Source organism: Poecilia reticulata, linkage group LG14 (assembly GCF_000633615.1).
Source record: "Poecilia reticulata strain Guanapo linkage group LG14, Guppy_female_1.0+MT, whole genome shotgun sequence".
In the NCBI taxonomy this organism is placed as follows: domain Eukaryota; kingdom Metazoa; phylum Chordata; class Actinopteri; order Cyprinodontiformes; family Poeciliidae; genus Poecilia; species Poecilia reticulata.
The window spans coordinates 22,427,505-22,497,367 of record NC_024344.1 but is presented as its reverse complement, the minus strand read 5'-3'; the positions used below and the strand labels follow the sequence as shown (position 1 = coordinate 22,497,367).

Genomic DNA, 69,863 nt, shown 5'->3' with positions numbered 1-69,863 from the left:
AGTTTTCATTCAGTAACTCAGGATTGTTTATTGTAATGGAACCTGTATTTACCTTTGGATGTTAAGTTTTATACTTGAATTTTTTGGCAATGTTGAGATGTTTTATTTTGGCTCTTTGCATTATTTAGCCTCTTCAGAGCCTTCATATGTTATCAGTCTGTTAAAGATAGTATTACCGATAGCAGTACAATTTGCAGAATGCCTGTTTTGTTTAGTTTTCTTCTTGGAAAACGTTATTAAAAACAAGTTTTTGTCTAAATTAAGGTGAATTCATGGTTCCTTTTTCCACATAATGTTATCGGTAGTGTTTATGATAAAAAAAATTAAATAATAATTATGTGATCGGTATCGGCAGGAAAAAACCTGATCGGCACATGTCTAATATATATATATATATAAATAAAATAATACCATGATGACTAAAGCACAAATAAAGAAACTGCCTATCAGTGAGATCCATCTGTTGTCCATGAAGAGGCTGATAATTTAATATTAAATATACCAATTAGACCAGAATATTATGGAAATTTATGTGAATGAAATCATGCTCTTGCTGCATATTAAAAAGTCTGAAAGGCTTGTCAAAGACAGACCAATAGATGAACTTGTTCATCAGATATTGTTCCTGCAGAAAGCATTCATAGAGGAAGGTGACTGGCTGTGTGGGTTTTTGTTTACACAATTAAACCCTGACAGGGATGCATGTGAGGGAGAGGCCGGTCGATTTAGCACAAAGTGTCTAATTTGCAGAGGGTTGAAAATAAGCTGCTTAAAAGCATATGAAGTTGCACTCTGTCGGATGGTTCTGCGTTATTTGTCGGCAGCCTGTAATTACTCTGTCTGGACTTTATTGCACTGCGCATTCTGAGATGAAAAGAGAAGCAGCATCAGTGAAGAGAGAGCGAGGGCACAGACTGAGTCAAAGGATGACGGCGGGAATGAAGCAAAGGGGGAAAAGATGCCGCTCCAGACCGATTTTTACAGTAGTGAGGTTTGAAATTTTGTAATACTAAAACATGGTGTGAAGCATATGCCCTTTTAAATATTAAAATATGCTTATTAGGATGTAAGAAGCCCGCAAAGGCTTTAAATATATATGATCAAAGTATGCTGTGTGAAAGAAATAGCTAATGGAAAAGCACAAGTATTGCTAGTTAGTAGATTTCTGACACTACACTGCAACAGATAACTAGCTTAACTGTTTGGAAGAAAGTCCAAACTGCAGGTTAAAGTGTAAATGCCTTGTTATCTGGCCTAAGAACATCACAAAGATCAGAGCAATACTGTGTGAACACTTGAAACATCAAAGAACATCTTACAGAGTCTGTGATTTCTGATGCTTCTTTAACTTTGTCACATTGACTCAAACCTATAAAATCTTATTTCAGTTTGAAGGAGTTTTTGAACAAATACAGTTCTCCTGAGAGATTTCCAGGTTTGGGCCTCACCACAGCACAGAGACTGCATTGGTAAAGGTTTTGAATGACTTAGTGATGAATGAAGAACTTGCTTTGTTTGACGTAACTCGCAGTATCCTAAGTTATACACTGAAAATATAGGTGGGATTGTCTGGTGATTTGCTAAACAGTCTCAGATGTGATTTGTGTGATATGATAGTTATAAACCAGGATGAATAAAAATGAATTATGAGGTTCATCAGGAGTCCATTCTCTGTCCAATTTTATTTAACATCTGTACAGAAACAGACAGAAACTATATTTTTGTTGCCGTTGATGTGAGGATTGCAGTCAGGGTTCAGGTAGACAACAAAGGGCTAAAAAGCTCAGAGTATGCAACAAACCTCAGTGTACTTATTCACCCGGGTCCAAATTTTGACAACCAAATAAAGTCTGGTACTAACACATTTCCTGTCAAAACATTGCACAGAAAACTTGTGCATGCCTTTATTGTGACTAGATAATTGTCTTTATTGGCCTCTGTAAAAAAAAAAAATTATGAATTTTTAAAAAGATTTTACAGGACAAATGGTTAGCACTTGATTTGGATAACTGTCTTTTTCGAAATTAAAAACACAAATTCATTGGAAAAAACCCTGACAGCATTTAAAGACTCTGTTACAGCAAGGATTAAACCGCCATTGAGAGGAAATAAACAATACATTTCTCAGAATTAATATTTTAATTTTTACTTTTTATTTTCCTGTTTTAGCGTTTAACAAAAGATTTTAATATTTACACTTCACATCGTCAGCCTTAAGTAAAACCTAGATCCTCTCCACCTCTTCTTTCTACTGAAGGCAATTATTTCAAGTGATTCTGCTAACTCTCCACCCTGGCTTTTATCTGTGCTCTCAGCAGACATATTGCATGCTCCTTTAAGCAGCTAAAGAGTTTGTTTATCAAAGTACTGCACACTTCATATTTCTTCATTTTTAGCCAGGTTTCACTTTTTAGGTGCATCATGAGCACCTTTGAGGGGGAAAAAACAAACCAATTTTAGCAAGAAAAATTGAAAAGCTCTTCATTTCCAAACCTTCTCTTTCTGTCTGATAAACACCAGGTAAACATATAACTTTCTGCCAAGATTTGCTGTTCAGGGTACACTGTTATGATTAAGAGATCATTTCAAACTAATCATTTCACTAATTCAAAACTAGACACCATAATTCTCTACAGACCAAAAATTACAGAAACAGAGAATAAATAAATATTTTGTCTGTCACAAACTCCCAGGAAGATGGATTTTCTTTAGATGCAATCTGGTTCATATGCAGGCTGATGATGGATGTGAAAATTATTTAAAGTGATTTTCAATGAGCTGGTGCCATTTATAAAAGAACCAGAGAGCACAAGTGGTGGCATCATCAGATGATCATTCAAGAGAAAAAAATATAATTTTTTTTTTCTTCTCACTACAGCAGAACTTCCATCTAACAAATAATTTAAGATATTCTGAAATAAGTTATGATGTAAAATTCAGAAGTTAGTCTCACTGGCTGACCTGATGTGATTCTATCACGATTAAAATTCTCAACATCAGCAAATTAAATTTAAATTTGGTGTGTTTAGAAACTGATTGCTTTACAATATGTGCAGTCATGCATAGAACGCTTCAACTTTTTCCACAATTAGCTAAAAAATAACAGGCTGTATGACAGTTTATTTTGGATTTCTCTGTCTCTGTGGAAGAAAAGCGCACCCAAAACATGACGTTGCTGGATTGTGATATTTAGATTTTTGCCAGAACTTGGCTAGTATTTCAAAATTCAAATTTTTTTTTAAATTTATATTTATACTGCTCTATTTCTGGGATTAAAGTTTTATTCATCCTTAACTATACAAGCAAACAGTTTATTGAGATTGTTGACTATTACGAGTGCCTTGCACAGGATTTCTAGTAAACTAGAATTTAAACCAATCGAACAGACAGAATGCTTGAGGCTGCAGGAAAAATGCTACACAGTTTTTCTTCTTCCAGAGAACCATTATCACATCTGTATTTTTTTCTGGGAGAAACCCACATGAGCAGAAATTGCCACCTCTGCTAATGTGTTGGTCAGTCTACCTTAAGCTGTCGCTGTTTGACACATCAAACTGAAATAATCACAACCAACACAGAAAGGCCTATTTTCTGAAGATTGCTGAGACAGTAATGGCTGCTGCTGGGTGCTTTTATCACCATATGCTCTGTGAGCTTGTTGTGAGACGTGTAGTCAAAGAGAGTACATTTATTTGAGATAGCAGGAGATATCACCTGCCAGGAGTTTGCCAGACAAAAACAAAAATGTGGACATATGTTATCCCAGGGAATGAGCACCGCTGCCTTGGAGCAACAAGGTCCTGAGTTTGAAGGGGCAGTATTATATGTTTCTAGACCCACACTGAAATTTTAGAGCACAATCATACAACTCTGACACATTCAGTTGTTATAAAATGCAATATATATCAAATGTGACTTAAATGAAATATGACTATGTTGTTTAATACCTTGAAATTGGGCCTTTCTTTAAAACCTCTTCTATACCCTTTTACAACATTTTTACCAGTGTTTCACTCAGTGAGACTCGGTGTTTCACAGTGTTGACACTGCAGCTCTGAGGAAGAGCTGCAGTGTCCTCACCCAGGCATTATGCACAGCTCAATGGTTGCCATGGGAGATTAAAGTATTTCTCAAACATGCATGGAAAAATCAAGGTGTGTTTTTGATGAGGGAATAATATAAAAATATGATGTAAAGCTCAAAAAAGGGGCAGTATTTTACATTTTAAATTTTTTCTTCATTGAGAAAGTTTGTTCTCCCCGTGCATACGTTGGTGCTATAAAGGTACTTATCTTTACTGTGATATTCAATAAACTTAATGTAACTAATTACCCAGGTTGGATATATAGAATATTGTTGAACAATAAGGTGTTATGAAGACCAAGGAACACTGCAGGTCAGGGATCAACCTGTTTCAAAACAATACTTAAAGTCTACTGTGCTTTGGGATTTTTAGAGAGGTGAGATTTTTGGTCGCATACAAACCTGGTAGACATACAGTAAAAAACGTGCATATGTATCTGCATTGAAAATATGATTCAGATCAATATTTACATGTCAACGTTTTCAGAGATTTTTGAAAGATATGACACATTTGCACTCTTTGTTTTCCCTTCATCATCAATATCTCCCGAAGATTAGAATCTCCTCTGCTATTATTATTGTTATTCTTTTGAGATTTTTAAAGCAAGAAGTGCTTTTCTTTCATTCTCACTTCGACAGCTGCTACCTCCGATGAGGACAAGTGGGACCTCTGACAATAGCACCATCATCACCTATTGTCACATTGTGCTGATCTCTCAGCAGCAGCAGCATCAGCAGAGCGGCCTGCCCTGTGCATCCTGATCTGCACAATTCTTACCATTCAGTGCCACGACAGGGAGGATCTCCCAGCACACCCTCAGCTCTGGACCATTATGTGTTTGGGTACTGTGGAGCTTGTCGCAGCAGTCGAAGCCCACAACGGCGCAGATGGGTTAATTGGTTCTTGGCCTTGGAGAGCACGCTCAGCCTTGACTATAAAAGGAAAAAAGGAAAAAGTTGCAGCAGTTATCTCTCTCTCTCTCTCTCTCTCTCTCTCTCTCTCTCTCTCTCTCTCTCTCTCTCACTATAAGCCAGGCTGTTACATAAACTCCACTCTCTTCAGGCTCTTAAGTAAAAAGCTGACTGCATTACTGTAAAACTGTCAGAAGTTCGGTGTTTCACATCACGTTAATAAACTTCCCTTAAAAAAAAAAAAAAGTTGACTAACTTCTTCTATCCATTTCCTCCTCCCACACACTCAGATGGCAGCATCTGAAGATGGAAAGTTTACGAAAGAAGTTGCTTCCTCGGCAGCAGGAGAGCTGATCTTTGCTTCATATCCAGCTAATGAGGCTTATTTAAAGTCTAAAAACAAGATGGGCTGCAAGAAACGGCTCCATATGGGAACTGGAAACCAAAATGTTTGATGTCAATTTTCATGTCTGTTTGGATCAGACGAGGAGTTGATGTTTTATTTTTGCGTTGTGCAAAGAGCAAAGTCTTTGGTATAAACTTGGGAAAAGCAGAGAAAGGTTTTGATATAAAGATTTATGCATTTGCAGGTATTTTTTTAAAAACATATTTTACCTTTGAACTCTTTTTTTTTTTAAGTTTAAAATGTTGAGATGCTTAGCGTCAGTTTAGAATTGCATGTTATAAAGCTTCCCAAACTGATTTCCAGATTCCCTTCATGCAGAGCCTTTATGGGCGCATATACCAGTAATCGTTACGGTCAAGTACCGGAAAACAAACCAAATGACCCAGACAAAAGCTGAAATTATTTCCAGTCACCTGGAAGTGACTGCTCAATGTAAAGCTGCGAACCATCCTGGCATGAGGCATCATATCCTCCACAACGTGCAGGATGTTTCAGGGATGAAATGACTGCAGTCTGTCAGAATAATCCCAGTGGCACAGGGCTTATACTTTCAATTCTACAAACAATGGGTCCCTGCAGTTAGTCAGATGCAGAGGAGGAAGGAAGGGAAATGTTTGGCATGCCTTTGGGAGGACAGGGAGCTTGGCATTGGAATGAGAAGAGAGGGTAGAGACTGACATGTATTGTCTGGGAATATATGGAGAAAATAATGTCTGTGCTGCATAAAATACAGTAAATTGTTGTTCATGGCTTTGTAATGGTGACCCTGCTACTGAACTTTGACACTCAAAATGTATTATCCACTTTAACGATTGGGTTGAAGATCAGTTGAAGATGGAGAACTACACATCAAGAGTGAAGTTTGGCTTTTCAACTAATTAAAGGATTAGTAAAAAGAAAGAGCTGAAAAATGAGAACATACCATGGTAAAAACACATATCAGGGTTAATAGGAATATCTGAGATGGGGTGTCATAGATGCAACAAAGTCGTAAAACTGATACTTTGAGACTGTCAGATATAGTAGAATGTTTGATCTGTACTCAAATGTCTTAAGTTTTTGAAGAACCAAGTTGCTAAACAACAAAAAAAAGTAATTGGCTTTCCATCAGATGTTCACCTTTTTGACATCCCCACAAAGTCAAAGGAATAACAACACCAAAAACAGCAACCCTCATCTGCCTGTCCAGATTATTCCAGCCTTTTCACTTTAATCACATAACTTATGGGACCAAAGATGGATATGAATGCTGTGTTGAATCTTTTTCTAGTTCAGAAGTAGAATAAATTGTCTGAACAATTTCCTCTGCCTCATCTATTGATTTGACAACTTTAATGGAAAGTAAAATGCAATGCTCTCGCCATTTCACATCAATTTAGGTTCTATTTCTCATAGTTTTTGTCAAACTTTTCATTTCCTTTTACCATAAGGTTGGAGGTATTTGCTATGTATTTATTTATTTTTTCGTGGGTACACAGTGTCTGACCTCAGGCTGAACTGAGGTCTTTATCCTACTTTTGGGTGTGTAGTGTGATGAAGCAGGACTTCTTGCTGCTGAGTTCATGAATGTTGGTGTGTGCGCCTCACACCTTTCTCCACAAACACAATCCCTAAAGTTGTAATGTATATTTCATGCTTTGTTGGCCTGTGCAGCATGTCGGGCTTCAGCAGCCATCAAACATTTATACTGCAGAAGCACATTTGCATATCAAGGGAACCTGCTCAGCTAAATCTAGCTTGAACAACTATCCCTCCTTCTCCTTCCTGTTATCGCTTTCTCCGTTTGTTTAATGTCTCAGTCTGGCTTTTTAGTTTCCCTCTGCTACCCGAACCACACCATACATCTGGCTTCTTTTGTCTTTCAGGAAAATGTTCTTTTGTTATTCGCTTTTGTGTTTTATTGCCAATTCTGTCCCTGCTGCAAAATATTGTCTAAAAAACACAGTTACGATGCCCACTTTTGCCATCTGAAAAAGTCAATGAGCCAATTTACATTTCCATGGTAAATTGACTCATAAGCCTCCGACTAAACTTTTCATGCCAATATTCAGTTGAAGCTGCAGAGCTGCAATATCTGAATACAGACAGCCGACACGAAGAGGACGGTGACCATAACTCTAGGTCTTAAATGATCTGCAAGAAAATTAAACTCAGTTCAGAATCACACAGTGTAGCAGTACGAAGCATTTTCACCATCATGGATTTTGCATGAGGGAATGTGTGAGAGCCTAAATAGTTTTAACAAACACCACAATAAAATGGGTGTTTTTATTTTTTAAATTTTAAAGTCAAAAGCTACAATGTCTCCATCCAGGAAAGAGACACTGAAGCACAGAAGCTAACCAAGGAGTATTTTTCAATGGGAAGGCAGCAATTACTTTGACATTGGCCTTGTCCTCTCCTTTACACCCTTCCAATAAAAATACTTTACATTTTGTTCAAAACGTCTATTTCAGACAACAAAAATGTCAAATACTGAATTTAAATAGTGCCATGCAAAGCGTTTTAAACTGCAGACATAGTCACCTGTTTAAGGTTACAAATGCTCACACATTTAAACTGTAGGCAACATGGGGCTGAGTGCCTTGCCCAGGGGCACATCAACATTTAAGAGCTGGAATCAAACCAACATATTCGATTGTGAAATGACTTTCTTAAAGTTAGTCTTCTTTGAAATCTTTGTCTTAGTGGATCTAAAATGCATTTTTCTACTCTCCACAACTGTTTGTGTGTATTTTCCTTTCCCCGGTTTGCCTCACAATCCTTCCAGTCTTTTGTCGTTTACACCTTGTCAGCCACTTGTATATTCAAACTGCACACATGAAGATACCAATGATACACAGCCTCTGGCACACATGTCAGGGTTAAAGTAGGTTTCCCCATCTCTGTCTGCAGGTGATCATGTCAGCCAGCTGGAAGAAGGACATAAGTTGCTTCAGGCTAGGACGTGTTGACACAAATTGTGGTGTCCAGAAAATGCAGGGCATGTTATGGAGATCGTAGATGAATGGGTTGATCTAAGAGCCACTTTTTACTTTTCATCTGAAGCAAAAAGGATTCTCTATAGAGAATCCTGTATGATACTTACATCTATATATAGATGTTTATGTCTGAGAAAATGGAAACAAAAGAGAAGCAGTGTCATGCTGCTTTTCAACGTTTACTTTTACGTTCTTGCTCTGTTAGCTGACACATTCCTGTAAGTGGGCATCAACAACTGACGTTCTCCTACTATAGATGATGCACTTTGTCCTGTCTTTCAGTGTTTAACCCTGTTTCTCTCCTAGAAAAGGCTGAGTTTTGACTGCAGCTAGCTGCATGTGCTCTCTTCAATTTGACTCAGAGCCTTTCTACTTAGCTTTCTCTCTCCTAGATGAAGCCACTAGAGGAGGAAATACTGCCATTATTTATTTATTTTTTACTAAAAATGGAGCATGTACTCCTTAATCAGTGTTTCTGTATCTTTTGTGCATGTGCTCTGTCTTCTGCGAGTTGGTAATTGTTCACATTGACCCTGAGGTTTTCTTACTGTTTCAAGAAAGTTTTCATTTTCACTGCTACATGTGTGCTCAGTCTCAGGGTTTGCTTCAGACATCAACAACAAAATGCAAACGATTGTCCACTATTCTGACATGTTCATCCAGACGGAATGAATATTGCAAGTCAATGAGTCGATGCAATCTGCTGGATTTATTTTGGTAGAAAACGTTTTAACCAATTTTAACAACAAACAAAACTTGACAGCATTGTCAGGGGTCAACTTGTAAGGCATGAAATTGATTTGGAATTTGTCTGATTAGATTTAGACGAGATGCGTTGTTTATTGCCGTTATGTAAATACACTGAATTGAGCTGAATTACTGTGCAACATTACTCATGGCTAAATAGCCTCATACTCCCACTTGAATAATTAGTCTCCTTTTCATAAAATCTACACTTTGTGACAGAAGTGACAGCGGTCCAGTTGGTTTTTGTGCTTTTACCCTTTTTCATTATTGTCCTAAACAATAAACAGGATTTTTGCAATTAGCAGCACATTTTCCTATTTGGAGCAGTTGGATCCATGCTGAGTGGTAATCTCATGACTGCCAACCACTAAACAGCAACAGAAAAAGCCAATTAAAACTAAAAACGCTTGCATTTTTCAAAATGAAGGCTGAGATTGCTCATCTGCTGAGGTGAAGGACCATGTGGAGGTGTCTGATAACTGCCTTTTTGTTTTCTTGCCTTTTTGGTTCATTTGAAAAAAAATAAGCACAAACTATCAGTTGGAGAGTTGTGACCCGGGAAAAGGAAAAAACAACATTTTGTCAAAAAGCTGAAACAGAAATATAGCAAGTTCGCAAGAGCAGTCCGTTGTCTTAGTAATGTTAAATGTAATGCACTGAACCAACAACAATAACTTCTATTTAACTAAGGGGGCGTTTACACGACAACGATCCAACAAAAACGGCACTTTTGTTCCGTTTTTGTTGGATCGTTTACACGATAACGTTCTGATTACGATCTGTGTTYACACAGTAACGGTGCACATCGAAAACGTGTAATGCTCTCGCTGCGCCTAGTTGGAGCTAGGTTCTTTGAAACTTTGAAAGTGGGCATGTTTTTTAAAAAAAAGTTGTACTTGAAGGCATGTGGATTTCCGTGAGAGAACACGCATTGTGTGCGTCTGATTAGGGCGCATGCAGTTGGAAAAAGTGGGATAACTTTGCCGAAAAACCTTGTTTGAGCTTTCACAGTGTCTGTAGCGAGCCCCAGACTGGAAGCTGTTTATTGTTTTTACCTTGGAATGGCCAACAGTCTGTTATTCCTATATCAATTTGATAATAGGAGTTCCCGCACGTCCCATATCCGTGTCCTCTGTTACCTTTTTCAGCAGTTAAAACAGTTTTATCCGTCGCTAACAAGTCGTAACCTGTTTTTCCGAGCCGCCTTCAAACGCAACATGAAAGCTGAGACGCTTGCGCTGGGTTTACACCTGTGAGGCAGCGAAGGAGACCTGCTGCTGCTGCGCAGGTGTGTGTTAGAATCATGGCAGCAAACCAGCAAAACGTAAATAACTTGGCACAGTTTTCCCCCCGAACTAACCGACTGAGTTGAGTAAAGCTGTTGGATGCAGGTGATGATAGCTAAAAGATGACTAGCTAATATCAACACAGCACGTTAAGCTTGTTAACAAGTAGCCTGTAGGCTGCTGGTGTTGTTGTCTATGTTCAGCTACGTAGATTCATTTTGCCCCCCAAAATAAGTCGATGCCCCCCAGTTAAACTCGTCTGGTCCGGGCTGGTCCTGGTCCGTAGTTCTCTAGATAAGAGCGCTGAACAAGCAGCCTGTATTTTGCCACCTGGGCGGAGCGGAGCGGTGAAGAGACGCTGAGGGAACCGAATCTGATGGGGAAACAGTAACACCAGCATTGTGAGTAGTTTCTTCTTCTTCTGTGGATTGTAGGAAGCAGCTATGTTTTGCGTCATACTATGCATGAGCTGGGGATTCTCTGGAAGAAAAGATCCGTTTTCTAGGTTTACACGACAACGGAAAACGTTACGTTTCAGAAATATCGCACTCTGGAACCCGTTTTCAATCTGTGCCGTTGTTAGAGAAAACATTCGGTGGTTTCGTGTAAATGCGCACTACAAACGCAACAAAACTCTTCCGTTTCCCCCGAAATCGTTGTCGTGTAAACGGGGCCGCAACAGTCCTACCCTGCTTAGGGAGGTTAGCTTAACAGTTGTATTAAATGTTATAGTTTTATTAGCACTGAACATTCGGCTCAGTTGAACAGTGACTACTTTGATAACTCAGGTTTTAAGACTGACCATGGACACCCACAAACCCAGAAGTGCCTTACAACTAGGCTCTGTGTTTCTATCTGGACTTTAAAAACGTTTGGATAAAAATATAATCTTTTTCTATTTGATAGGGAATAAAATGATCTTCAAAGTCATTGATCTTAATCACTTCAGGAGAAACATCACCCCCAACCTAGAGGGGGCAGTGCACCTATTTTCAGTTAATTAAGCATCATTACTTTAATCCCGATGTTTATGGCCAGAACAGGCAAATTATAGTTAGAAAATGAAAGAAATCCACTATTGATGGTGTTCAGAAATGGCAGTGAGTCATTCAGGCCTGACCCAGATGGTCATGATACGCCTCTTCTGAGTGCCTATGGGGGTTCAAAGGTACCCAAAATCAATACACAGCATTCAATCTCCTGGAGAGGCTAAACTGACCAGAGTACTGGGTCAGCACAGGCCTGGACAAAAAGCAGCAGGATGAATATCCAACAGGGAAAGTGACACACAGGGATATATACTCTGCAATGCTGAGCTGCAGGGTTATAGTCACTGCCTGGCAAGACTGAACAGAGGTGAGAAGAAAATTATTCAGTGGAGTTGTCTGAATGGCTAATGGTGAAAACTGAGCCTGAAGGGAACCAGGGGAAAAAAGGTATTTGTGCCACAAAACACACAGAGACAAATGATTACATTCCATCGCATAAGCAACAACACAGTTACACACAAAGATTGGGTAAAAGGTGCTACTCCTGACATTTCTGATTTGAGTGCTGTGCAGAGTAATGTATATTAATACATATTACACTTTATGCTGAAACAAGTGACAAAATATAATTAGAAAACAGACCTCCCTGCTGCACAATCTGACCACCAACCATCATGCAAATTCATAATGTGATTTCTACTAAACCACGCCATGCGGTTTGGTATGGATGTTTCATTGTGTCTATGAGGCCTCAGTCTCTGTCCTTTGGTGTTTGCTGACTGTTTTGACTGCATGTGAACCAAATTACTTCTAAATCAGAAGAACTTTTCTAAGAGGATAAATAAAAGTACTAAAACAGAGTCTCATCTGCTGTCGACAATGGAAGGAAAAAAAAATCTTAGAATTTCTTTGTAATTTAATTACTCTGCAAAAAAAAACAAAAAAAACTTGTCTAGCGATGTCTTGATGTTTATTTTAATTACCTTGGCTCTACTCAGATTCTTCACTGTACATTGGAGGAGACAGGCAGCTTATTCAAGGTGCACACTAGAAAGTTTCTTTAAGCAAAGTTAAGCAACTTTAGCTTGTAAAATATTTAACAGATGGGTTGTTCCCTCAAGTGTCTGTCACACAAAACCTTGTTTAAACCTGTCTACCTCATGCTCATTTCCCCAGCTGCTCAGCATGTCTCCTACTTTCTCTCTCTCCTCAGTTTCATCCATTTTGAACACTTTCAGTGTCTGCCATATGTACCAATATGGCCCATCAACAGACTGAGGCAGTGTGTATTCTTGGTTGTTTGTCAGAATCGATACTCATCCCATTGTGGAGTCTCTGTGGAGGATTTGAAGGCAGTGCTGCATGCTGCAGAATGAAAGAGAACATCTTTACTCAGTGAGTTTTCTTCAATCTTCAGAGATCATAGCCAAACAGTATGTCTGAAAACCTTCCTGTAGACAAATAAACAATATTTTCTACTTGCAAGAGCTGGGAAAATAAGACACTGAATGGTTTTAATGGAAAAAAATATTAAAAAGCAGAGCAAACAAGCAGAAAGTTAAAGAGAAGTTACTTCATAAGAAAAGGGCCTTGTGTTTATGATGTATGAAGCTCCGTGTATGACTTTCAATCTTTCGTCAAACATTTGGGTTGATAAAGTGAATTATATACACATTCTTGTGTAGCTCTATAACCTCACAGTTTTCACGAAATGAAACATTATCAGCCTTGCTTACATAAAGTTAATTAAGTCATCAGAAGAACAAATTAGGACAAAAGTTAATATACCTTACCACTTATATGGCAAACATTTACTTTAAATTGTACTGCCTTTATTTGCATTGTACACATTTTCTTGGGAAAATGGCTTGTAATAGCATTACAAGCCATTGTATTAAATATAATTAGCAATATTTGAATGTGCCTTGCTGTTATTTTACTCTCCTTTGTCTGGAGGAAACTAACCTTAGCAGCTGCCATTAAATAGGTTTCCAAAAGCCTATGCATAAATCAAACTTTTCTTTGCAGAACTAAATATATAAAAGGCTATGCTACTTTTCGGGACTTGGTACATTTCCAACCTGAATTATTACGTTTTTCAACAAAAATTAAGCATATGATATATCACACAAAAAACAGGGATGAAAATTCAGAAGGACGGGAGCAAATGTACACATGTACAATTACAAAGGACATGTTCTTGTAAAGAGGTAAATGCAGGCCTGTATGAACCTCCTGAGTTCAACCAGCTCATTGAACCGAAGATGAGAAAAAGTTGCTCATAAAAAAAAAATATATATATATATATGTATATTTATTTATTTATTTATTTATTTATTTATTTATTTATTTATTTATTTATTCATCTTAATAAGAACGAGCACTCTGTACCACATTAGTAAAACCTAACTCCTTCTCTTCGAGATATTCGCTGCTGGTGTGACTGATATCCATGGTGGCAAATGTTCATCCTGTCTCGTGATTTGCTGAGTTCACTGAGCCAGGGTAGGTGTGACAGATCCTTTCTTCTACTAACCTATCAGCTGAATAATTACCGCTAACATGCTTCTCCACTGGGTTTTCCTGCCATAAACGGCCTCTCTGTCTCACACTAATGGAAAATTACGGCTGTGGCAGTGTGGCAAGCAGCGAGCTCGGGTCACAGGGGACGCGGATGGACGTATTCAGGTCAGTTACTGTCTGAGGAGGAAGATGAAGGGCCTTGAGGAGGTGCAAGCAAAGAGATTTTTTTTTACAGTTGTTCGCAGCATGTTCTGTTTATCCAAAGTGTCCTTTCCACCAGAGATTCCTGTAATGTAAAATGAGAATTTTCACACAGACCATCAGCCGCCTGACAGATGAAGACTGCCAACAAAACAAGCTCACATCTACTTAAAATCACAACTCAAGCTATATCTGTTTATCTGTGGAAGAAAGCAGAAATAATGCAAACATGAATGTTCCAAAATGAGATCGGAACAGGAAATATTTTTGAAACAGACATCAAAACATTTAATGTCCACCTAATATATTAACATTTTTTTCTTAAAACATATTCTTTAAAACTGTCGAAGAACTAATATCTGTGTTCAAAGGTTCCAGACAGAATTTTTGTATTCACTTGTTTTTGATACGGCCTGAGCGACGTCTGCCAAACAACAGCAATGGTCAACAAGCCGGTACTCTTGACCCACTGGGGTTTAATTTTTTATTTGGAAAACAATTTGATTTGACGTCAGAGAAGACTAATGTGGTTATGCAAAAGGAGTTAGCTTATTACCAAAGCTATTCAAAACTAAAATACCATTTCGTTGAAGCAAGCAACAAAACTCCATATTCCTATAAAATGTGTTTTAGAGAAGTTTCAAGCCTTACGCTTCCTTGTTAACGGAGTAAAAACCCTCAGAGTGTGGACCTCAGAGTTAATGCAGCGATTTGCTCTGCTTGTTATCTGCTGTACATACAATCTTCTGATCTGTTCACGGACATTTTTCTCACCGCAGTAGATGAGCTAACAAGATCCTGTCTTTGTTGTTGTTTCACAGGCAGCTACAGCTTTCTAATCCTCGCTCACAGTGGTGGTACTCTCTTTCCTGCGTGTTTCGTTTTTCTTTTATGTAAGGTGGGATCTGTCATTTTGTTCCAAATCCTTTCCACTTAAGTATCAACAGTAATTCTCTGTAGGCTTTTGTAGTTGTCATTATTCAAAGAACGGAAGTTTTTTTTCTCAAAGGAAAGGCTCTTATTCTGATATTATAATTGTTTATTTATATGAACAACATAAAAAAGAGGCATCTTTACACCACCTTTATTTTGGAGTTTGATATTCAAATATTAATCAGGTTGTATCTAGATTAGCGGTTCTCAATGTGGGCGGTACCGCCCCCCCAGGGGGCGTTCAGAGGACGGCAGGGGGCGCTGGCGGACATTTTTACAAAAGGGGGGCTCTGGGATGCCTTTGGGGGGCGTTTGGTCAAAGGTAAACTTTACACCTTAAATGCACAACAATGCCAGTTTAGACTTAGAGCAACTTGGTAAAACTGTATTGTGTAACATTAAACCATTCTTGGCTGCAACTGTATCGATGGCAGCTCTTCTTCTATTCAGTGTTTGTAGCTTCTTGGCGCAGCTCAATTGTCCTGCTACTTTAGCTTCATCGCATCAGTTCAGCGTTAAACCGGCTGATGATGTTGCTGTGATTCACTTTGTCTGGTATTTATACGTTTTGGCAGTTCTGTGATCATGTCAAAGCAGCAACTTATATTAAAAGGTGTTTTATTTCCGTCTGGATGCTGCCCGCTTCCATGGAAGGCTAACAGACAATCGCTCTTACAAACATGTAATTACTAAAATCTCGATACCCTCACTATGTTTCCCTCTGAAAAATGAACCCATATAAACAAAGAAATCCCTCCATGGGTGATACTGTCTGGTGTATTTATTTATTCAATATTATTTATTCAATATTATTTTTCATGTCAGTGTTACTCAATGTCATGAGGCTGATGACTCCATGACACTTTCAATTTGACTCATTAGGATTTGATTAAGAACCAGATAATTTCTTTGTAATTTCTGTCCAGTAAAACTATTAATCTATAATCAATAGACAGGTCTATATAAAGATATAATCCATGTTTCTCTCTCATATTTGTATGGCATTAAAAGGACCTGGAAATTTTGATTTTCCACTGAAAGCTCTGGTTTGGACAATAAATGCCATGTGGGTGAAATTTTATGGATGATACTCTGATGTCCCATTCTCCTGAAGGCAGCACAGAGCTGCACCACCAGAAACTGACAGAAACACTCAAGAGAAGAAGAGCCATGATTAATGTAGTTACAGTTCTATCCATGTTTTAATGTTGCAGAGCTCAGTCGTTTTGCAAATAGATCAAAGTTTAAACTGGCATGTTTTACATCTTTTATCTGCTCATTTTGTGGAATATTTAACAACTAGAAAATGGCAAAGAACAAGAATATCTTTTCCACTCTGACTGGCTGCTGATACCGATTTTAAGTTAAATGTTCATTAAATTTTTCGTAGACACCTGTGAAAATAATTTCTATTCCCATGGCTCTTTTGTTCTCTGGGAAATTATTTTTGATGATAAATACAGAAATAAGCATAAAAATCAAAACATCTACAATAGTGATAGTAATATTAATAATAAAATAATAGTCAGTGCAAAGTAGCCTACAAATTCTTTGGTGGGGGCGGTGAGGGACCTGGATAAGGGCTAGGGGGGTGCTGGCACAAAAAAGGTTGAGAAACACTGATCTAGATATAGCATTTTTTTGTTGTTTTTAAAGCAATAGAAGATGGAAAAATTAATAAGAACTATTTTCTTTTTTACACCTTGGCCAAAAGTACTGTCTGGTGTTTTCCAGCTGTGGGAACCAGTAGCAGCTGGTGAAAAAACTTATCTGTGGGGTTGATGTGCCAATAGATTTCTCTTCCTAGTATAAACATTCAGATGAATCATTGAAAAATTAATACATTTCCAAAATAATAAACCATTCTACATACCTCAAAGAACATGTAGGGCTGAATTTGCTAAAAACAAAATGTCTGTTCTTTAACTCTCAAGATATACAGTGTTTAATCATTAAATCAGTGTCAACAGTTAATTCTGAAGTGAAAGACACCAAACTAATGTTTGATTGCCATCAAGATCAACTCTGAACACACAACAGGTTAAATCCTAGCAAAACAGAACTTTTGAGAATCACCTAATGGTACAAGAAAGCAGAGATATTTCTACCTAAGATAACAAAAATATACTGGTAAAGGATGAAATAATCATGGTGGGAAACAAAAAATTAACTAAGAAATCAGAAGGACATAACCAGGTTCTGCCAGAAGCAGAGTACCAATCAATCCACTGGATTTACCCAACAAAAAGGCACTAACTAACAGTACAGTATGTTAGTTTTGTCAGTAAACAGTACATCAGCTCCATGTTGTACAACACCACATCAGAATGGCCATCTGACCCAGCAAACATAGTAATACCAACCATTACCATAATATCGATCTTAAACATAACAGCAAAAAACTCAAAAATAGCAACAGGAACTTCATAATTATTAGCAATTTTTAAAAAAAGAAGTCTTATCAAGATAATATATTGACAAAATAATGCAATATACATACTAAGATGTCAAATTGTTAGCTCTGCAGAGGTCTGGCAGTGAGCCAATAAATTGATTCAGGTGTGTGGATGTATTAGATCTTGAGGCCTCTAGTTGGGCACCCACGATCCTAACTGTAACTAACTATCTTTGTTTCTAATGAAGGACATAAAAAAGAAGCATTTGTAAAGGACTGTGAACATTTTTCATATCAGGCTCCGGCTAAACATCACCAATGTTGACACTGTTGGTCAATTTGAGACATTTCTATTTTTAAAAATGCATGTGGAGAAGCTAAAGAGCTGCACTTAACTCATCGCCCAGTCTATTATGTATTAAATGTCTCTTACATAGAATGTTGTTTTGCATCAACAATAGATACGCGCAAACATAACCCTTATGAGAAGATAATGAATGTGGTTGACAGTGGTTCTCACTTCAGCGAGATGTGACTCACTGCATAATGAATTGCTGTTCAGTCAGTAATGAGGGGACTCTTTCAATAAACATGTAAAGGAAAGAGTGAAACGCTTTTTCAATATGAAACGGAAAAGTATTGTTATGCCAGAAACCAGTAAGTCCTTGATTCACACCATCTGCTGGGGAGACACACAGACGGATCCAAATGCATGGAAATATGCAGCCTGAGAGCAACAGGTTCTGTTGTGACCATAAAGAAAATCCAGTGTCTGATATATGATGAGGCTTAATTATTAAGGGCCTTACACTGGACACAGGGAGAATTTAAAAATTCTAGAACGATGAACTGCAGAAACAGCAGTAGCAATTGTTTGACACAAGAGGAGCAATGGGTGACAATAGCCAGGATCTTGGTTGTACAACAGTTGGAGCTCACCAAGATTGAATGAAAACAAGGACTAGGACAAGTCATTATTGGAATGAGGAGCAACTATGGCGCAAAGCCAGGAGACCGAGGCTGACTGGAGAAAATAAATGAGCAAAATAAACAAGGAAATCAGAGGCCAGGGAACTTCAATATGGAGCATAAACACAATGATGATTAAAAGTGGAAGACCAACACGAAACTTAAACCAGAGTCACAATGACAGCTTGTAAAGTGTGTGCTCTCTTGATCTCCTGCAGGTTTCTACACATTTTCTCACAAAAAAAGACTCTATTTGGATAGTCCTGTTTCATATTACAACACATTATACTGCAACCTCATACTAGTTTGCCATCTAATTTATGCTGCAGTTCTTCAACATGTGACTGGATACACAAATGAAAACAGACGTTTACATACATCAAGTTAAGACACATACATTACATCATTCTCAATCTCAATCTCTGAAGGTAAACCAGAACAAACTGCTGTTTTATTTCTGTTTGGTAAAATCCACAAAAATGAGACAATATGTCAGAGATTTACTGATTAACTTTTTCAAAAAATCAACTTGATGCTGCCACCACCATGCTTCACAGATAAGGTGGTGTTCCCAGACTTAAAATCGGCTCCCCTTTTCCTCCAAGTTTTACAATGGTCATCATGGCCAAACAGTTCCTCAAGGTCCTTCTTTCTGCAATTTGCAATCTGTTTTTTATTTGCAATAAACATCTTAAGCCGAGTAAAGCCTATGTGGGTCTCTTCATATGCTGTTAGAAATGTTTAAGTTTAACATTTACCCCAAGCCAACTAGTTAAAAATCCATCTAAAAATCAGCCAGACCTTTGAACATCTGTTTGATAAGAATGGCTGCATAAAAACGCCAAATAGCTGTAAACTGAATTTTCCAATCAGAATACGTTAAATCAGACATGGAGTTTGTTGAACTTCCTTTTTGGAGTAAATCTCTGGTCAGCTTGGCTTTTTAGGAGTAGTGTTATAATTCTTACAACTGTTTTTGCACAGCAACTTACTGTGACTGAAAAATAATTAAATTTTTCAAACAACAGAGAAAGGGCCAAAAACACAAACAAAAACACTGCTTCTAACTAAAAAAGAAACAGATTTACTAATTTATTTTGCAAGTACTTCTGCTGTAAATTATGTATCTGAGGCAGCGGTTAGAGGAAAATTGATGTGTTTAAATGGATTGAGAGAAATGTGTTGATCAATGTGCATGTCCCAATTGATTTTTTTGTCTTTTAGTGAAAAAGATTGGGACAAATTTGCTGCAACATTTTTCAATCTTTGGCAGGATGCACAGAAAAATCGCATTCAGGTTTATAAATGTTATGTTTACAGCGCACCTTGAAACAAGGTTTCACTGACTTCAAAGGTTAGCGGTCTTGCCTGGAGTCGAGCACCGTTTTAGTCTTTGTATTTACTGCCGGTGCACCTGAATCTGGGAACCTTTCTAGAGACAGCTGCCGGAGTCTTTTTTGTTTTGCTCAGTTTGGTACATTTAGCATCCTCTTTGTCCTTGAGGAACAGGTATCTGGATGTGGAGCTGCTCAATATTCAACAGTCTTTTTCTCCTCATGAAAGAAAAATGATGAATAACACTTCATAAAGTTTGGGCTAAGAGTTGTTCTCAATGCGGCGCCAGAATTAAACTTTTAACACAATTGCTGGTAAAACATGCAGCTTCTCTGGTTGCGTAAAACATTTTGATGAATATTTTTTTTTTTTTTTCCACATTTTTCTCCCTTTCATGCTACCTTTCCTTACTTGTTCCTGGTGCCTTCCCTGTTGTTCTTCATTATTATTTTGCTTTTACTTTTGTTTCCTTCTACATTTTTTTCATGACTTTGTCTTCCCTCCCATTTTGGGGAAATATGAAGAACTGTGTGCTGTGCATCATCTCAGCAGGGTTCAAATTAAATATTTTCAACATTAGAGTGTGTGGGTTACATTGCCAAAGAAGATAGAGAGTAAAGCCCAATTGTATATCTACTGAAGGCTCTTGATTTATTTTTAGCAGTCACAAACAGAAATGAAAACCTATTTAAGCAAACTATTGTAATTAGAATGTGCCAACCTTCTAATCAAAAGGAAAAACAGGCTCATTAAGAGCTAAAACACTCAGTCTAACCAACGGGCATGTCTCTTTTTGGAATTAGAATTGATACGATTTAGTTAATTGATGTGTATAATGCTAATCTGCTTATTGTTATAATGGACAAAAATAATTTAATCAGACCAGATGAAACAAGGATTGTGATTTCAAACGTTCCAAAGGGAGCTATTGGAGATTTTCACTCCTTTTGGTTACCGTATTTTTCATTCCCACCTCATACTGGTAAGAAAGGCTGGGCTGGTGGTGTTTGTTGAAATTTACCTGTTAATACCTGTTAATAACTGTGTTTACCTTTACACACAGTTTTGTGACTGTGAGAAAAACAGGAGTGCCTGAAGAATGAAATTCCATGGAATCAGTGATCTGTTGTTAGCGGTTGGTGTTTTTTAACTTACGTTAGTTGCTGCGGTGTTCAGAGCAGCTCAGCTCTGAACGCTGGCTTTAGAGTCAGCCAGGCCTGCTGCCTGTCTGCAGCTCCCGTCGCATCGCTGGTAAAACTTCAGTTCTGTGGCCATGAAAGAACGCCAACAGTTTACCCAAAGTGATTCAAAGTAGAGTCATTGTTCACAGATTTATAAGTCTTGGGGTTGAATGAAATTGACAAGAGTCAACTTCTATTTTGGAAATGAAAAATATCTTCAATGGCAGGTTTTAGCATCCTCCTAAAAGACGTGATAGCAATAGCCTGAAAAGTAAAAAAAAAAAAAAAAATTATTAATTAATAGTTACACCCATTCCCCTGGATGATTTAGATTCAACATACTCTTAATTTTATCAATATGTTTCTTCTGACTGGATGTAATATTAGCATGTTGGAGTAGTCCAGTCCGAGTCCTGGACATGACTGTAGAAGGAACGACAGCATTTGCATACAAGCGTCATTGGGCAGAGTTTTGTCTATTGAAGCAACAAATCCTATTTCTAGATTGAAAAATGCACATTCTTAATTTAAACTAAAATTAACAAATCATTCGTGTGTTATGACATTCTTTTGACACTCCTAAATAGTCAAATTTCATGGAGCTGTCATTCTGCTTGTTAATCTTGTAAAAGGACTGAGGCATCATTAGCAATAATGTTAAATTCAAATTAATCCAGATCTTTTTTATTTTCAGAGGACTTTTTCCAAGCAAAACATGATATTTGGGAAAAATTTAGGACAGAAAATGTAGAGTATTATTTTATACACTTAGCTTAGAAAACCAACGTGACTTAAAGACAAAGTTTGTATTCATCACTGACATTTTAACCTCCGTCTATCACACAACATTGACTAATCAATGTTGGCTTAATTTAATCAAACATTTTTTTTCTTTTAAATCAGTATCAAATATTTGTTTTCATTCCCATTGTGCTGTTTGCCTCTGAACGGTATGCTATATCTATGTGCCTTTATGCTGCTATTATTGCTGTTTTCCCAGAACCTTTTCCTAAGTACGTATTTAGTTCAGTTTCATAATGTTGTTAAAAATCAAAACGCCGTCAAAGGGCCTCTTTCCAAGGCATCTTCCAGTCAACCAAATCGATATTAAACCAAATTTATCTAACTGGAACATGTTGAATTTAAATGTACAGTTATTACAACTGGGGGATAGCTTTTTCATTCAAAACAAAGATCAGTGTTTGAATTGAGACAGATTCTGGTCTGCTGGAGGTTTCTCCCTGTTAAAGTGGGATTTTACTCCCCAGTGTCGCCACATGTGTAGTGGGTTGAGAAACAGTAAAAAATAAAACAAAATAAAAAATAAACCCCCTATTTTTGAATAAGGAATTGGTCTTGTATTTAGTCTTCGTTTTTTTCTTATGTATATAGACGTGTTTGTTGTGTGCATGTATCTTCTTGCCAGTGGGGGCGCTCTCCCTGCTAGACCGCTGTGGGTCCTAAACTCAAGTCCTAAACTCGAGTTTAGGACTCGAGTTTCCTGGCTCTGGGCTTGTGCGGGTCAGAATAAACAAGCTCTTGCCAGAGTAACATTGTATCAACTTGCTTCCTCTGTGATCCACAGGTAGGATAAATGTTGTGTAAATAAATAAAGATTAGTTTTGTAGTGTTTTGTATAACTTATATGTGTAATTTAGACAGTTTTATACTAGCGTTGATCTGTGTTGGCATATGGCTTGCTTTTTGTTGTTGGACCCTTGGGATTTATTTAAATAGTTTGATTAGTCAATGTTGTGTTTGTATTTGGGTAGTGTTGTATGTAGTATTTTACTTCTCATAAAAGTGTATTTATTTGTGGTAGGTTTGATCTCCTTTGTAACTGCTGTAACGGTTATAACTGCCAAACGTTATTGACTAAGAAAACCCTTGTAACAGACAAACATTGGTGTTTACTGTGTGTTGTAGATGGAATATTTTGTTCAGTTTGGTTATGTTAATTTAGGAATAGACTTTCTTTATTTTTTGCTGTTAAGTTGTTTTATTTGTGCATTTTGTTTTATTTTATTTCTTTGTGGTAACTCCGGATGTTGTTGATTGAATTTGAATTGTATTGTAATTGTGTTTGTTTTATTTGTTTCTTTAATTGAAAATGTGTGTCAGACTAAACGAGCTCTTGCCAGAGTAACATTGCATCAACTTGCTTCCTGTGTGGTCCACAGATATTTGGTTGCACAGGATTCATCTGCCTGTGCACCACTTGATACTGGCTCAGATTCCCGTAGGTCTGGTGCCAGTAACACATGCATGCTTGGTATGAGTGAATGCTGCAAGTCAGTGACTCAATGCAATCTGATGGGTTTCCTTAGTCACTTTCTAAACTAAATTGAAGAATGAAGTGAGCTTAATGCACTCTTTCATAATTATGATTAATGATTAATTGGATTTGATGTGTGATTGATTTGAAAGGATGTAAGCCATAAATACAGGCATAAAATGCTTGTATTTCATAGGAATTTTCTAAATAGTAATATGAAAAGTGTGGCAGGGTGGGTTTAAAGCAGGTTAAATGGTCTAAAAGCATCTTTAAATGAAGGCTTAAGTTTAGGACTCAAAAGTTGTGAAATACACACAAACCTTTGGAACAAAGTTTGACATTACATTAAGACTTTTTGCAGCTCACAAATTTGAGATTCTACGTATGTCACATGTAGTGAAATAGCTTTGATGAGACTTCCAGCTAAACCAGTAGGTGATTTTCTAAACCAGTAGGTGATTTTAAAAGATTTGTTTAACAAATGTACACAGTGGTCAAAAGCAAAATATGAAAATAACACACACTCTGAATGTAGTTTTTAAGTAAGCCTGCTTATTGTGGAGAATGTTAAACCCTTTCTTTATGCTCCTCTTAAAGTAACACAGCTGGCATTATCTGGTTAACTAGCTGGGCTATGGGCTTACTAGCTAGCCTACAGTCTGATATTCTGCTCAAGAAGGCAACTGTACGTTCAAAAACGATTACCATGGCCTATTGGCTTCTACACCAAACTTACCAAAGACATGGTGGTCCACAATAAGAGACCAACCCACACAGAAAACGTTTCCCACATTTGCCAAACTTTGAGCAGTACCGTATTTTCCGCACTATAAGGCGAACCTAAAAACCTTCAATTTCCTCTAAAGCTGACAGTGCGCCTTATAATCCGGTGCGCCTTATATATGAACCAGTATTGAGCCACAACAGGTCTAGCAACTACGGTAAGCAGTCGCCGACTTCATTTTCACTCGTAGAAGAAGAAGCGCGCGGTGCATGCTGCGATAATTGTCAAAACGCTGGTCTGTAATATATTAATACAGTTTGACTGACCTATCTACCTACCGACCATCTAGAATCAGGTCGTCTGCAGGTCATTTAGCACCACGTTCTCCACGAACATGCTGTGCGCAAACGAAGTAGGGTGACCATCCACGCCCCGGCCCAGTCGCGGAAGGCTCTCCTCGCCTACCGGAGTCGGACTGTTTTGTTGATATTCACTTTAGTGCAGCTCCATCTAGTGGATGAATAACGTAACTCCAGCCTCTACTGTAGCGTCTGTTCTATGCGCCTTGTTTTTGTATTAAAAGATGTTAAGTTGACAGGAAATGTAAAAATATTAATGGGAAATTATATGTTATGGGAAAACATTGACAATGAAACACTACTTAAACCCACAACTAGTCTTAAAAACAACAAATCAAAAAATACAATTGAAATGAATATCAATTATTTGCACTTCTGTTTAATCCAAATTAAGTCAGCGGCTCCATTAGGCCCCCCAGGGCTTACGGGGCCAATAAATGCTAATATTTTAACACAAACCACAGATACATTAATGTGACATTTATTCATTCCAATAATCAATGCTGCTAAATTTGATTTAATGGTTTCAGCATACATAAATTAAAAGATTTTAAACAGTTTAACATTTAAATGTATGATTTTAAGGAGCTGGCAAGTTTACTTTGTAAAAGTTCAAAGAACAATTTTATAATTAGATTGTTTTGTTACTATAGCAACAATCTGATGCTGAGTTTAATCTTTGAGTTTGAGCTCTGTTTGTTCAAAAATACAAATTAGTACATTGCATTTATAACTTATTTATTTTTAGGTTGGCCAATTAAACTACTCCACCTCTCCCAGATTAAATCTGTTAGAGGTGCTGATGTTGTTAGCAGGAAGAGGGGTCCCTAAGTCAAATTCTGTTTAATTTTAAAATTGGCATTCACAGAAGGAGAGGAATATTTTCCAACCGTTAGTTGAGTTTATTTCACTGAAGCAATCTTGTTTTTAAAGATGTTGACTCTTTTTATTGACCAGTCTTACCTCAGCTCAGTCTCCACATGCAGAACAAAAAAAAAACATATTTTATGATTTCCTTTTTTTACTTTTAAAAATGATCTATTAAAATATTCAATTTTGAAGAGAGATCAGGGATTTATTCTCAGATTAAGCAGCCTTGACAGTGGTCTCCACCCAGCAGGTTCACTTCATTTGAATTTAATAAGTGGATGTTGCCCTCCAATCAGTGTTCGGCATTGTGTCCCTGCATCCAATCAATACCCCAGTAGCCAATCTAAATTCATCTGCAAACATCAGAGCCATGATTGGTATCTTGGGAGACAGCATATTTTCATACAAATTACAGACGCTAGAGGAATAAATTATTGTGGAAAAATAGATTTTCTTTCTGCAAACCTGTTCATGCACTGACATATCACAATCATAACAGGGGGGTTATATTATGTGATTATGGAGTTTGCTTATTAACAGGTAAATTATATGTATTTCAAACTATTTTATGTTTTTTATTCACACACGCTTTTTGGTCTTGATTTTACACATCAGTACAGGTTCCTGCTGTCTTTAGATCTGTCCCTCATTTCTTATTCTTTAATTTGTGATCAGTTGTTTTGCTTGTGTTTCCTAAAAAAAAGTTTGGATTATTACATCAACAGGAAGATTTTGGAGAATATGGAATTTTATGGAAGTATTTCTATGTTCTTGGTAAGGATGAAAAAAAGGATTTATACATAACTTATTGCATTAAAGTATCTTTCTTCCCTTTTTTATTTCTTTTAAACAAATAAAAAAATGATTTAGATTCTTCTAATTCTGTTTTATCTCGTTTCCTTTTTTTAATAGAAATTAAATTTTTTTCTCTTGTGTGCTTATTCTCAAAAAAAACCAAAAAACTGCTTATGTTTAAAGTTGGACGTGGGAGAGTTTGTGGTTCTTTTTGTCAACAGAATGTGAAATGTGAATGCCCTGCAGGTTTTAGCTTTATGTAACTTTTTTTTTTAATTTAAACCATTTTTGTGAAGGTCAAACACAGCTTGCCTCCCTTCCTCAAATCGTTAACCCCTACAGCTCTTTCAATATGAATTATAAAACATTTGGTAATCATGAAGGAGTAATTGAAACATGTTTTCCAAAATCCACATAACTGCATACAAAAAGGCAAATTCTGTAGTTAATGCGACTAAGCAAAAGATTCAGTCCTTTTTTGACCTTCGAGGTGAAAAGTTAAGACATATCGTGGCAGAAAGCTGAAAATCAATAAATCATATTTCCACAGAAGGTTTAACGTGCGTTAGGGCTAGAGTTTCCATAGATACAGCGAGAGTTAAGTTGGTAAGGTTTAAAAAACACATTTTGTTTCCATTTATCAGGTGTGTCAGAAGCTGCTTTGCATGCAAAAGGATAATAATCCAGCTGGCAGCAGCAGAAACCACAGCGTGGGAGGTGAAGCAACTATAGCATAATCACACCAACCAAAAGCACTTTGGAACAGATTTTGGCCATTATGATGCAACAAAAAGTTTGAATAGCTTTTATTGTACACATCTTGTTTCTTTTAACCCCTGTGGATCACTGATGGCTTATGCATGGGAAAAAGATAAACCAGAGAGGCTTTGGCCAACATTCTGCTGTGATGTTTTGTAAACATTGATGTTCACCCTGTCAGGGAAATGATAAAAGATCTTCATGCTATCTTTCAGTCCTTCCACTCTACGTAGAAGGCAGGTATATTTGGCATCTTGTTCTTTCGGTCATAATGTAAAATGTGAGGGAGCCAAACTAAGTTTGCTGTTTCTGAAACTAATCTGATGGAACCACTCTGTGATATGGCAACGTGTATTTGAACGTACGATTACTTATTGTGCTCCAATCATGAAAGACAGATTATAATCCTAAATTTACCAACAATTTGTCCAATTATGAACAGGTATGAAGAGTTAAAGACCTTCAAAACCACATCAGAGAGATGAGTCTCCTGGAGTCAAGCCCTTTTTCACGAGGCTAGGATGGAAAAAACACATCCGGGTCTGTGAACACCCGTTGACATGAATTCCCAGCAATTAACCTGCCTGAATTTAAGCCTGGGGCATTCGTCTGTGTTCCTAATTAGCATTTAAATCGCACAGAACTTTTTCTTCCCGTTTGGAAGAAAAAGTTGTGATTGGCTAGATCTATTGCTGTGTAAAATTTGCCAACATTGATCTCTGAATAATTATTATTATGTGAAACCCTCCACCCCTCAGGGAGTTCACACCTTCTCCACTTCCAAAACAAACAAAAAAAAACACAAACAATAAAAGACAACAATAAAACTATTGATCTTTAATTTTCACTCTATTCACAAATCATTTGTTAAAAGAAAAATCTGGCAACATATCTGAGCATATCTAGATGTAATCTTCTCTATAAATGGTGTACAATACCCAATCACAGATGGTAGATTATTGGTTTAATTATTTCCAGCTTTATCTAAAATAAAGATTTTTATTAGCCAGGCTTTAAAGAACGTCTGGGCAGCTTTGTTTGATAAAACCAGACTACTTATGTTCTCTCTGGGCATGATAGAAGATAAAAACAAGAGTCGGACATTTGGTATTCCAGTATTTTTTAACTGCCTAAAAATACTGATTAAATATTTAACATTCGTAAATTCAAGAATCCAAGCATCTAGAAGTAATTTTGCAGACATATGTCTGTTCCTTAAATTTTCAGAGCATCCAAATGAACTTTTGAAGACTTTTCCTGATCTTTTCAAATACTCATAGAGGTTATGGAGAGGCTCAAATGTTCGCTACATCAAATCCACTTTCTGAGAGAGTGCATTCAGATGCATGCAGATTAATTTTGAGTCGTAATAAAGGAAATTCCATATGAATTTAATACAGTGCAGTTTTTCTGTTTTGCAGCAGGTGAAAAAGGCAACATGACCATCGGCTCTAACCACAGCATCACATGTATGCAGACTGGAACAGGAGGTGTTGTCAGACTTAACAGCAGAAAGCTCATTGTATGATAAAAATGGGTAATTTGAAGTCACAGTAATCACAGGGGTCCTATCAAGCCAATAACCAAGTTTGCAGCCAATGTCTTCCACCACAGTGTGAGCAATTTTCTCTACAGAAACCTATTTTACTCATGGAGAGGAGGGAATTGGTGGGTGCTGAAGGCAAAATTTCCCAGGAGAGCCGGGACATATTGTGAAAATCACTTGTACTGAAATGCATCCAACATATTGTCACTCAGACGAGGGTGAATAGGGGAACAATACTTTGTGCACTCAAAGGAACAAATACGCTTCAAGGTTGGGAGAGCCAGCATTCTGCTAGATTGAGGTTAGAGATATTACTTTACAAAGTCCTGCAGTTTGATGTGAAAACTTTAAGGTAGTAAAAGGATAATGGCTCCAGTCTTTAGTCACTGAAGAAAGGATAGATTTAATCCTTATGTTATGAAGTCAACATGGAGAAGAATTTGAGCACTTACAAGGCCAACAATCTGAAAAGTGATTTTTGCTTATTTTCTTTTAAAATAAGATCACAAATCTGTGAATCAGGAGAACCGGGACCATCTGGAAGTTGCAAGTCACGTGTTTTAAGGGTTAAAAACCCAGCGGCACCATGATCCTCTAACTGCTTTCTGACAGCATCTTCTTCATGGTTTGTGACAGTGGCAACATCTGGTTGCTAACCATGTGATTCGTGTGGCTCAAAAAATGTGTTTCCACTGTGGTTTTTGTGAAATGAACAAATTTTGATATGGACAAGAAAACCCACCTCATCTTTACACAAAGCTTTTAATCGAAAAACAGGAGTTTTTTTTTTTAATTGCAGTGTTTCTATTAATTTACTTTCAAAATATTAAATTGCACAATAATTTGGTCTCCAAACATTACTTTAAATATCATCAAACAGTTCAACGGGATATATTGGCGTAAAATTAAACCCTATAAGCTTTATGAAGAAAATAGATAAAACCTAATTTGAGCCTTGCAGAACACAAATTAGGCATAGTCGATTTTCTCTGTAGTTTAAATGCATTGAATAATTATCAACTCATTAGGTTTCAGTTTATATTATGTGCTGATCTGCAGATAAAAATGTTGTGACTATTACTGCACTACTGATGTCTTTCAGTTACTTGGAGGAAGCATTTTTTATAGCACAGGTGTCAGACTCCAGTCCTTGAGGGCCAATGTCCTTCAGCTTTCAGATCCGTCTCTGTTGCAAAACACTTGAATAAAATAATTAGGTTATTAGCTGTAGAACTTGTTTATAAACTGAAGAGATAATTCAGTTATTTGATTTCTTTGTGTTGGGCCAGCGGCACATTTCAAAAATGCTGGACAGTGTCCCTTAAGAAGTGGAGTTTGACACCCTGGTTACAGTTAATGCAATGGCTCCCAATGATCCAACAAAGCATTAAATCAAGCTTTTATACTATTCAATATATTGGCCCGCCATAGGTTGGATGTACAGTGGTCTGTGAAGCTACCTTGTAAAAACAATTTAAAAAGCTTTCTGCGCAAATGAAACATTAGACTGGAAAGTTTAAATTATTGCAGGCAGGGCATTAATGGAGGCCCATCTATCATTTTGGTGTGAGCTTCCTGAGCTCAGCAGCAAGCATCAAGATTTGTTAAAGACAGAATGTACTTCCATTCTAACTCACAAACCAACACAAACCGGTGACAGCATCTTTTTTTGGCACTTATTTTTATGTTTTGTACCACCGGACAGACAGACTCACATGTCCTTTTGAAAAACAGGAGAAATAATTTCAGTTCAAAAGTTACATTTCCTGTTTCTAGGAAGTTAAGTCTGGTCTCCACCTGTGATGTTGTACTAACCCAGACTTTAAAAGTCATGTCTGATTTGAGTTTATGATTTGGACTTAAAAAAATTAATGTCATACAAATATGAGACAGAAACATGGATTATATCTTTATATAGACCTGTCTATTGATTTATAGATTAATAGTTTTACTGGACAGAAATTACAAAGAACAAATCTGGTTCTTAATCAAAATCCTAATGAGTCAAATTGAAAGTGTCATGGAGTCACTGAACACCACCATGACATTAACACTGACATGAAAATTAATACTGAAGAAATAAATATATCAAATTTAATTAAAAACATAAATAAGTGATAAGTGATTTACTGTTATGGTCTGTAAGATATATTTATTCTCAGTATTAAATGTGGTCTCAACAAACCCATGGCACTTCAACAATATTATTTTATCTTTTATCTGGAAATAGTGTCTGTTTATTCTTGCAATACAGTCCTCCTTATTAATTATTGCTCGAAAGGTCTTGCCATACCAGTTTATTCCTCTGTATTTACTTTAGTTTATTAGTTTATTCTTGCATTTTGTTCTTCATTCATTTCCATTTAGTTTCATTTGATTAGTATTATCCTCTCTTGGTTTATTATGTCGACTTTAGTTTCTTTCCAGTTGCTAGATTTATTTTATCGTTTATTGACCACCATTAATATTCACTCATCATCTGCTGCGCCGCCTGATCGTCATGTGTTTCAAATCATGTGTTGATTTTTTCACTGTTCTGCGTCAGATTCTCTGTTTTTATGCCATAATTCAGATCTAGTTTGTTGTTCCGTTTTATGTCCTGCTTCTCCTGTTTCAGAGTTTTGCGCAATGGGCGCGTCGTTTTTCTTTTTTTTTTTTTTACCCCCTATGGTACGCAGCGTTCAGGAAACGCATCGATGGGGAAAAGGCAGACTGATATAAACCTTTTAGAACAATGGAAACAATTTCGGTATTCTGATTGTTGGAATTTAAAAGTGCTGTGTTGTTCTATCACACCCATTTCATACTGGACCACTTGCAGCACCAGTGTTAGCGCAAAAAAAAAAAAAAACGCTCTCTATCATGGTATCACCCACGGAGGGATTTCTTTATTTAAATGGGTTAATTTTTAAGAGGGATACACAGTGAGGGTATCGTGATTTTAGTAATGATTTTACATGTTTATAAGAGCGATTTTCTGTTGTCCTTCCGTGGAAGCGGGCAGCCTTCAAACGGAAATAAAACACTTTTTAATATAAGTTGCTGCTTTGACATGATCACAGAACTGCCAAAACATATGTAGAAAAATACCAGACAAAGTGAATCACAGCAACGTCATCAGCCAGTGTAACGCTGAACTGATGCGGTGAAGCTACTAGTAGCAGGAGAACGGAGCTGCGCCAAAAGCTACAAACACTGAATAGAAGAAGAGCTGCCATCATACAGTTGCAGCCAAGCATGATTTAATGTTACACAATACAGTTTTACCAAGTTGCTCAAAGTCTAAACTGGTATTGTTGTGCATTTAAGGAGTAAAGTTAACCTTCGACCAAACGGCCCCCAAAGGAATCCAAGCGCCCACTTTAGTAAAAATTTCTACCAGCGCCCCCTGCCATCCTCTGTAAGCTCCCCAGGGGGGCGGTACCGCCCACGTTGAGAACCGCTACTTTAGACGGTTAAGTACACCAAGAACAGAGTCTAACTCCTGAAAAACAATCTATAGCAAACTGTACAGCGTAGTGCCATTATCTGGTCAACTGGCAAAAACAGGCAGTTTTCATCACTCTACTATGCTCTAGACACCGATGTGCTTTACATTAAGTCATTTGTCACTTTATACTGTTCTTGGTGATGTAATACTTGAATTAAGCTACTTGACCATGGATATACATCCCACAAAACTCTCTATGCATTGGAATTGAGCTAAGCTGAAGACCACAAACTGATGTTTAGGTGCCTGTAGCCACTGACTGCAGACAATTAGAAATCTTTACGCATTAAGAGCCTCAGTATTTATTGACTTCATCCTGTGATTTCTTTATGTCTACCACTGAGTTGCTTTCATTCTCAGTTACTTTTACATTATTGGAACATCTCTAGCTGTTGACTAGAATATGCTGTATCAAGAAAATGTCATGACTGAACTTATTGCACAGGCGACATCGTATCACTACATCATGTTGCATTCCCTGAGCTCCAGAGAATAACACATTCCTCAACAAGAGATTTTAGAAGCTGTGTGCAGGACTAACTGCTGGAACTTTTTGAAAGTTTGTACAGTATACAGATGAAAAAACTATGAACTATCCTTCTAACTTGTAGTTGTGAGTTAAGCTCATCTTTAAGACTCTTCTGCTTGTGAGGTGGCAAGGAACTTAACGGTTCCCCAAGACCTTTCCTCAGGCTATCAGAGTATGTAAACATCAGTCTGAAGAGATTAATTATGCCAGGCAAAGAGATGGAGAATGGATGAAACAGGATGAAGAGAGAAAAGGGATCATATAGATGATACCCGTAAGTCTCCTTGACTTAACTCTCCTGTGGCACCTTCTTGTCTTTACAATAGAAGAGGCTATAAATATTTTAAATCAAATATAAGGCAGCATAAACTCAGCTTTCATGATTTATTCATCAAAGCCACAGGGTCTACATGCACATTCATTCGCAGGTCTTGATGGCTGCAGGGCCAGATGCTCCAGTGTTGTTTGTTTTTCTGTGTGTGTGTGTGTGTGGGTGTGTGTGTAGTTGCGTGTGTGTGTGCTCCCACAGCTTTTATATGAAAACTCCTCCTCTACATGATACCTGTACGTCTCTGTCTGCGTCTGCTAACACACCATTTGCATTTCTTACCAAACCCTGATATGCTGCTACATATGAATAATGAAGACAAAAAAAAATATCAGCTTGATTTCGACAAATTTATTAAGGCTTAAAAAGATCAGATGAATTTCTACAACAGTTTGTGTTAAAGTTCAAGGTGCTCCTTCATCCTTATGAGATAAATCACAAGATAAAAGTTAAAATATATGCAAACGGTACAATTTATTCATTGGGACTAATTTGATAACTGCTTCACTGATGAAAAATGTTATCTTATTCATCTGAATGATTTAAAGGTTATTGTTTGGTTATACCAGGATTAAAAACTGGACTTCTGCATTGCAGTTCAATGGTGTTGAATATTCTATAATATGCATTAGCTGTTAACATTAACCATGTGCCTGTCCCAATATAAATTATTGATTTATTGTCCAGTCCTATAAAAATCCCAAATCAGAAAACATAGTTTTTGTTGTACAGTGCCATTTGTGAGGACAAGCATAACTTTGGTTTTACATTGTCTTAAAAGCTCTAAATTCCTCCAAGAACTATGCTTCCTACAACCAGGATCTCTACCAGTAAAACTTACTGGGTAAATAAAAAGCAATGAAACCTGCCATGATTCCTAAGAAATCCTCCATTAATCTTTTCTTCTTTCAACTCAAAGGGTGTGATGTCACACGCAGCAGAGGTCATATAAGGTCTTATGGAAGATATCAAGAAGGATTTAAGCAGTACCAGCCAAGCTGAGATGGGAAAGCAGTATCAAAGAGCGGCTAAACCATTAAATCAGTGATATAAAAGGAGCAGGGTTAAGAAATATTTCTTCAGAAAAAAAAGAGAGCCGAATTGGATATTGATCCTGTGGGAGGTTACAACAGGGAAAAGAAATGAAATGGAGAACACGAGCCCTTTCTTTAGTTGACGGATACAAGGGTCAACAGACAAAAGAGAGGAGTGGGAGAGTGATGAGATCAACACAGTGACATCACCATTAAAAGAACATTATTGGACGCGTGTAATGACTGTGTGAGGCAGATAAATTACTTAATTTACTTCATAAACATTCAGACAACTAGATTTGTTCATCGTGCTTCTCGGATGATAAAATACTGGAGTGTTTTGTGTCATAGCAGCATAAAATATGACAGATAATTTATCTGGCATGATGAATTAATCAATCAATCGTATATTCTATAGAGGACAGCTGACTGTATTCCTGAAGTAGTTTTTTTAGTACATGTAACTATTTTGCAACTGCTATAGGTGCAACATGAATTTATTTTTCTCATCAATATAAGGCCAAAAATATTTGTGGTGAAAAATGATGCAGACACTGTTTGTCATAAAAAAAGAATAAATATGCCAGGTCTACATGTGATTTAAAATTATTAAAGCAGACAAATAATATTTTATTTGTCTGCTTTAAATACATCATCTTATGTATCTTTGTATTTACATAAGATGATGCTTATGTAAATACATGAAAATTAATGGTAATTAGTGTGCTAAAAGATATTAAATCACCTAGTTTGTCATGAGCAAAATACATTTTTAATTTAGAACCTGCATTTTTTTTTGTTAATCTAATTTGACTGGTAGCAGAGGAGTGAGGAGCAGAAAGACTGTAGGTTTTATTTGTGTCAAAAGCCACAGCAGCAAATATCGGCCTCCACATTATTACTTTCTGTCTGCTGCTCTGAAAGCTTCTCCATCACCGGTTCAGAGAGCATTCAGCAGTTCTAAACAAAAGCCACCTTCTGCTCTCACTGAGAGGCTGTCGGATCATTTCCTCCTACCAGCAACGTTTTAAAAGAAATATGTTCATATTTGAGAATTTTCATTAGCTAATGAGAACCTGTGTTATCAGCATGACTGTGTAATGTTTGTACCAAAATTTGAGCCCGAAAAAAAAGCAATTTGGAGTCCAAAAGGCTCAAAATTTCATGTGATTAATTATAACTTTTTATATCATACAGCAATATATATATAGTTGTTTTACATGTCAAAATGATATTATAATGAACTGTGTTTCCATTGACCATATAAATGCCCAATTTGACATCTATACAAATACATATTTTTTTCAACATTATTAGAATACTGACAACATTTTCCACACACTTAAAATGGAAACTCAGCTACAGTTTATAGGTTGTGAAAGCACCCAATGCAAAGATGGATGGAGGGTAAACTGAGTTCTTAAATAATCATTTTCAAAGAAAACCTGCAGCAAAGATTGATGAAAATAAAGGACATAAATTCAGAGATAAATTCAGACAGAAACCAAGCAGGCACAAAGCACAGGATAACAAGAGAAACCTGCAAAAAAGTGGGCTCAACCCTTGTGTCTAGAAATGGGGTCCTACCGACCCCACACACGTAAAACTTGTATAATTTGCCTCAGTCCTCGCACATGCAAGGGTTAAATACTGATCAGGTGATTGGGAACAGCTGTCAGAGAGAGCTGCCAGTCTGAGAAAAGGTGGATGTTAACACAGAAGTTGAACTGAGGAAAGAAATTACAGAATACTGATCTAGGACAACTAAATCCAATCTGCACAAACTATGTACAACACAAAAATATAAAAATAAAAAAAACACATAAATGAGTAAACTGATGTAGCAAGACCTTTTGAACAATAAATAATACAGGACACTAAATGGAATATGGCAAAACTTAAATGGATGTAAACAAATGAGGAAGTCAGTAATTTTATTTGTAAAGCAGTTTTCACAGATCTAAAATCACAAAACACTGTACAATAAAAATCAATCTTAAATCACACAAAGAATTAAACAAGCCCAAGAAACAATGAAATTGTGACATAAAGCCGGTAAAAACACAAGCAGTCAACTAACAATGATAACACTTTGTGCTGTTTTGTTTGGCACATGTGGAACAAATGTGAAAGATTTTCCGGCATGTTGTCAACATGTGAACATTTTCCCATTTTAAAACCTCTCACATCATACATTTTACCTTTTAGTGTAATTAGATGTGGAATATATGACTACACTGCAAATCCTTAAAATCTTACTCAGTCTTTTCTAGCGCAAATACATTAGTACACTTGAAATAAGACAAAACAAACCTGCAAGTAACTTTTCAGCAGGATATATGATTTTGTTTAGAGTCAATTATTCTTTAATAATGATGAACATTAGTTCCATTAGCAGATTATTTCACTTTCAACATAAGAAAAATGTCTTGTTTTAAGTGATACATTCTACTTATTTTTTTTAAATTGCATAAATATCAACTCTAAATATTCTACTTGTATTCCATTTATCATATGAATGTGAGTGAAACGCAGGCATTCTCTGCTTGGCGGTTGTGTACTGTATCTCCACTCTGAGTCTGTTTACCTTAAGGCAGACAATCACAACACAAGCCAATTCAGATTTTAACCTTCTCCACAAACAGTCTTGCATGTTCTCACTGCTGTGAGGCAGGGGCTGCCAGTGGGGTCAGCATAATACAAATGAAGACAGGATGTTGAATATTTATGGTGGTGGGGCAGTGTGTTAGGGCTCTGGTGAAGTAGCTGCAGGGTCTGTCAGGCAGTTCTCATTAGCAGCGACTGAAGCAGACTTGCACAAGCTACAAGCTGCAGCAGTCAGTCTCTCCTCTTAAGTTGTAGTTTCTTTTGTTTTTGGACTGTTTGGCCTTCTTTAACTTTTCACTCTTTTTTTTACGTTGTTTTGTAAACCCCCTGACTAAAAACTCTTCTGCTCCATCGAGAAAGTTTGTGCAAGAAGTGAGCAATGTCGTCTGTATTTCTCACCTTATCAGAGATGGAGAAAACTTCGGCTGATGTGGGAAGAAACAAAAAAAAGGCTTTTACTCTCTTCCCTGTCAGCAGTTTCTGCTTGAAACCGAGCTCAAAGCGTGGGTTCTGTGAATCATCTGTACACAGGAGTATGGAATGTGGATGACACAAATATCACAGCTTTCTACTGAGAGCAGCTCACCGGGTAACGGGGGAAAACTGTGTAAGCTTTCCACAGCTTTTCTGCATAGTTTCAGAACAATGCAACGCACTGCGTTCTTGCTGTGGCATTTGAAACAGATATAAATTAGCACTCTCTCCACGGACCACAGAGTGTCTTCTAACTGTTGAGGGATCACACATCCAAGCCTCCCTAGGAAAGCTTACTTGGTTAAAATGGAGGCTGATTGTCGAGAGGGGATTCAGAAAGAGCAGTGTGGTTTTGATCCTGGCTGTGGATCAGTGAACCAGATCTTTGCCCACGTAGTAGTGATGATGGAGTCAGACTAGTTGGGTTATTCATGTTTCAATATTCTATTTTGTGTTTCTGGTTCTAGTGAAGGCTTCTGACAGGGTCTTTTAGGACATTTGACAGGATGCTATAGCAGTAAGAGGTCCTTGAAAATCCACTAGGCACCAGGTTCATCCTGGAATCCACCAGCACAGTCTCTGTTCTCATTTGTGCTTTTTGCAGATTCTGTGGTTGTCTTGGTGCATTCTACCCAGAACCAGAACCAAACATGGAGACCCAGCATTCAGCTTCTATGAGCCACAAATCTGGAACAAGCTTCTAGAAAACAGCTGAAACACTGAATTCATTTAAATCAAGACTTAAAACCCACCTGATTGGAGCGACCTTTGATTAGCAGAAAGTTAAACATTGATCAATAGATTGACATATTTCCTTGATGATTTTGATAACATTTGACAAAATGTAAAGTTGGTTGCTTGTTTCATAAGTGATGACAATATGTTGATTTTATGATGTAAAGCCTTGTTGCTGAAATATGATATACAAATAATATTGACTTGACTTAAAACTATAGGATGGGTTTCTGCCCATTGATCCAGGGATGCTTAAAAAGTTATATCCTACCAATTTAAAACATATAAAATAACAGCAATTATTCACAAATGGAAAACATTTGAAGGAGTTTCAGACTCTCCATGGAGAAGATGTTCATATAATATTCTATATAATACACAGAGAAATGGTCAAAATAACTACATCTCTGAGTTTTTATCACACATCATGTTAAAGTTCATTAAAAGACAGTAAAACGACTCAAGATTTATTTTTTTGAAGGAGAGAGATCCTTCTCTGGCAGCATGTTTTGGTTTGTAATTGGATCTGAATGAAATATGAGACTTTTGAAACAATATTTTTCTGACAAGTGGACCAAAATAGAGATGCTTGGCTGTAATACACAACTCCATGTTTGGGGGGGAAAAAAAGAAAACTGTGCACCTTGCAGTTATACAGTCAAATATGTTCTCCTCTGTTTAACCTAACTCTTGTTTTTGCACTGTGGGCGGAAGCCAAAGTCCCCGGAGAGAACCCACGCATACACAGGAAGAACATGCTGAAAGACCCCAGGCCTGGATTTAAAAGCTGTGCAGAAAGGAAAGGTGTGTAACTCTCAATGAACTGAAACAACAATATGCAGTAGACCCCAAGTTCTTCCACAACATTGTGAAAAGCTGTTTAAGTCAAACAAAAACCCATTACTGAGAGCAAAGGCTGCGAAAAGTGGTTCTAGAAACTGGTGAATCATAGTTTTCTCTTTGGCTTAACCTTTGTTTTAATAACTTACAACGGTGTGTAAAATATGTGCTTTTGTACATGTTTAGCTGGAATTAAATCCTTGCAGAACCTGTTCAGAATCAGATCAGATTAAAGAGGGTGTAAGCACTTTTTCTCTCCAGCAGACAGACGTGCCACAGCAGCAGAGCTGGCAGCGGCAGGGCAGCTTCAGCTCGGTGGCAGCGTGGCTGCGCTTCCAGTTGGAAGGCTGGGTTTCACCTTGGAGCATGCCAAGGTCGTCCTTGGACAAGAATCTGTTTCCCCACTGATCACAATATGTTACAACCAAAACACTTTTAATGTTTTAATTATTCAGAAAAAATTATGCACTGAAAAGTGTATCAGTGTATAATGTCACATAATGTGTTAATATCGCTGTCTAACTGAGAATGTTCTGTTTTGGAAGTGAAAGTAAGCATTACATCCCTGTGGGCGGGTGAGAGAAATGTTCCAAAGGTTTTAATATGTGTTTGAAAGAACAAGTTGAACGTAAAGAGAACAGCATGGCCAGCATGGCAAATATATGAAAAAGCAATTAATAAATAATTTACTGTGGTCACACTGAACTTGTCTGAACAAATGCAAACTTTGTTCTGAGTACATTTATCCACATTATGAACTAAAGTCACATCTGTGTTGTTGATTGCTTTTTCTCTAGAACCGTCTTATCTTCTTGTCTGTTTTTGTGTGCTTTTACACTGTACTGGTACTTTAGTAGATTTCATCACTTGATTCTCCTGTCGGATATCTGCATCTATGCCAGTTTTCTGAAACCAAAAAAAGTACTGTTTCGTCCAAAAGATGTTAAAACTGTTTGTTCTTCAAAGAAAGTTGTTTTTACCAAAAGTTCATTCATGTAATAATGGCTCAATTCATTTACTTTCAAAACATTGAGTCTGGACATATGTTGAAATCACTCTTGTTACTGATTAGTTAATGGACAGTGAAACATAACAGAATCTGATTCTTTGTCTAAATTATGGTGTTGCCTGCAAAACTCCCCAGACAGCAATACCATTTTCTGGTATTGCAGCAGGCATTGGAGAACAATTCCAGCTGTAGGTCTGCAATATTCCTCCACATATAAAAAATAAGAATGAAAAGTTTGGAACTCACAAAATTAAAAACTATCTTTCATACGAAGCACACGCTTGTCTGACTGTAAAGACATTTGTCAGCTGCTCATGGTACAGCAATCTGGTAATTTGGTGCTAAATCAAAATTTGAAGCAGTGCTGTCACAATCCCCTCAGCCTGTGCAGCAGAGGCAAACATCCCCCTTCATGCATGCATGCTGTGTCAGTAATAGAAACTAATATTTATGCAGACTTGGAAACCTTGAGGTGCAAACAGAAAATGTTTTTAAAATAAATATATATATGTAATTCAAACGTTTCATAATAAATTTTGTCAAATGGCGTCAGAATGCATTTCTAAAATACCTCAGAGATGGAAATGGTCTGTTGCTGCTTTGCATATTTACTGCTTCCCACAGCAGGTGCTGCTGCTGCTGCTGCTGCTGCTGCTGCTGCTGCAGAGTGATTTGCAGCAACCTGCTTTTCTACAATTAGCATAAAAGTTTGAGTTGTGTGCTCCTCATTCAGGATAATTAGACTTCTTGGTAATTTAATGTAAATTACAGTTTTTGTTCAAATTATATCTTCATTAAGTTTTCATTACTTGTCACATCTACCTAATGAAGCTGCTCGTTATGTTGTTTATTTATATCCTTCAGCAGCTCTTGGAGAAAGGAAAAGCTCACAAGAACCCTTGACCTACATCACGTTTTTCCGCCGACGTTCCTCTCAGTGCTCTGTCTGGTCTATCTGCCTTCCAGTATGTGTCTCGCATCCTGTCGGAATAACAACACAAGACATTCACAAGATCAACTCATGAATAAAAACAGGAGAGCCGTGATTGGTGGATAAATTTGAGTGAGTTTAGAAAGTACTTAGTCTTTCAAGTTTCTTTAGTTTTGCTTTTTGTGTTTCAGATCATCAAATTAATCTTAATACCAGACCATGATAACGTAAGTAAAATAAATAAAATGTGGTAATTTAAGTTTTTATATGTGTGTGTGTGTGTTCAATCCAGCCTGGCTCAGTGTTAAAATTTTATCACTCCCTGCAACTACCAACTGGGCCGCCCTTTGGCCTCAACAAAAGCCATGAAGTATTTGTAATAACTGGTAAAATATGAAGCCTCTCAGTTGATGTCTGAGATGCATTGTTTGGGAACCCAAAGGTGATTGATTTTAACTTTGCAGACTTACATCTTGACTTTCTATGACTCAAGCCCTAAATAGTTAGAAATTTCTGTGTAACTCTTTCCAGGCTGATATCGGTCAATTATTTCTTGAATACCTTGGGAGTGAAGTGTTGTGCTGCTTTTCAGGGTTTTAACATCTTATTGCCAGAAGAGATTTATTGATTCTGCAGGTGTAGTGTGAGTCCTGAAACTGAACTCTACTGTATGCTATATCAGAGTAAACTCATGATTTACCAAGGAGGGTTGACAGATTACAATTGCCAAAGGTCTGAATAGGCATCAGCCTAACTTTGTCACTGTAAGGATAAACAGCTACAATAGCTGGACGGATATAATAGAGGAAATCCTCTGAAATGTGCCCTTTGTATTAACTAAGATCATCTTCATCTAATTTTATTTATTTTTTTATCTTAAATATGCATGACAAAGTATCAAAAACAAAAAAATCTACAAGGGCAAATACTACAAAGCGCTGGCACATCTGGAAACCAGAGAGAAAATGTGTTGACATTATCAGCACACAGTCAAACCAATGAGTGAAGGTCAGCAGAAACAGAGGACACCTCACACACATTAGACAGCATTATCAGCCCATGTGGAGTTTGATGGGGTCATGCGAGGACAGAGATAGTTACATCATCTGGGGTGAGGAGATGTTCCACTTGCTCGGTGTAGATTGTTTTATTATAGCACCTTAATTTTGTTCAGCAAAATTTGTGCACAGAATGTGAGTGCTGTACAAGAAGTACAAATACATGGACCCCAGTACTCCGAAACACTGAGATGGCCATGCTTCTGATTGTTATGTCAAGAAAACAAAGCTTGTTTACTCAAGAAAATGACATAAACTGTGTTTCTTTAAGATCACAGAACAGCTAGTTCAATCATTTAGACATAATGACATATTAAGGCAAGATGAGCCAAACAGACCCCTGTCACAATAACGACTCACAGAAAGTAAGATAATTATATTTGGTTTAGGTAACCAAATATTATCGTAGCAAAACAAGTTCTATTATCTGAAGAGTAGAGCACATAAGTAGTTATTAAGACCACAGTGTTAATTTAGTAAGCACAGGAAAAAAAAAAAAAAATACAATTATATATATATATATATATTAATAAACATAAACTTATTATTATTATTGCTATAAAACAGGCTCCATCATGTTGGGCATATGACTTCATGACAAAACAAGATGCCATCTTGACACAAGACATATAAATAATGGCATATTTTGACAGAACAAACTTTAAATGAGAGAGTTAAACTGTCATCACGACAAAACAAGCTTCATTATCTGGAGACAATTAGAAAACAAGATCTTATCCTGTCAAAACAACCCTAATTGTGTAAAAATAATTATAATTAAATGTGTCAACAAATATGGTCTTATGTTGAGGTACTTCAGTTGAAAACTTATAACTTTAAAACAAAGTTTTAATATTAACAAAACCGAGTCAGTTTCCTTGAGATAATAAAATAATAAAAACAATATCAAGAGAGAAAAGCTGTCCTTCCCAGACAAAACAAACTGTCATTTAGAAATGAGTTAATTGAGCCAATATCACAACAAAACAACCTTCATTATCAATTGTTTCCAGAGTGACTGCAACAAAACAGACAGAAGTGACTAACACTTTGTTTAATGGATGCCAACTGAGCAGACCAATGCAAGGGAGTTGGAATCTGATCCAAACCAGTTTTTGTGATTGGAATGACAGGAGAAGTTGCAAGAATATCCATTAGAACTTTTCTTAAAGTTGATTCAGACAGTAAATATGTTTGTGTGTCAATCCAAGGACAGATAAATAAACCTCCAGCTAAAGACCCTCCACCCTAATAAAGTAAAGCTTTTCTCTATGTCTTTATTTTTCAGGAGACTAAATGTTGAGTAAATTACAATGATTTGATACATCAGGGTAGATTCTTACCCTGATGTATCAAGTTCTGGTTCTTTAGTACTTTAATAGAAAGCAGTTGGACTTCTTCTTGTTTCCTAACAATGATTACACTGACAGGGTCATTAGGGTCACTATCGGGGCTGTAAAGGTCAAATGTGTCGCTGGCCTCCACTCAGATCAATGTTTGACAATCAAAACATGTAATCTTTATGATTCCACCATCTCAGAATGTCTAAAAAGATTTTTTTTATGACAATGTTCAAAACATTAAACAAAATAAAGAGTAGGGCATGTGACCTTAAATTGCATTTTACTTGCCTGAGCTGCCCCTATTTGTTTGAATTTTCTGACTAGAAAAAAGCTAAAAAGAACTTCCTGTATTTCTCGATGCTGGATTGTGACCCCTAAACATATTGTCTTTGATATGGTATTTTTCTGTTTTAAACAGTGAAATCACTTAAATCTTGAGTGATCAGTTTTGAAAAATAATTTCAAATGAAGACAGCAAAACTGAACTAAAAGCATGTAAGTTTGATGCAGTTTAATAATTGAACACATTTGAGCTGTTGGGTGATTTTTTGGTATATGAAGTATATTAATATTCCGGGTTTTTTTGTAGTAGCGGATTCAACAATTATTTGTTGAGTTATCGTTTCCTGTTTTAGGGACTGCAGGCTTGCTGCAGGGTCTCACCCAGCTTGTTGGTGAGCATGTGGGCTGCTGCCGTCCTCTGGCTGTCTTTTTGAATAAGGATGAAAGTGAAATTATTCCTTAAGCGATGCTGACGTTTGCACCTCCTTGCTATCTTATCCGTGCACACAGATGCTTTTTAGCCACTCGGGGAGAAGAGGGGGAGGGGGGCGCCTCAACAAAAGCAAACATGAAGCATCACCAACAGTTCTACAGAAGTTCACTCAGTTCACCAGTTATTTTTCTGGTGATGATTTAGTGCACAAGTGCGGGATCGAGTTGCATGCATTTTTTTAGCATGGTTTTCACCAGTGGGCACAGAAGCTTTATCCATACTGGATTAGAAGGTCTCTCAAATCTTCCATACAGTCTCCCTGATGTGCAGCAGAGAAAGATATTCAGAGCAGAGCACATTTTTACCATGCGTTTCTCTGTGTGATAGTTTTCACATTTTTAGCGTCTCAGCAGACGCCGTCTCAGCGGACAAAAGAAGCAGCTGGGAGTGCATGATTCACAGTATGAGCAGTTAAAATTGGAAAATTTCCTCTTGGCTCATTTTGATGAAACAAACAAGGAGAAGAAAAAAAGTTATTTATTTAAGAAAGTGCAGGAGATGTGAAGTGCGAACGCTGAGAATTAAAGAAGCAATGAAAAAGAACAAACACATACAAAACACATTTATCAAAATTAAGTTTCCCCTTCTCCACAGTCTGATTCTTTTAAAATACTCTCAGTCACAGTGGTTGATTTAAGACTAGACACAATAATATCAGCTGTTCAAAACCCTTAGGATTGTATCTGGTGACAATATTTTTAAGTTAAAGTAATTGTCAGCAATTCACTAACAGAAGTGACTTTTTTTTGTTAGGATGGGACTGATAATATAGAATATAGAATTACAACAATGTTTGTTTTTGGAACTGAATTGTTTAGAATGTTTTTATCTCACTTCAAATCTTTCAAGAGAGTCAAACATCAGCCATTTATGTTCCTCAGGATGATAATGTGATGGTCCTTCCCTGTTCATAGAGGACTCTCTTCCCCATCTGGTTTGCAAGTCCTGATAACTCTGATAAGTCCAACTGATCCTTTTAAAATTGTCTGACAGAAGTCCACATGATCTCTTCTCTTCCCTTTATTTCTGGTAGCACCATGTTTTACTAAATTATCTTTTGAGTTTTACTCTAAGCGGTATCCAACTAACAATCTATGATTCATTCATCTGACAAACCTTTAACACTGACTTACACCTCACACAATATTTCCTTAGTACAGTACAAAATGTGGCTATCTTCAATTAAAATTAATCTCTGCTATTTGTTAATTAATGCAATTCAGATTGTTGTGCTCATATTTACAACACGTTTGTTAATTACTAGCAGTAATCAAGTCGACTTGTTTCTGGACTCAGAACAACCTGCTCTACACAACAATGGTTGTGGTGACAATGAAATGTCTATGGAAGTCAACCTGGGTCTCTTTTGGGAAGCAGTCAGGATTCTGACTGGTGCAGTTTGATTAGAAGTTGGCCTCTCAGCATTTCATCACATGGTAAGTGTGGAAGTCATTATGTCTGTATTTCCATTCCACTGTGAAACATTAACTTTACATTTGGGATAATTGGCTGGATTACTAGAAAGTAGAGCTAACAGGAAAACAAACGTATTGAGAAAGATGTCAGAAATTAAGGAGATTACAGTTATTATTACAGTAGCCAGGAATATTCCTGCTTTTTGGATTTGCATCTGAAACAAGGTGCTAATATACATTGACAAAAGGCATGACTTTGTTTCTTGCTGAATGACATTTAATTAGACTAAATATTTCATGCATATGTCAGTTAGAATGACATATGGAAGGTTTGATACATGGCACTAAATATATTTGGATATGTTTTACTACTTTATTCAAATTTAAAAGTTTACATAAATGTCCTTAGTTTTCAGTAGTATTGCTTTCAACTTGGATGATTTTGGTCAAACATTTCTGGGTTCTTTCAGAGCATTTGTACAAAATGTCCTCACAGCAGTTTGCTGTAAATTTCCCATATTCCTCATCACAAAACTTCTTGTGAGGAAGAATTTCCTAAACTCAGTCATGTTGAGTTTAAGGCTTATGGTGTCTACTGTAAAACATTGACAGAAGACATCATACTGTCAGGTTCTTTCCTCGTTCTACCAACATTATTGTGAAGTGCACCGGTCCCTCCTGCAGCAAAACATCAGCACAACACAATGCTGCCACATTTTACCTCTCAGATAGGATGGTGTTCACACACTTTTAAGCTTTCCCTTTTATTTCGTAACTTTTTCCTAAAAATGTAAGGATGACATGGGTTTTATGACTTTAGCTTTAGTTTCATTAGAACAGAGAACTTTGTAGTAATACATTTTCATTCCTTGTAGTAACAAATGTACCAAGTGATTTTACACCCAACAGAAAGCTTAATGTCAAAACCTTTTCTTACTGTTCTTGACTGGTTTTAAGGAAAAATTCTTTATTCCAAATATTTCATGTCTTTTCCATTTTTATCCCCAATTATGATTCTAAAAAAACATGCTGTACATTCCCATAAGTTCCAACCTCTTGCACCAGTGAACAAATGAATTTGTCACAATTTATAGAATCCCACTTGCAGCAGAATTCTCTTCCCTGTAGTCCATCTGTTTACTCAGTGTTTCCACACATCATTATGTCAAAACATGGATAAATATGCTGACAAGAGCAGAGGGAATTCAGCTTAAAAAATGCTAATAGTGCAGTCTTGACAAGCTGCAGAAAGATGGGTGGATGGATGGATGGATGGATGGGCAGACATGTGAGTTTAATGAAAGGTGTGTTTAGTACCTGCTTAAAGATTGTCTGATTTTCATAGCTCTAATCAATCTTATTTTTGAATATGACCGCATATCTACGTGTAAATTTTTTGCACTTGTTTTCCGTTGGAGAAACGGTTCAGCTGCAGGTGTATGACATTCCTTCCTGCTTGGTTCATGGTTTAAAAGACAGGGAAACTGTAATGGTCGTGACTTACGATGACCCAATTTAGCTGTAACGAGGTAACATCTGTGAGCCCGCCAGAGGGTTTCTGTTTTTAGGTCTGACCTCTGAAACCCTGGGATATGATGCATCAGTTCACCATGGTGCATGTTTCTTACTTTTGTCATAACAGATGTCTGGAGCCTCCAGCAAAGAATGAGCCAGAATAGAGCCCTACTGGCAGAATCACCTTCAATTTACAGACTTCAGAAAACACGAGGGCAACTGTAAGCTGCAGTTTTATTGTCTGTTCGTTATTGAGTACCTGGGAGGAGAGCAATCTACGAAGGCAACTGTGACAATGGGCTTAACGATTGATATTTTGTTTTGTTTGCAGTAGAAGCTGCATTACATTGCAGTGATTAGCATGACAGGTCAACAGTTCAAATCTCAGTTGGGTTCTCTCTCATTGCTAAAATAACCGTTTTGTGAGAAACAATTTTCAGTCCCTTTTTGTTCGGGACACTGAAAAATTGCATATTATCTCACCTGTTTTAGCCATAAAATGCATTAACTTCAGAAGTCTTTGGAGAGCCAAACTAATCTGCTATTTTTCCCCACATATATAAGTCTAGAAAGTATGAGACAATGCTATACAAATTTGGTCTCGAAACAGCTGAATCTGCAAAGAAAGTATGAACGCTTCTGTGGAGCTGCCCCTCTGTCCTCAATATAGTTAATGAAATTATATTTGACAAGATAAGTCCCACAGGTATTCACAATGCATACATTTCTGGGTATGTAGGATTGTCTAGAAGTTTCTCTGGGAGTGAGCTCAGGTGTTGAATCTCAGGAGACACTCGTGGGCCTTTGAAAACGTCCTGCCTCGTTCTTCTTGCATCGCTTATGGGAATATTTTGCACTGTATATGTTTGGAGAACACATAAATCAATTGTCAAAGAAAGTGTTGAGGAAAAATGACTATTTTTAGTGTTTAACACAGTTTAAACCTTTTAGAACATTTTTAAAAATTTTGAACAGGTTTCTGTTAGYGATTTGAAACCAAATACTATTGCTGGGTAAGTATTGAATAGAGATCTGCAGGAGAGCTTCTGCTCAGACCCCTGGGGTCTTATCATTAAAGACAGGAGGTCATAAATTAACATATGCAGGAAGGTGGAGGACAGTATCACTTAAATTACTGTGAGAAAGGGAGCTTTGGTCGGTTCACGTAACCAGGATGAGAATTCTTCCAAAACTAACATCTGACATGGTGCAAAAACTGAATATAACATAAAATGTTTTAAATCACTAACATTTAATTTGTAAGATACTTTTCTTAGTTATTAATAACATGCTTTGACTGAAAATTGTATTATCTTGTTTTAGAATTAATTTAGTTAATGATGAATGTATTTGAAATTGTATTATTTCTGACTATATTAGAATCAAATGAAAATGTTTTGTTTAGTATTAGAAAAATACTTAGGTTTATGGTGAATGAATGTCTTAATTCTTATTTGTTTCTAATTCCTAATTAGAAACAGGAATTGTACTCCATTATTTTCTGTTGATATTATCTAAAGCTTTTGGTTTGATATCAGGACTAAACTTTGGAGATGCTGAGTGCAGAAGAACAAATTGGGTTTTTGGTGATAACTTTTCATTTAATTAAAATACAGTATTAAAGGTTTGTTCCTGGCAGAGCAGAAGAGAAACCAGAATTTCACAGCTATCTGTGAGGTTCCTKCATCTGTTTCTCTTTGCCCAGATGGCTGTAGAGCTGCAGGAGGCCGGATAGTGTTAAGAAAATACATTTAAAATAAGTTAGTTTTAGAATTTATCATGACTTGATTGAAATACCATAATATAGTTTTAAAATTTATAACATATTCTGACCTATTGATCTTTATTTTACTTGTAGTTAAAGCAGATTGTTTGCCAAGATCTTCTGATCTGCCCTTTGTCTGTCTGGGAAACAATCAGTAGGAAGTTCTAGCTTTTCACACTGATCTGTAAAAGCCATAAACCACCATGAATTCGGAGAGTCTGCTTCCACCTTACTTAACAAAAGGTGTTTGATCTTGTGAACAAATTGCAGGGACTTTCTAAATTTAAAAAGGGCCAGAGATGCCTTCCAGTTGGTCAACTAGAGATACGCCTCATTTGAATACATTAAAGAGGAAAACACGCCTAGAGGTATGAAAGTTTGTGCACAAGGGAAACAATTCAGAAAAAGCTGATTTTGTATACGTCTGCACCAGCTCTTTCTCCAAGGACGTCCTTGATATTTCTCTGTCTTCTTGTCTCAGGTAACAATGTTTGTATCTGTGTTTCTCCAGTTTCCTGTTCTATCTTATACTTTCTTCTGATTGGATTAAATTCTGTAATTCTGTAACGTCAACACGCATTGTTGTGTTTCTGTCCCCACACGTGGCCACACGAGAGAACCCGGGATCAAAAGGAAGAATCAGAGCCAGATTTGTTGCTAAATTTAATTGCATAAAAATTCTTCCTTAACAAAAGCCAGAGATTATGCATGCCACTGTGTTGCATAGTTATGTCTTTGACTGTTGCCAGTTCAAATGGTTTGATGCTATTACTGTGGTATATTAGCATTTGAAGTCTCTGGGTTTAAAGAAAGTAATGGAATATTCTTAGTGGACTGAATGTTTCAGTGGTTGACAGAGATTTCTAAAGTATCTCAATCTTTGGAGGAAAATTGATTAAATTTTCTAGTGTTTTACCTCCAATATTGTGGATGATAAGTTTTGTGATGAAGGTTACTGGTTTCGGAGCATAACGTCAATCGATCCTGTAGAAGTGTTATTATCATTAGAGGGATATGTTTTGGATATACAAATATCCATATTTCAAATAGGCTAAAAATAGTTGAGTTTAGTTCACTGACACAATTGCCCAGGAGTTCTGATGCATTGCCTAGCAACTAGATCCATCTCATGGCAAAGTAGAAATCAATATGATATGAGGATATAAAACGTCAAAGGAGGAGGAAGCATTATCACCTAACATTCCAGTTTTTGCCAAGACAAATACTATCACTGTGTTGTTGCTACTTACTGTATAAACTGCCAGCTGTTGTTTCTTTGGCCTTTCTACTCCTTTGTTTTTAGTCAGTGTGTATTACTCATACTTTCTTACAGCTTCGTCTGTTTTTAGAGTGGCATTTTGCAGGTTTGCTGAAGGTGGTATTTGTTACACATCATCTCCACACAAATAGATATTCTACCAGTGAGCTGATTCAAAGCAGGCATTTATGAGATGCTGTGGTGGTTCAGAAGTAAAACTATGGAGGCCTTAGTCCTCAGCGTGGCTGTCACATGTTTGAGTCCTGATGACCTTTGCTACATGTCTTCCCCCTCTCTCATTACCCATTTTCCTGTCTGACCACTCCCAAATAAATGCTGAAAGAGCCAGTAAAGCCTAAAAAAAACATACATTTATGGCAATGATTACACTGTTTTTTTTTTTTATGTAATCTTTGTTGTGTGATTATTAGCCATTGTTTTTCAGTTCAGTTTCACTGGCCTAAGCAATGTCTGATTACTGCCAGACTTATATATACTCAAGAAAGCTCCCAGAGAGAAGCTACAGAGCTAAAAAGAAAAAAATAAATGAATGAAATAACCATCAGGCCCCAATAAAAAAAATGAATAGCTGTTGAGAAACAAAGCAGTTGACATTTATTAGTCTGGAAGAGCTTTCAAATCCATCTCTAGGGCTTTTAGACTCCAGTAAACCACAATTAGAACCATTTTTCACAATTGGAGAAAAAAAATAGACTCCCACCTACCAACTGTACTCCAAGAGCACATCAATGATTCACCCAGGACATCATTTAAAGCTCCTCAGACCACACTTCAGTTGCCTCACATGCTTCTGGAAAGGTCAGTGGTCATGATAGAATGGCAAGAGATGAGCTATGAAATACAGAGGTGGCACTATCAGTTTGTCACGGTGCTTTACTACAGGAGGGACTGGTGCACTTTACAAACTACCCATCACCACAAGGAAAGACATCAGACAAGAGATTAAAGCTTTGGGACTAAAGAGTTTTCCAAAAAAGATAATTATGTCCAATGCTGAGTGCAAATACTATGTATTACATGGAAATACTTTTCAATAGGCAACATTTGTACTTTTTCAGAAAAACTGAATTTAAGGTTTTAGAATACCTCTAATCAATTCTTACATTGGTAGAAATACGTGTTTAAAACTAGTAATTCATGCACAATTTAACTAGATCAGAAATCTGCAACCTCAACTGCAACTAATAATTGTATGAATAGGTGGCAAGAATATGCGCTTTTTTATATGTTTCCCTACAAAAAATAAATAACACCACCTTGAAGAAAATATTTCAGTCTAAAAACAAACATTTTGGCCTTTAACTTAAAAAATCTAAAACAAAAGTCCTGCATAGCAGCTGTCATGATGTGCGGGTGGATGAGGTGAGGCAGACGCAGCGGAATGAAATTATGATTTTAATGATAATCAAAAAATACATGGTCCAAAATCCAGGCAGTACAGAGAGAGCGGAAGGTTAAGGCTCATTAACTGGAATCACAATGGACAAGACAGACAAACAGACTAGACAACTAGACACAAGACTTAAGACATTAGACCAGACAAGGACCTGACAAAGAAAAAGGAACACAGCTGGGTTTAATCAAGGGATATACAGGACAACACAGATCTAGTTAATGAGTTTTGGGTTTTTCAGTGAAATACAATGAAAGTCACATTTATTCAAGTAACTTCACATAAAATATGAAATGTCAAGTTTTTCACCATTCTTCAAAGCTACCACAGAAAGGACTGAAAAAGCCAACAAAATATTGTTACAAAATGTTTGTATGATCGTAGTTTGCATTTGCAAAACCTGTCTTGGAACCCAATCTTTTTTCCTTTTTTTTTTCTGTACTGATTTAGTTCCAGGTCAAGCGGGTAGCTTAATTGGCTGACTTTCTTTGCTTTGCTGCTGACAGCCTGCCATGTTTCCTTCACACACAAAAGAAGAAAGAACTTCACTGCTCAGCCTCTTCTTGTTGCTTCGGTCTGACTGATAGAGAGCAGCAAAGTGTTTTGTACCTGTGGAGGTCTGACGCCGGCTTGCTTCAGTGTGGTTAAATCCACAGGGTTAATAAGCATCACAGGGGCGCTCCTGGAGGAGAAATGGGAATCAATAACCTGACAGAAGGCATTCAGCACAAAACAAGGTGTGTACTGGCTATGGTGCAGCTGAGCTTATTGAAGTTGAAGTGTTTTATTTCAAGTCCTGACATGCTGCTCTATAGTTTACCTCCAATTAAGGCCACCGGCCCGCTTCACCTCTGACCTGTGCGAGATGAATATAGCAGAATGTGTCTGTACACATCAGATGATGCTACGACCAGCATTAGGATTGAGGAGTTAGGCTTCCACACCCCACATATCAGCGGTGATGAGTTTTTCATCCGCCAGCCTTGGAGGTGCTTGATGCCATTCACATTGGTGAATAGATAATCTCTATGGTTTTACAAGTATTTCATAAATGTATCCATTTTACATTTTTTTAAATTCCAGAATTAGTCACTGACTCATCCACCGACCTCTCTTTTAGAACACTTTACTAGGCGTGGAGACTTTTTTGCCTTCATTACTGCACTAATTCCTTATCGCAGGGAATCAACAAGTCAAAAACTTTCATCAGAGATGCTAGATTGTATATTTGCCAGCTCTGTACAGGCCAATCAAGTCGATGGACCACGTCTTGTGTACTTTGTGCTGGCTTGATTCAGACCACACTTAAAATATTTCCACTAATGTGGTATTATATTTAAAATATAATACCACATGTATTTTAAATATTACATATTTAAAATATAATACCAAAGCAGTAAGAATTGACTTTACTTCAAACAATTGAGTTCAATGCCAGTTTCGTATCCTATGTCTGACCAACCCAATTCACTAAGTCCTTCCAAATCAATTTGCTACGTTTTTATAACTTAATTCATAAGGGGGTTTAACATGACAAATTTAAGTCACTCTTACTCAAATCATTTATTTTCTTCTAATGAACATTTAAAATCTTTTTGACTTAATTCTACAGAAAGTCAACTCAAACTGTTAAGTAGTTCCAAACTAAATTTTAATACTCTTTTTACAGTGTCCTCTAAATACACAAATCTTTTCCTTAAATGACCTTTTTACTTTGACTTTACTCGAAATAATTAAGTGTAATACCATATTTGTATCCCTCGTCTGACACCATGACTCAAGCTAACCAGGGACAGATTCCCTGGTAAGCGACTGTGGCTCTGTGGGTAGAGTAGTTGCCTTGTGATCACAAGCTGTAGGTTCAATTCCAGCTTCCTCCTGCCACATGTCAATGTGCCCCTGGGCACTTAACTCCAAGTTGCCTACTGATCTGTGCATTAAATAAATGTGTGAATGTGACTCTAGTGTAAAGTGCTTTCAGTGGTCAAAATGACTGGAAAAGCGCTATATAAGTTTATTTACCATTTTTGAAGTAAACTAAATGATTTGAGTAAGACTGACTTAAATCTGTTATCTTAAACATACTTAATAAATTTGTTAAAATAAATTAACAAATTGAGTTGGATGATTATAATATATTGAATTGGATAAACTTAATAAATTAAGTTGAATAAACTTAATTTAATTGCTTGTTACCTATAGAAGCAATTCAATTAAGTTGGTTCAACTATTTTCTTTTTAGAGTGTACTCTAAATGCACTGATAGCATGTTTATATCCCTGCATCAAAAACTTTACGTTGATCTGGATGATTTAAGGCTTGGATGCAAACCTTTGCCAAGGGAACCCCCTATATAGATGTGTTTCCATTAATCATAAAATTGCGCAAACTGGAACAATAAATTTGCTTTATGGAAACAGGGCAATTTAGAAAAAACTCAAGTTTTTTTTTATAAAAAGTTTTTGCACTATGATGATGTGGTTTCTCTGTTGCATTAAAATTCCTGTAAACTGCAAAACAACAATGGAGACATTTTGCTACTATTGGCAGAAAAGATGAACAAGACAACAGGAAGTGGTAGGAGGAAAAATGGAGCAGCATGTTTTTTAATTACTTATCACATAAACAAGCTTATTTATGTGACTTTAATTGTGTTTCTTATTTAATCAAAACTGTGCAATTGCGAAATTGTGTTTTTTCGACATTAGTGGATTAGTGGAATACTGAAAGTTTTGAGCACACAAACACATATAATGCTCTGCATGCAATTTATTGAGCCAATCAGAAGACCATGAAGTGTAGAGGTACATGAAATTGAACTCTGCTCAACATGCATCGCAGCATCTACTTGCCTGCTGTTATTTTACATGGCTTACCTCTTAGTGTAGAGTTTCTGTTGTTCACAAGTGCTCCCATTATGTTCTCTCACAAAAATTTGATATTTCTTATGAAGGTACTACTCTCAATTTCAATTTCTTTTGTACTCCTGCACCTATTTCCATTGGCCTCTACTGAAAAAAAAAATATTGGCTATATATTGAGATATTTGTAAAAATGACTGCCTCCAAGTCATGGCTGAGAAGAAATAACTGGCACAAACTTGTTAGATTCTGCCACTGGGGAATCTTCAGATGTCACTTTAGAGACAGTGTCCCTTTTAAGGCTTTTCCACCAAAGTAGACCAGAAAACCGACCGGAACCAGTTCTCGAAAGGGAGTTTTTTCTGTGGAAACAAGCTATGAGTGTGGGTTTTCTTCCACAGCCGAATACCTTCATGAAGAGAAGACTGATGAAAGAATGAACAAAGACAATGAATCAATATTAGACTAGTATTTTCATAGTTAACTTGGTTTCTAGCAAAAGTTACCATGGTGATGGAGCCTGATAAGAGCTGAAACAACTTTCTTTAAATTGAGAAGATAATACCTTGTGATGGACTGGCAATCTTCCCAGGGTGCCTATCCTGCCATGACCCAGCAAGAACAAGCAGGTATAGACAATGCAGGTGACAGTTTACATTGTTTTTCTTATTATATAACTGCACAATCATTTGTTGGTTGTCAAGGTGACATGTGAACATGACATAGATATGAGATTTAAAAAATAATAAAAACAGACAGAAACATACTTGGCATAAATGAAACATCCATGGTTAATAAGAGCATGCTTCATTTCTCTTATGGTAAGTAATAATGAAAGGTGTGTAATCAAAGCAAAATGGTTGCTGTAAATATTTATTTGTAGCAAAAAGTAGAGGGAAACTGTTAAAGATTGTATTATTATTATTAGTGTTATTATTATTACTATTATTATTATTACATACGGACAACTACAGGTTACAGTCATCATCCCAGCCATGTGTTTTAGTGCACTTTTTTCTCATCTTTTTTAAACGCATTGAAAGTCTCAGGCTGCAGGATGAAATTGAAAGCTTTTGTTTGCGTTGCTGTAATTTCATTATAGGAGGGAGATGTTTGAATTTTGACTGTTAGTCACATGCATGCGCACACACACAAATGATTCCTTTCCTATAAAAAAATATTGGTATTAAGATTTGCTTTGGTAAATGAAGGTGATAAAAATGAAAGACTTTGTCAGCGTTGTCAGCAATAAAATTGAGATAGACAGGAGAGAGAAACATAAGGTCTCTTTGATAGTTGAAAGACTGATGACTAAACTCAGACTCTGTCCACCATAACAAGGATATTTTGCAAGGCAAGCTTTTTCTGTATTTTCTTATCTAAATGCAAATACTTTTAAAACTTTGCAATATGGCTTCACTAACTGCTTCTATAACATTCAGCCCTGAGACACATGGTTTCCTTTTTCTGAGTGGTATGATGTGAAGGAGTTAAAGTTAATGGCAAATAAACTGATTTTTTATAGAACCTTTCCAGTCATTTCAGTCACTCAAACCACTTTACATAGGAACCATATTTGCCCAATCTCACTCACAAACTCACACATTCATACATCAATATATAGATTGGTAGTTAACTCCTGGTTGCAATGCTCAGAGGCACATCTGTGGTTTAGCATTTCATAGCTGCTATGGGAGGTAGTCACAGAGAGAGATGGGGAGTAGGTGTGAAGTGAGGCGAATGGTTTTTGCTTATCATTCCATACTGGTAAACAAACCATTTTGCACTGCAAGCATTTTGCCTTTTTGACATTTATTTAAATATTTTAACATGATGTAATGTTTCTGTTATGTAATTTGCAACTATATTAGGGCAAAATAACATCTTTTTGAAAAATGGAAGTTGTTTAGCATCATTTCCTGTTTGGTTCCTTTTTTGTGTCAGGATCCATGTGCGGTCAGTATGAACTACCAGTCTGTTGTAGCAATGCACCAATCAATTGGCCATTGATTAGTGCAGTTTCCTTTATTATGCTCTAGAGACTTAACAGTAGCTCAAGTACTGAAAAGTCCCATTTTATTTTTGGAATATTAAAAGCATCCAAATGCCCACTTTCCTTTCCATACACCAAACACTTTGACTTCAGTAAAAGTAACACAAAAATCTTCATTTGTATGCTTTGATATGCAAACAGGTAGCAGTGCTAAGATAATCTGGACCACATAATGTGGCCACATACATACATTTAATTGTTGAATTAAAGCAGAGTTCACAAAAAATAAACCGAATAAACTTGAACAGGAACTTATTTAACTAGCTGACCTTCCCTCTGCTTCTACAAGATGTGCTTAGGTTTTACTCAAAAGTGGAAATGTAACTCCAGAAACGCATGAAAAACGGATCTGTGAACATCCAAAAAGAAGACTTCTCCATTTGCTTTTATGGCACCTTAATCACAAACCTATTAAGTCAATGGTTAAAGTGATAGATGAAAAGATTTTTATGCTCCGTTGAGCTGGTCAGTTAAAATTTAATGGCATATTCACACTCACACTCCATCCTCATTCAAATTTGTGCTGAAAAGAAGTCTGAACGCAGACGACAGAAGTGAGGAGACGAGCCGGTGGGGGCAGAGGGCCTTGTATGTCTCATTTCGGCACTGCCGCTTGATTAATGTGGCTCTTCTTTTCAGAGTGGGTATTCACTGCGCATTTTGATGAGCCAATCAGATTTCCTCTGCTGGGTTATTTCTACAGCACAATGAATGAATGCACTTTTTATTGGCTCTATTGTTTTAAAGATGGATTGCATACGGTGGCGTGAGGAAATTGAATACATTAAAGATCAAGTTTTAACAACTTTATAGAAGTTTTGCAAGATTTGCTTTTACCAAATATGTCAAACATTGATAAATTACACTAATATATTTGTGTTAAAGTTTTTATGCTATTGAATGAAATTTAATCTTGAGTAAATGGATGGGAAATTCATTATCCTGTACTAATTAAAAGCAAACAACTTGCACTGGTGTTGGCTTGGTTTTAACTTACATCCATCCATCTTATAGTAGTTATTTAGCAGTGGGTTGTTGGAAGGGAAAAGCATATATACATAAAGACTCTATAGCTCCTCAACACAACTCCAGATGTCCTTCAGCACATTCCAAGTGTTGGATCTGCACCAATGCTTCCGCCCTGTGGGACGTTTCCAAAATACCTCCTTAAGAAAATGTTCAAAAGTCAGAGGACATGAAGTCCAGATTGACCCTAAAAGACAGCTGCCGGCTATTTTACCAGGAGAGATCACAGATCTGGCATCTTTTGAAGTTGCTTCTCCTTTTTCAGTCTGGCTTTCTGTCTTCCTATTGTGGAGAATTATCAGTTTTCCATGCTGAGTTCTTGATGTATGAGGTTACAGAAGAGTCAATGAGTTGAATTTATGAATTCCATTTATTAATACCAAAATACAGCTGGTCCATTATGACCTTTAAGAGCTAACAGTCAAAATGGCATCCCACAAGAGTTTCCCATTCCCTTTGTTACCCTCTCTCTGAGCTACGCCCCAAAGAGGGCGTTACTTAGCACCTAGTATCCTATAATCTTAGCTTTGAGGGCTTTTCCTAACATGTCCTTTCCTCTGGCTTTAGCTTAGCAGCTAGCTAACAGAGATAGAAGGAAACAGAATTATTTATTCTCAGCACTATCTTGGTCAATAAAATATTATTTGAGTGACTGATTGATTGACTTGCATGTAAGTGTTTTTGGGTGACAGTTAAAGGGGTTAAGATGAGACAAACAGAAAATGGTTTTAATTACTTTAGCTTGATTGTCGTTTTAATGAGTAATATTTTTCAATTGATACAGTAAGATGTCTATTGATTAACTTTGTTTTATTTTTAGTTTATCAGTAGCAAGCAGACATTAGCTGATTCACAATTTACCTGATTCTTGGTTAATCGTCAATTCATTTTTAGTTTATAATCTTTAGTTCAACAATCTTGAGTTAAAGTGACTGCCTATGTTGTTTTTCTTCTTTTTAGAAGATTTTTGTCCTTAAAAAGCATCAAAATCTTTTGTTAATCCAACAGATATTTCAGTGTGATGTCAATAATTCCTTTATTAAGATTATGTGAATATAGCTGCTACACTTTAATTTGCCTCTCGCTTGAAAACAAGATCAGCAGTAACTGAGCTCATCCCATCCCAAACCTCCCATTACCTCCAGGAGCTGACAGTCTGCTGCATTGTGCAGTAGAAAACATTGGAAGAAAACGGCCTTGAATCGGCTTTGTGCCACTTTCACAAACTCTAGCATTTAAATTGTGTGACAGACTTAGCCAATCAGCTGAAAGGTTTAATAATGTGTGCATTAATCAAATGCTGATAAGTCTCATCTTGCCGCTAGCCCTGAAAAGAACATTTTAGCAGGATCTGTATTTCAGACTTATGTCTAAAATCTTTGGTACATCTTACTTTGTCAGACATTATGTACAACAGTGTGTGTGTGGGAGAGAGAAAGTGTACAAGTGTCCTCAGCTGATTAAATCTTACCATTCATTATTTTTCCTTTCCATTAATCAAAGTTAATTGATATAAAATTAATAAAAGCTCCCTGCACACCTGCAGAAAATTCTGGTAAATGGCTCTTTGTTTCACAATGAGAGCAAATAGATGATGAGAGTGGGACCAGTTTCAATTCACCGTGCTCTAAATCAAAGCTTGTGCAACGAGGCAGACAAAAGGAAGAGGAGCAGCGCGATGACAAGAAGAGAGGAAGAAATGCGCCTGATAAAAAGGCCTCTCAGGAAAATGTGAAACCTGTATGGAAGATTTTAGCAAAAGAGAAAAAGAGCAGAGTTTTGCTGATTGTGACTTTATGGTCTGTCAAAGATTATTGGTGAGAATGTCGAGCTGTTTAAAATCCCTGCATACAGTCGGTCGCAACTGTTACTCTGTACCTTACACTGGAACTTGTTTTCCAGCTTATATGGAATCAACACAATGACCGTCTGTCAGTGAGCTGTGACGTTTGAAGGCAGTGTGTAAGGAAGACCAACAGAGGAGAAGTCATGCTGACAAATCTTAGAAATCACTTGAAATTAGAGATGTGCCGATCAGGTTTTTTTCTGCCGATAGCGATATCGATCACCCATGAGTGCCGATCACCGATACCGATCACATAATTATGATTTTTTATTATTTTTTTATCATAAACACTACCGGTTACATTATGTGGTAAAAGGAACCATGAATTTACCTTAATTTAGACAAAAACTTGTTTTTAAAAACTTTTGCCAAGAAGAAAACGACACAAAACAGGCATTCTGCAAATTGTACTGCTATCAGTAATACTATCTTTAACAGACTGATAACATATGAAGGCTCTGAAGAGGCTAAATAATACAAAGAGCCAAAATAAAACCTCTCAACCTTGCCAAAAAAATTCAAGTATAAAACTTAACAGTCAAAGGCAAATACAGGTTCCATTACAATAAACAATCCAGAGTTACTGGATGAAAACTTCCTGATAGCATGGCGGCTAGCTGATTACTGCTAGTTCTGAGTGGCTGTTTCTGACTGAGCGGAGTAATTATGCAGAGCAGGGAAGAGATCGATTATTTTTTTAGAGATTATCTATCTCATGTTAGGACAGCGAAAGTTTTAATACGTATGTAAAATGTATTTTTTAGGTTAGATGCAGCTTTAAGCAGAGGTTTGGTGTGAGAGTCACTACCAGGTGGAGCAGAAGCCGCGCTCCGTCTGTGAAATATTACTACCTGTAGCGCGTAGCAGCGGTTCAACAGCAGAACCAGTGTCTTACATCGCAGCTCGAAGACTTAAATAATTTTGCAGGTTATTTGTTTAGCTTTCTGACCGTCATGCTAATCCGGGTGAGTGTTTGTAGCTGTGAGCTGCTTTACCTGCTATCTGATCCTCCATATGTCTTTTTTACTGCAGTGAGCCTCGATGTAGCCAAACTCCATCAAGTATGGCATTGTTTTTATGTCGTATTAGCTTCGTTGTGTTGATGCATTTTGACGTGCTTCAATTTTCCGCCGCAACACGCAAACTTCCCTATTCACTCAGTGCGTTATAGTTCCACATCGCTTAGGATTTGTTGCTGCGCGTTTGCTCAGTGTGAAGGAAAGAGGAGACCAGCTGCACAGGCAGGCTGCAAAATGAGATGCAGGTGATCGGTATTGGCAACATGAGCCAATGATCACTGATCACCGATCATGCACTTTTTCACGAAAATCAGCCGATTATGATCGGTGACCGATCGATCGGCACACCTCTACTTGAAATAGCTATGAACTCCATCCATCCATGGAAACCCAGACGTCTTTCTCCCAGCAACACTTTCCAACTCAAAATGGTAAATCTCGATGTCCAATCGAGACCCAACTGCTAATCCTTTGTTTTAATTCCTTCTGCCATGCGGCTTCACTCACTTCACCCTCCTTGCTCTCTCTCTCTCACTTCTTGTTGTTTCTGTTGGGTGATCCCAGCAGCTTGAACTCGTCCACTTCAAAACCTCTTTGTAGCTTCATTGTTCCTCTTGTCTCCTTCACATTTATTCTTATTCATGGGATTTGTCTCATTTCTACTAACTTTTATTGATGTTTTATAGAACGTTATAGTTTATTTGGATGCAGACCTGTCCAAATCTGTCAAACTGTGGATCACAAGTGCAAAGAATTATGTGGCATTGCAAGGAAGATTTTTATTTTTTTTAATGTAGCACCATTGAAGGTAGAGGGGCAACAAACAAAAATGTTCTAAATTTTTAAACCCTTAGGAAAAATGATCTGAATAAAAAAATCCATGTGTGTCAAATCTAAAACCTTTTTGGGACACCTCTGAATGTTGTGGGATTCATGGAGGAAGGATGTTGAATTTACTCCTCTGAGTGTTTTGTTTATTGAGCGTGTGCCTTGCACAGCTTCAGATTTCAGCTGTTGGCTGACAGCGTTCTTTTCTGCAGTTTTTATCCTTTTTTCAGAATCACTCAAGGTCAAATACGTTGTGTGGTTTGAAAAGCTTTTATACTCACCAACCAAAGAGTCTTTGCTAGACAAACTGCAGAGTTTCTATGTTGCTTTGAACACACAATTCAAGTTATCTGACCTTTCTGACTTGTTTTGCTCCATTGATTTTGTTTTTCAAACTCATCTGACTAAAGTTGAAAAGCTGCTTCAGTGAACATCCTAGCAGACAGGTGAGTAGCATCAGAGTAACTCATAATGATTTAACTGAAAACAAACAACTATGCAAAACTGAAACTCATTAAGATTAAATTTGTCTCAGTTTTAAACCTAAAATGTCTAAAAGTAGTTATTATTTATTTATTTGTGGATTTTCAATATAGCTCTGCTAGTATGGCATTTATAACAATTTAACACACAATCCTCTGCAGTTCTATCTTCCCTGGTCATTTTGAAATGAAAAAGTGTAGGACTCTTGCATGGAATATTTAAAGGCCCTGGGCAGTTTGCTATCATCTGTGAATTCCTCTGTTCTGGACAAAACGCTACGACTCCATCTTTGCCATATCTTGTGGGTTCTGATACTTTGTGTTGAAAGAGGACCAGCGCTGGTGGTTTGAGGGTTTTTTCTCAGGTATCGTCCTTTCTTTGTGCTTCAGAGACGTCCAGCTTGGAGGACAGCCTTGGGTGTTACAATGATTGCTGGGAAACCCTCTGGATTCTCTATGAGGAGACTAAAGCCAGAGACATGAGAATCAATCTGGAATATTTAGAAATGAAGCTTTTTCCCCCCACACACATTTTAGCATATTTTGATGTGTAATGTGTTTTTTGGCTGTTGAGTTAGGAGATACTAACAAACATAAAAATAACCCGGCAAGATCCCTACCAGACCAATAAATAATCCCTCTGACCTTTCTGGCATTTTCTCCTTTACATGGCCTGAAGACATGCAAACAGGCAGCATCCATTCTACTACAGCAGGCTTCATGAAATATCAAGTAGAGAGTAGGATCATCTGTACCATCCCTGAGGGAATGTTCTGCTGCAGTTTTTTTTTTTTGCTCAGTCGTGATAAGCTTCTGCAACACTTTCTTACTGTATTAAAAACGGAGAACACTCCTCTGTGCCAGTTTCTTTCCAAAGTTAGGTGGAAATAAAACTTTTGGTTTTCAAGGACATATTCTAAATTTTCTGTTCCTCCACAGTTCACCTTGGTTATGCGCCTAAAATGACCTTACTGCATTGTAATGTTTCTCTAATGTTGCAGTAGTCTTCAACTGAAATAAAGAAACAAAAATAATGCTTCACAACTCTTCAGAAAATTTCAGAAATCAGGTTATTATTTACTGTAAGGAATGTGATTATGTGAATGAATAATTTCCAGCATGATTTATCCAAGTCATTTTGATCTGTGACAATAATGTATCTTATTTGACAATAATTATCTGATCTAGTCATGAATCAGATCCACACTAACTGGAGATGGAGTGTAATGTAAATTTTTTAGCAGATGACAGACAATTCAAAGATCTTTTATATATGAGATTTGGACATTTTTATGATAATCTCTATAAATCAAAAAGTGAAATGATGAGGTGCAACATTAAGGGAGCTGTGTAGAAATTAATGGCTTCAGATCTCTGTCCACTGAGGCTAGGTTGGAAGTAAAATAAGGACAAAATTCCTCCACAAAGATCTTAGAGACTGATAAAGTTAGAAAATGAATATTGAGCTTTATAGCTGCAACAGCTGGTTCGACTTCACTTTTAGCACATCCCTCCCACTGTAAACTTGACTTTTCTGACATAAACAGTGACGAAGTATGATTTGAAATACTGTTAATCTAATGTCATATTTTGTCTTTTTTAAGATGCCACTCCTCAAGAGTGTATATATATTTTAACAAGGAACATAAAAAAATGTGTAAAGTGATCAAACTTTGTTCCATTTAGTTTTTATTCAATGAATTTTCAAGCTGCATTAATAGAAATCTGACTTTTATCCAACTTTTTTGCCCAGGTTGCCAGGGTAACCACTGCACATTTGTATTAGCAGGTGACACCACATTGGGAGTGGGTGGTATAAAATAATAAAAGATGACTGACAGCTCTGTCTTGCACTTTATTGCATTGACTCTTAAATGTCACCGAAATAGAATTGCTCCCTTTTCCTTGTTCAAACAGCTATTAAAATTAAATTAATCACAGATTTCATTTTAGGATCATTTTGAGAGTCGAAAAGGGGGAAGAAAATCAACACCAGCTGGGGATGTTTTCTTCCAGTTATTTTCATTTGACATTTTCTTCTCTGCACTCAGAGACTTTTACAGTTTACTGGAAGGCTGTGTTTTCACTCAGCTGTTGTCTATTGTTTATGCACAATAATCATCAGTGTGGAAGGAGGGAGTGAGTTAGAATGGTTGAGTGGATGCTGTCAAAGCAATGTGGCACGTTTAAACTCAATAAAATTAAAATTATGAATGCACATATTTCCACTTTAAATAAAAATGTTAAGTATATGCATGCTTTGTGTTATTCTGGTACATTATGGTTAAAAGAGTTTTGCTGTAAGACTTATGCAACCAGGGTTGCAGCTGAGCTACTGAATGTTTTAGTGTACTAGTAGACTGGAATAATTGAGCAGTAGTTTAAACATGTGTTACTTCACTGGTCTGTAGTCCTTGTACTTCAAATAAAAGTTGCTTCTTTCTTTTCTGCTAAAATCTTGTGAATGCTGTGGTAAAAAACAAATAAATATTAGCAAATTTACTTTGGATTTCAAAGTGTTGCCTTTTGCAGTTTGCAAGGGCCTGGGTTCAAATCCTAACTGAAGTCCTATCGACAAGGAGTAACATGTTCTCCTCATGCGTGATCTAGTTATCTGACAAAATCCAAAAATATAGGTAAGTTCATCACTCCAAATAAAGTCTGTGTGCACAGTCATCTGTGTGTTGCTGGAAAGAGACCTCAGGTCTATCAAAGGATGGTGTTTTCCTTGCTGAAACAACTAAAGTAATTTTTAGAAATTACACCATGATCTTAAGACCTTCAGCTATCTGAAAATGTTCCTCTATGTCTATATTTGCAATAATAGCAGAGAGGAGAGAGATTAACCTAATCATATGTTTACAGATATTGTGTAGCTCTAGGGCAAACTCATGTTTGACCTTCATGAGTACAGCAGCGTTCCTTTGATAAGCCAACACATTTTGTCTATTTTCTTTTGGAAATCCCTCCTAATAACTGAGATGTCCTTGATGCCAAAATATCACGGATGAATAAATTGGATGCATTAGTTTAACAAATCATTAAATGTGGCTAATACAGATATTGTCTCTTTGATCACTTGATTCCAACACCAGTTTATCAAGATGAAACAGGTGCTGCACTGAGAGGATGGCTTCTACATGCCATTTATGGAAATAAAATGGTGTGTAAGAAAATGTCAGTAATTCAGAAGGATTTATAATTTATATTATGCCACGCATTTTATGGTGCCAATTAGCCCACGGAGAAAGACTAGGACCAGAGATAACAAGTCTGATCTCTAACTCTTAAAGCATTTAATTACTCCTTATTTTGTACAAACATTGACATCCTAATTCTGAAACTCAATTTAGAACATCATGAAACGTAACAATATTTTTAGTACTATTTGGACACTTTAGGTCTAAGTTAGAAATAAGCTGAAACATCCATGATTGGTTTCCACTGAGAAAAATCTCACTAAAAAGACGATGCTTCCTTCTTAAACCATGGTCTACACCAGGGGTGGGCAACTCCAGGCCTGGAGGGTCTGCTGCAACTTTTAGATGTGTCTCTACTTCAACACACCTGAGTCAAATAATGAGATCGTTAGCAGGACTCTGGAGAACTTGACTGCATTTAGGAGGTGATTCAGCTGTTGGATTCAAGCGTCTTAGACCAGGGAGACATCTAAGAGTTGCAGGAAACCGGCCCTCCAGGACCAGGAATGCCCACCCCTAGTCTACACGCAGTAAAGACACCAGCTGAGACTAATTATGGGTAGAAGGTGATTGAGTTTGATCGAATGGGCTAATTAAAGCATTCTTTTAATGTCTTTGTTTAGGTTAGCTATGGCTTTAAAAATTATTGGATTTTAAAGTCTTGCTTTTATTGTATTTTTGGGAGGTAGATAAAGAAAAGGGCAAACTGATCTGGAATAGAAAACATGGAGGGTTTTTCTGTGTAAAAAAATACACAGGTGTAGAAGTTAAAGATTGGACAGAACCTACTCATGCAATGAAAGATCTCTTGCTCTTTTTGCATTACAAAAAGAATCAGTAATGCATAGAATCATCTGTAATTCATGAGGACTACTACTGATATCAAATATTTCTGAGAGTGAAAGCAGAACATTTCTGTACTCCATATTCTTTTTAAATATTTGTCAACATGATTTGACAGATTCTTACCTCTCTTTTAGATTATCATATAAATCTTGTTTTTGGGGTTTCCCTTATTGTAACTCTCCAAATGCCCTCTGAAACAAGTGCATGTCACATTTTGGTGTTTTTTCCTTGGGAAATTTAACTTTCATTTGTCATTGATTCTTTCTTTCCTGAAGTAGATTATAATGATAATCTTCTTCATCTACTTTTCCTCTGTAGATTTCATAGAGGAAATTGTACCAACTTTTATTTTAAACTTGTCATTGTGATTTGTTGGTAGATTGTTTGATGACCTAAATGCAGAACAGAGGAAACATGAGTGAATAATGAAAAAGGTTTAATGAAAGTGATGTACAAGAAACTTACAATAATCCACAATGAACCAAGACAGAATGCAAACAAAATCCAAAGGAGTCAAGATGGAATAAAAACCAGTGGGACCTTTTGGACCAGGTGAGGTAATCTTTTTGCAATATCTTTGTAATGAAAAGTTTCCATCATATTCCAGGTATTCCTCAACAAACATCAAGGATTCCCCCAGTGTATTATAAGCCTGGCGGCCCGCCATGCTTAGCCTGGATTTTTTAGATCTGAAGTTAAGGGTTTCTGCAGAGATGAAGAACTGTGCCGTTCTTTGCCTAACGGAAACCTGGCTTAACAGCAACATGCCAGACTAAGCCTTCCAGATCAACGGTCTTCAGTTATTCCAAGCAGACCAACTGTCAGGAAAAACACGGGGAGGAAGACAATGTATGTAAGTGAATGAAGGTTGATGTACGTACTGTGGCCTGGTTAAAAGCTGTCAGTCACTATCTGCCTCGAGAGTTTACTGCGGTGTTCGTCACCATTGTTTACATTCCGCCGGGTGCTAACGGCAACGAAGCACCAAAGGAGCTGTATGACACAGTTAGCTCACTGCAGATGAAGCACCCGGAGGCGTTTTAAGTGGTTGCATTGGACTTTAACTATGTGAAACTGACGGATACTCTGCCCAGTTTTTACCGTCATGTCATCCTTCTTTCACTCTAGATTGTGTGTACACTAACATTCACGGTGCGTACAGAGCTCTTCCTCTCCCCCATCTTGGCCTCTCCGACCACATCTCCATCTTGCAGGTGCCAGCATATCGTCCGCTGACGACACGGATTAGGCCAAGGAAGAAGACAGTCACTGTGTGGCCCAGGGATGCAGCCTGTGCGCTCCAGGACTGCTTTCAGTCCACAGATTGGTAGGTCTTCAGAGAGGTGAGAGGGAGAGATGGACCGGGAGGAATACACCTCCTCTTAGCTTCATCTAGAAGTGTGCTGATGATGTCACCACCACCAGGACAGTAACCTGCTACCCGAACCAGAAACCCTGGCTGAATGTTGAGGTAAAAGCTGTTAAAAGCTTTCACCTCACTGTTACTGTCACCTGTCTTCTCCCGCTTAAAGACCACCACTGTTGTCCCTGTCCCCATGCCTCCACAGTGACTGGCATGAATGACTGCCGATCGATAGCCCTAACATCAGTAGTCCTCACTAATATTTAAATATGCTGACCCATGTATCAATTCAATTTAAGAATACTTTTTAAAAAATTATTTCCTCGTAAATGTAGCTATGAAAGCTGTTTGAATAAAGTTTAGAGTAAAAAAGTGAAAATCTGTTCAGTCTTTAGCAAGTTATAATTAAATGCGCTGACACTTCGTTGTGCATCAAACGTACAACGTTGAGTGGAGCTGGCGACCACTCCAAGATGGCGGCCCTACGTCACGTTTGCAACAGCAGGCAAGAGCGGTCCAACCTCTCATGGCTAGCTAAGCAAGGTTGGTGGAATCAACCAACTTTCTCACTCTTTGGTTACCTAGCAACTCATTCATTCTTTGGTTATCTAGCAACAGCCTGTTTAATCACTTGCACAGCAGCAGTTTCTGGTTTCACCTCCATTCCTCATAATTGCTTAGAAATAAAAAATAAAAATAACAATTTATAAAAACATTGTGGCATGAAAACTGGATAAAACAGGAAAGTATTCCAAATATTTAAAACAGAAAAACTAATAGAAAAGTATTGATACAGACTGATATAAGACGCTTATTTCATGATATTGTAATATTGTTCAGTCTTACCATAATTAGACTATTTTTGTGTTTAAAATCCATTTTAATTTGTTATTATTTAGGATTATTTTCTGTGATGTCATATTGTACAATGAGCCAGAAACATTTTTTAAAAAGCCTGGAGAATATAATCATTTAGTTTCAAGTTGGGTAAAGCATTTGGGATCAAAAAAAGCATTAAATGTCTGTCGACTTGTTTCTGCCGGGTGAGTAGTGAGTTGTGCTATTTTAAGTAATTATGATAGCAATGCTATCGCTGACAATGAACTCACCCATGCTATTTTATGAGCCTGAATCTCCTGGAAAATAATTTATTTAGCTTCTGTAAACCCAAATTTATGCTGGAGTTGTACATTAATGTTGAGTCACTGTAAGACGCTGAATTCATGTCCAATGTAGGCCAACTATTCGATGTACAGAAACCCCATGTCCGTGTCTGTTCGTGGGCAGACACGAAGCATGTGGGGGAATAGTAACAGCTCACTGTTGGCTTTTTTATTTTTATGTTTTTAGCATGAAAGTCCCACTGAATAAACATTATATTTTCTGTGGCCCTGAGCTAGCTGCTAACAACATTAGCACTCTGAGGTCAACCAGGCTTGGGCATAAAAATAATATATCTTACCTTACATATGAATGCTTGTCTTTCTAATTAACTGTCCAATAAAATATCTGAAAATACAATTTAAACGATGCGATCGTTACCTTTTAGAAAGTAAACTCTGGCATTGTTAGTTTCCGCACTGCCCGTTTGATTGTTTATCCACTTTTCTTCTCTTTTTTCAGTAAGTTTTTTTTAAATGAACTTCTTTGTGACCAACTACCTTAGAAACACAAAAATAACATGTATCTTTCTCTCTATTAGAACAGTTGGAACAACCATACAGGACACAGACTTTAGACATTTTCATGCTGGATCAACAGAAATAAATGGGCTGAATTTACTTCCGGCCCTCCATGTGCAATCATCACAAATGGCCTGCAATTTGTTCTAAAAATGCTTAAAAAAGTGAAAAATGAAAATATTTCAAACACAGCAGAAAGTATCATACTAAACATTGTTCAAAATTACAAAAGTATCATAAATACACATTGATTCAAACACGGGTTCAAAAAGACCCACTCATGAAAGACTGTATAGTCAATAAGTCATGCATCAGAAAGTTAAGATAAAGTGAACAAAAAGAAAACAGGAACAAGACAGATCTAACCAAACTAAGAAAGTAACCCAAAAATTAATGAAGCTAGAATGAAATTAAACTACAAAACAACCTGGGATCCTAACAGTCATTTAGTATAAATGCAGTTACCAACATCACAGGACCCCATGAGTATTGTCAAGTGTCACACAAAAGTGATGCCAGAGTGTAGAAAGGAAGGGTCCCGTTCCATTCCTGGTTTGGTTAATGTAGCACTAATGAAGAGAACCAGCTTCCACCAAGTTAAAATTCATTGGCAAGAAGCTTAAGTGCATCTGACGGATACATTTTCATAAGCCCGGTCAGGCTTCGGGGAAGCACTTGAGGCGTTTCTGTGCTTATAATAACTGAATTAAAATTTTATTAGAAGCAGCTAATTTCAAGTGAAGGAAATTACTCTGACAAGTCAAATGGTTTGTGAGGCACTGAACAGAAGCGAAGCAGGCATATTAGAGAGGCTTTTCACTCTTTGGTCTGTTCCGTGTGACACATTCACTCTGTTGTGGAACATGTTTCTGGAGGGCAACCTTGTGTTTCTGCGTGGTTTGAAAAATCAATCACTATTAAAAATTATAAGTGCAAAATAAGGACCGAATGCATTAACATGTTTCTCAATAAATATATTCCAATGGGGCTATGAAACTGAAACCAGAACTCATTAAGAATCCTAGTAATCGACACATACAAAGGAATCAAAGCTAGTGATTTGTTTATAACACTATTTGTTATAAAGTGGAACAACAAGGGGGGAAAGTACTAAACACATGAAGAAAAGAAGCTGCACAAAATCACAGAAAGCCTAGAAATAAACTGAAATCAGTTCCAATTGTTGGCCTGTAAAAAGCTTTTTCATTACCAAGAAGAACGGCATGATGGGTAAAAGCAAAGAGCTCTCTCAAGGCCTTGGGAAACTTATTGTTGCCAAATATATTGAGAGCACTGACTACATAAGTGTTGTTAATCTTTTGAATGTTCCAGATTATTGTTGGGACAATAATCCAGAAGAAAAGAAAAAAAAAATCAAGGACAAGGAGCTTTAGAAAAACCTGGAATTAGTAAGTAAAATAGTAAATTTTACTTGCAGAGCACTGTTCACAGAAAACAAGTGCTTTAAAAACATAGCACTAAATGAAAATAAAATGTAAAGAAAAGGATAAGTAAGGCATATAGGCATATACACACGTCAATATACACTCATTGCAAAAGACTCCACTACTGAAAAAATGAAAAGTTATCTTAAAATTTGCTCCAGAACATTTAGGACAGCCAGTGAAATACTGTGAATATATAATATGTTTGGTTAAAAAACTAAATTATTTAATGTGATTATGCATTTTGTTTTGAAGACTGGCCCAGTAAATCATTTCCCAAAAATATGCCAACATTTAAACTTGGAGCTGGGAACAGTCACTATACTGTCACTGATCTAAAGACTAAACTGGGACGGCTTTTCAAGTAAGGGAATGCAGCAGAAAATATATAGAAAGAAGAAAGGTTTCCCCATTAAATATATA

At 37.0% G+C, this 69,863-nt stretch overlaps 2 long non-coding RNA genes across 2 annotated transcripts; one reads left to right on the top strand and one right to left on the bottom strand.

Moving 5' to 3' along the window:
* Nucleotides 1-50,778: 50,778 nt before the first annotated feature.
* Nucleotides 50,779-53,696, bottom strand: LOC108166869 (uncharacterized). Its single transcript, XR_001777259.1, has 3 exons — nucleotides 53,666-53,696; nucleotides 51,399-51,471; nucleotides 50,779-51,308 (listed from the first exon to the last, which is right to left on the bottom strand). It is a non-coding gene; the product is annotated as an uncharacterized LOC108166869 (long non-coding RNA).
* A 713-nt stretch (nucleotides 53,697-54,409) lies between these two features.
* Nucleotides 54,410-61,757, top strand: LOC108166874 (uncharacterized). Its single transcript, XR_001777266.1, has 2 exons — nucleotides 54,410-54,471; nucleotides 61,584-61,757. It is a non-coding gene; the product is annotated as an uncharacterized LOC108166874 (long non-coding RNA).
* Nucleotides 61,758-69,863: the final 8,106 nt, after the last annotated feature.